This window comes from Prunus avium, chromosome 8 (assembly GCF_965620075.1).
Source record: "Prunus avium chromosome 8, drPruAviu1.hap1.1, whole genome shotgun sequence".
NCBI lineage: Eukaryota > Viridiplantae > Streptophyta > Magnoliopsida > Rosales > Rosaceae > Prunus > Prunus avium.
In genome coordinates, this window is record NC_142291.1 from 7,016,089 (window position 1) to 7,088,177 (window position 72,089).

Genomic DNA, 72,089 nt, shown 5'->3' on the forward strand with positions numbered 1-72,089 from the left:
GGCCGCCCCAACCCCATGATATCATGGACTCATAGATCTATTTGTATTTAACAATTTGTGCAAGAAAAGTAGTGAATGTTAAAATAAATAAATAAAACAACAAGAACACAATCAACAATTGAACAAAAACATAAGGAACCCAAAACATAATTGGGCTAAAATCAGAGGAGCAACCGGTCTCCATAGCCCTCACCAAAAGTCCCACTTCCAATGTCTCCTCAATTTTCCTTCTCTCTCCCAACTCGATCTCGTGCGTATTGCTTGGATACGTCAGTTGGTCTTGGGGCAACTATTGGAACATAGCTCTCGGCTTACTAGCTTATGCCTTGTGCATTTGTTGGGGTTGGGGCAGCCTTGGGAGGCTGTGTTGGCGTTCAGTTACAAGGTGTGGTGGCTAGCTGGGGTTGGGTGGGGACTACTCGTGACTGTTGGCAAGTTGGGGGATGGGATGCAAGTTTGGACCAAAATACCCCTAAATAGATAACAAAAGTTAGAATAATTTGATGGAAATTAGAATGGTGCTTAAATTGCTACAATTATGAAACTACAATGGCAAAATTGACGGAATTGAAACTATAAGGTCAAAAGTGATTGAAGGGCCAACCTATAGGGACCAAAAGTGACTTTTGGCCATAAAAATGTTCAACTAAAATGAGGTCGGCTTGACATCTTTTGGTTTTAGTATAAGAAATATTCAGTATCTTCTTAAGGTCTCCTTTCTTCTGCAATTTCCACATACAAAGCTTGATCATGCGAATTGTGAGGCTAATTAGGCTGAAAACACTTTGAGAAATTTCAATCGATATAATTAATTTGGATTAATTTGTTCTGTAGTGAGCGTCTTTAATTTTCTTGAAACTATATAAAATATATAAATAAATATATATATATATATATATATATATATATATATATGTGTGTGTTGGGGTGACATGCTCCTCATTATTTTCCGACCAAAAATAAAATAAAATAAACTAATTTGGATGATATTTGTGATTTTTTTGTTACACATTTTCTGTAAAAAATGATGAATATCATTTGACCACATTAAATTTTTGAAATTTAAGTATTTTATTGAAGCACCGTGTTCATTGATTTTGTTGATCTCAATTAGATGACTTAATGATTTCCAATTTGCATTATATTTTGCAAGGATGATCTTTAAATGAAGATGTGAAAAATAGATGGTTTGGACCGTTGAAAAATATTCCATAGGGGATCCTAAACGGCGTCCCTCAAATAATTTTATTCGAGGGATCCCTCAAACTCTGTAAGTCCTCAAAGAGGCCTTGGTATGTCCTGGCCCTAGGATGGCGTAGCCTCCCCTTCCCCTACACTTATTGTTACCAAAAAGAAAAAGAAAAAAAAAAAAGCTAATTCTACCACCACATATATAGATTTTTTAAAATATCATCAATGCAGCTCAATGAAATTGTGCAAAAGGAAACATGATGTTTGCTTAAATTAATTCACAATACTTAAGGAGGAACTCCTCCTTGTTGGCGTGACTTGTGACTTTCCTTGCACACCAAGACTTCCCATATTAATTGTAATTAATTTCTCTTTTATTTCTTATTGCCTACAGTAAATAGTATTAGGAGTTATTACTTTCCTTGGCCTTCAAGGTTTTATTGCACTATTAAAATGACCTCATACAAGGAGAAGAATACACAGAAAATTCCCACAAACAATATTCTCTCAAAGGTTTTCATGGGGGATCAAGAGTGATGATCTTGGGATTGCTGCTAAACTTTAACCCACCACACGCCGATGCCACCATGGGGGATCAAGATCCTATCATCCCCCATGGAGGTAGCATCACCAATTCGTTTACCAACCAGACCCAGAACTAGAAGAATTGAAGACCCACATGACCCAATTTTTGAAGATCCAGAATCAGACCCCGACTAAGAATTGACGACCCAGATGACCCAGGTTTTGAAGATACAGAACTAGGCCTTGCCCCCAATCTTAGAAGAATTGATGTCAAGAATGACCCAGTAAATGAAAAAGACCTCGACCTAGACCCAGACCCAAACTCCAACTCATATTCAGACCCATATAGCAACTAAGACTCATATCCCGACTCAGATTCAGACCCATATACTAACCAAGACTCAGATCCCGACCTTAACCCTAAATCAAACTCACACCCAGATCTTGACCCAGATATCGACTCAGACTATACCATATGAATTTTCTGCTGCACGTATTATGACTTCCCGAATAGAGCTCCGGATAAATGGAATAGATTGCACATATTGTGGCTATCCAAGACACACTTGCGAGACTTGTTTCGAATGGAATGGCTACCCCGATTGGTGGGATGAAATCAAAGATCAAAGACGACGTGAAGATGCAAGGAGTGGTTCTGGTTATGTATTCCATACTTCGAATACGAGTGATTCCATAGGATAGATCATTGCCTTCGGCGCAATCGATCATATGATGTTTGATCCTGATGATTTTTTTAGTACCACCCAACCTAGACGAACTAGTATTGCTAACACCAATGGAGTTACTTATCCTGTGACAGGGGCTGGCACTGTTGCTCTCTCATCCTCAATGTCCTTGCCTAATACTTTTCTTGTTTCATCTCTATCCAATAAGTTGATGTCAGTTGGTCAGGTTACTGAACAATTGAATTGTTGTGTACTCATCTATCCGACTTTTTGTTTGCTTCAGGATATTAACACTAAGGAGATTATTGATTCGTGGTACTAAAAGTTGGGGGCTATATTATGTAGATGACTTCAGTACAGGCATGGCTAACAGTGCAACGTATTCCTTTGATAGCAAACAAAGGCAAATTTGGTTGTGGCACCGTCGTTTGGGACATCCATCCTTTAATTATATGAAGCATATTCTACAAGATTTATTCTTAGGTTTCAAAGACTCCGACTTCAAATGTGACACTTCTATTTTGACTAAAAGTCACCATGTGCCCTATCTGTTGAGTACGAGCAAGTGTACTACTCCTTTTACGTTAATTCACTCTGATGTCTGAGGACCCTCCCCTATTAGTGTTCTTTTTGGCATTTGATGGTTTGTCACATTCATCGATGATTGTACACGGATGACATGGCTTTATTTGTTGAAGAATAAAAACGAAGTGTTTTTATGGTTTAAGTTCTTCTACAAATAGATGAAAAATCAGTTCAATACTCAAATACAGATTCTTCGCTCTGACAATGGTGGCAAATTTGTCAATCATGACTTTCAAACTTACTTCCAACATCATGGAATTATCCATGAGACGACCTGTCCTCATACATCCAAGCACTTCTAATTTGTGCTCATGTTCCTCGCCATCACTGGGATGATGTTATAGTCACCACAATTTACCTAATCAACTGCATGCCTTCTAGTGTCTTGAACTTTAAAACTCCCTTACAAGTGCTCGCACAACACGGGTCCTTGCCCTTTATTTTGGTGCTCACACCCTGAATCTTTGGATGTGTGGCCTTCGTTCATCTCCACAAAAATCAGCGCATTGAACTTGATTCTTGTGTGCTTCGTTGTGTTTTTTTGTGGTATATGCCACTCATCAGAGAGGCTATTGATGTTATCACCTTATTAACCGACGTACCTATGTCACCTGGAAGACAAAGGAGATATAAAGTAAAGAGCAAATTGAAGCAACCTGGAAGACAGAGGAATTCATTTATGCCCAGAAACGATCAATCGTCCCTACTCGGATGATAGATCACTTCGAAATTTGGAGCACGATGCTCCTCTCAGCCAAGAAATGATCGATTGCTTCGGAGTCTTGAAGACAATACTCCTCTCGTCCAGAAAACGATTGATTGTGCAGACCTTGACGACCTATCACTTTCCACTAGTGAAGATATTTCATATTTGAGTCTCGCTCCTGAAGACGATCCAGAACCACCAGCTGAAGACCCCCTATCTCATCCAACAGTACATAATGACTAATATCCTGAGAATATCCCTAAGGTAAATGCTCCTACTATACCTGCAAATTTGGTTGACAATTCTGTTGGATATAAATTACCTTTTAGACCAAATTGTGGAAAACCACCAAATCGGTATTTCCCAGAGATTGGCAAACCACTCAAGGCTTTTGTTGACAGACATAGGAAGGCTAGATTGCAAACATGTAGACACTCCTATTGTTCATAATCATCATCTTGGAGAATACCCGAATCAAGTTCCAACTAACAAAGAAAGATACCAAGGATTAGTGGGAAGATTGATCTATTTGTCACATATTCGGCCAAACATCACTTATGCGTTGAGCGTAGTCAGTCAATTTATGCACTTTCCAAGTGAAGACCACATGAATACAGTTCTTCGAATACTTAGATATTTGAAGTTTGCACCCGGAAAAGGACTTATGTTCTCAAAACATGGTCATCTGAATATTGATGGTTATACAAATGCAGATTGGGCAGGTAGTGTAACAGATATAAGATCCACAACTGGTTACTTCACATTAATGGGAGGTAATTTGGTGACACGGAGGAGCAAGAAACAGAAGGTAGTAGCTCTATCTAGTGTAGAAGCCGAGTTTAGAGGTATGACTAAAGGAATTTGTGAGCTCCTTTGGTTAAGGAAGTTGCTTATCGATAATGAATCTCTTTTGTGACAATAAGGCTACAATAGCTATTGCATAGAATCCGGTTCAACATGATCGCACGAAACATGTTGAGGTGGATCGACACTTCATCAAACAAAAGCTTGAGGCTAAAGTGATTCAATTCCCTGAAGTCCGAGGATCAATTACCAGATATTTTGACAAAGGCGATTTACGGTAAAACGTTCCACACGTCACTAGACAAGTTTGGCATTGGCGACATCTATTGTAATACCTTGAAAAAAATTAAAAGTGGACTTTCGTATTTCAGTGAAAAAAAAAATATGGTGAAGAATCATTGTGGGTATTTTATCAGGTGATTTTGGACTGAGACTCTTGAATTGAGTGTGTTTAATTTCAAGTTAGACAAAAATGCCCTTACGTAACATTTTGTATTTTTTTCAAAGGACATTTAAGACATTGAAGTGAGATGATACTAGTCGACTCAACGATCACGTAGGAAATCGTTTCTAAATTTTGGGCCAAAAGGACCAAAATACTCTTATATGTGAAAATTACCAAAATACCCCTGTAGGCAAAAAAAAAAAAAAAAAAAAGAAAATCTGAAACATGGAGGGCATCAAACCACCCTCCTCCCATTCTTCCCCCCTTGCCTCGACCTTTCAAATCCACCATTATGAAAGGATGAGTCACCTAGTCTAAAGTGGTGAGTCACCTAACCTAAAGTTATGACTCACCAAGCCTAAGGTATCTTCCTTAATGAAGCTGAATTTTTTTAGAGCTAAGGGAGGTGAGTTGTTGGAAGGAGAGAGAGAGAGAGAGAGAGAGAGAGAGAGAGAGAGAGAGAGAAGAAGAAGAAGAAGAAGAAGAAGAAGAAGAAGAGAGGAGAAGACTTGGAAATAAGGGAGATGTAGGTAATTACTATTACATCCATGAGAGAATTAAGAAAGAAATGTGAGAGGTAGAAAAGATAATGGTTAAGTGTTGAAGCAATTAGAAGGATGAAAGGTGGGATTCTTATTCTAAGTTCATTTTCAATTCTTGAGTTTTTGTATAATTAATTATTTGAGTAGATTTATAGTTGTATTTGAGTTGGAGAATGATATATGAACCTTTTAAGGCATAAGAAAATCTAAAGAAGAATTTTGAAATCAAGATTTTCGGATTTTGGGTGTGTTGATAAATTTTTGGGTTTGGGTGTTAAAAATTTAGATCCAAATCTTGTTTTTGGGAAGCTTAGGCCAAAGATATGATGTTGGAGTATGATTTTGAGCCTTAAGGATGGTATTTGAGATGTGTTGAAAGAGACTTTTGAGAAAATTTTGAAACTTTGTGTTTTTTCTGGAAATTTCAGTTCATGGGCCTTACTTTGGATCTCGTGTTCCCTTGATCTGTGAAGTAATTTTTGAAAGGTTTTGATGATTTTGAAAGTAGGAATAGCAAGGGTCAAAAACCTTTTGATTTCACTAATTTTGGTTAAGTTTTGGGGGATCAAATATTGGAGTGAAGTTAGGTTTTCAAATCTGCCAAAACAGAGGAAGCTGGAAAATGAAAATTCAGATTTTGGGGTCTGTCTTTGGGTTCGAATTTCTCACTAATTGTAGCTTCGTTTTCACAAATCTTTATATGTATAGAAAGCTAAGGTTACAAGCGTCAATTTGAGTATAATCTTGCAAAGTTTTACTGTTGTTAGTTACGCCAAAAACGAAGTGGAAAATAGGGGAAAAAATGGTCTTTTGGGGAAGTCGATGAATATTACCATGTTGGTCATTCGTCATCCTCCCCAACTTGGTTTTTCGTTTTAAGTCCATTAACATTGGTTTCAAGACCATTCGAGACTCGTAATTTTTTGACCAAAAATTACGTTAAGCAAAAGCACTAATTATTATTTGTCCTTATTGTTCGATTTAGGCTCAAGTGGAAACAGAAGGATTGGAAGGGTAATTCGGTAATCTAACTAGTCGGACAGGAGGTAGGGTTTCCTGATTCCCGATGATTGGGGATTGGGCTATGTCACTTTTAATCTTGGTGCTTATATATAGTACTATAAATATGAATATTATTGTTGCTTTACTCGGTGAATATTATTTGATGTTATGTGAATATCATTATTGATGTTTCTCCGTGAATATTATTTGACATTGATGGCATGTTTACTAATCCGTAATTGGATTAGGGGGAATTGAATTAAGGATGAATTGAATTAAGGAGGAATTTGATTGAGGAGAATTAGATTCCGAATTCCTATTGAAGTTGTTTACTAAACCATATGGATTGAGGGGAGTTAGATTCCATATTCCTATTGAAGTTGTTTACTGAACCATATGGAATTGGGGTAGGAGTGGTACTAATTACTCAAATATCCTCGTTATTGGGTTAAAGTAGATGACAATTTTGAAATTTTGAATATTGTGTGAGGATATAATGGGTCTAATGGGTTCATTCTCTAGGAATTAGAATACCACCTTCCACTTAGGAATTGAATTCCTCTAAAATCAGGAATTCAATTCCTAATTTTGTGTGGGCCCCACTTACTTTCAATTCCTTGATGTGAAGTAAACGCAGGAATCCTCCATATGCGGAATTCAATTCCTGGTGAGAATTCCAATTCCTGATTATTAAACATACCATGAGTGAATATTATTATTCATGTGATTAAGCCTAGAATTTTTTTGTTATTATCTGTATTATTATTCCGCAGAGATAAATGATGTTTGCACTGCATTACATATGCATCATAAATACAGTGGTGTTTGGGGTTTGTGTCGTTTGAAGTATATCTAAGGGGTGGGAGAAGGCCTTAGATATATTTGAGTAAAAAATGTGGAATATATTGAGATGATGGGAGCAGCGCCTCTAATGAAAAGTGAAAGTTGAGAAATTCATAAATAAAAGAAAAATGAGTTAAGGGATGGATGGGCGCTAGTTCATATTTCAGGATATTCGGAGCCACATTGGTAAAACGCATGGTATGGGACTGTTGTTGTCGGATTCAACTGCGGCAAAATTGATTCAGCTGCATCCTTAACTTGTGAGACTCGCAAGTGCACGAGCCATTCGGTAGTATAGCATATGTAAGTGCGAGGTCGATCCCACGAGGATTGATGATAGAATGATTCAATTTGATTCCCTATACAAAATAGAAATGGAAACAATGTTTAGAGATGATTGTGAATAGTACAAGAATTGAAAACATAAAGTTTAAACAAATAAAGAAGAAACTAAAACTGATTTTTGGGTTTGAAAACAGTTTTAGAATACTAGGGAACAATCCAACTCTAAGTTTCAAGCAATCAAGTTAACAAGTTTAATTCAAGTTCTCAGATTGATTCTAGCTAAAGTATGATTAAGGCATGGTGTCTGGTCCTAACCTTGTATTCCTAATTCCTTAATTTGACACTACTACAAAAAAGGCAATAGACGACGGGAATTTACGTCGTGTAGCCCAGTTTTCAAACTGTCGTGAAATCGAACGACATCTTTTGAAGTACACAACCACGATGATAAATCCCCGACATTGTTAACCGCATACAACGTCATGCCAAACTAAAAACCTACGTCTAAAAATTGAAAATGAGCCCAAAAAAAACTCGATTAGGAGAAGAATAGACGACCCTTTCCAAAAATCAACGTCGTTTAAACAGAACAATATGACGTAGTTTAACAAAATAACGCCATAACAAAAGGATACCACGACATAAACTAATAACTTACCGCCGTCCCATATCATTTTAACGACAGTAATTTACAATGTATCGACATGTTTAATGATTGTACATGTTCGGTTCATTTTTACACATGATTTTTCATGTTATTCACCCACTATTTTGAGTTAGTTCTTGACATTTTATAGCTTTTTACTTCTTTTTTGTGTTTTAATAGGTTTTACTTTGGTTTGTATGAAAATGAGCTAAAAGTGCATTATTTGATATAAATTCTGTTTTTGTTCATTTTCGTAGGTCAACTTCGTGGCCTTGGATCAGCATGTTCCGGTCCTTGGATGAGGTGATGATCTTCATAAGACTTGTTCCAATGGATGTTGACTACAACATATCCAAATTTGAGCTCCATTGGATAAGTATTGCCTATCCAACCAATCCAGCATGTTACCACAGCTCTGGAAATCCGAGTTGGCCAGTTTTCACCTCCACTTAGTGTGATCTTACTTCTACTTGTTACCATGCCTTTCGTAACAATATTTTACTTTAGTTAAGTGGAATTTTCTGAGAGTATATTTGTGAGGACAAAACTTCATCATGAGAGGAGACAAGAAAACAAAGGCAAAAGTGTGCCATGATGAAAAGGAGGAGAGAGATGAGCATAGAGAGGAATCAATTGACTTTGGGGCAGCAGCTAGGCAACGGATCATTCATTCAGTTTTTATTACAATTTGCAGAGACTTTCTAAAAGCTGGGAGCTGGAGAGCTAGAGGAGGAAGACAAAGTCATCCAAGCAAGAAGTGGAAGAGATTTCCACCATTGAAGACCTTGAGCTTCCACCTTCACAAAAGCTGTAACTTCTTTCTAGTTTTATTTCGAATTTGTGTTTGAAATGATTATGAGGAACTAAACTCCATAGCTAGGGCTTAGGTTGAAGCCCTAAACATGAATACCTTATTGTTTTGATGCTTGAGTGTATGAATTTCTAGATATTGTTGATGAATTCCAATTCACCAAATTAATCTATCCTTGATGTATGTTCTTCTTTGATTGATCACCTTTGAAAGCATGCTTCTTGAGATTGTTGGGATTATGTGTATCCTCATGTTATCCTAAGCAATAAATGGATGAAGTAAGAATCATCCATGTGAATTGGTTTCTTGAATACCTAATGTAAACACCATGCTATTAGGATTCTTGTGATGTTCATATTCTCTTTGAACTTAATGGGTTCTCCTTGTAATTGAATCGAAGTACGAACCATACCTAGGTTCGGTTATGAGGAGGGCACAAGTATTGTAGCACGAACCATGCACTTTACGTATATTAGAGAGAATCAATGCGTCTTGAGCCACGACCCATGGTCTTGATTGCGAACATCTTCATCAACACGTTTAGAGTTCATCACTTGAGTATTCATGAACTTGGGTAGAATTGTTTAGGGTGGATTCCGAAACCCTAGTGTTTGTTACATTTTGATTTCACATCTTGATAATTCATCTCTTCCATTCTCATTTAAATTCGAAGTCCATTTACTTACATGCAATAGAAATAGATCACTTGAACCAAATCAAAACCCCCCCCAATGTGTGTGTGAGTTGCGTGTTTGACACGTTACGTGTCTTTGTTACTGAATTTTATTTCTTTCTGTAATTGTTTTGGACTTTTGGTCCGCGTTGTGTTCTTCCATTTTCTGTGCTGAATCCAACCGTATAAAGAACGTGAATTTTGGACGTACGGTTGGAAAGTTATAGGCAAAACACTGGACAGAGGTCGAAACTGAAAAACAGAGAAAACGAATCTGCCCAAAAACGACCGGTCGCTTTTACCTGACGACCGGTCGCTTTTCAAGTCAAATTTTGAGTTTCGAATCTGCCCAAAAACGACCGGTCGCTTTTACCTGACGACCGGTCGCTTTAGCACTGTTCATAGGTGATAAATGGGTGATAAAAGGGTGATAGAAAATGCTGTTTGTGTTTTTGTTTAGTTTTCTTGTGTTGTTTCATTTCTTTTACACTTCTTTACTCATTTTTAGTTTCCATTTTGCATTTGTGCATTTGTGGTGTGTCAATTAAGTGTTCTTTACGTACTCAAATTAGAACTTATAGGAAGCCGACAAGTTCTTCGTGGGATCGACCCCGTACTTACATAATCTATACTTCAATAGATTCGTGCACTTGCGGGTATTTTTAATTGGTTGTTTGCACATTAATTTGTGTCCTCTTAGGAATGCAACAATTTTTGGCGCCGTTGCCGGGGAACTGGCACGGTTGCTTATATGTTTTGTTTGAGTATATTTAGAGTACTTAATTTTATTTTCATTTTTTTTCTTTGTTTGTCATTTCATTTTATTTGAGTTTGTTTTTGTTTTCTTCTTATTGCAGGAACATTTTGCTTATGTCCCTTCTGAATTTGGATATTTCATTAGATTGCACTGTAGAAGATATCCAAGCTCAAGCTTTGAGAGAAAGGAACATCCAACTAGCTGTGTCTACTCCATTGCCTTTTTCACTCTCGCCATTTTCATCATCACCAAGCTCACCAAAAGTCGAGTCACCTCCACCTTCACCAATGGCGGCAGCAGCTGCAAATGCGGAACTTACTATGCAAGAATACTCTTCACCGCCAACAACTGGACAACCATCTTGCATAGTATATCCCGCAAGCACTTTGGAAAACTTTGAGTTGAGATCGGGCATGATACACATATTGCCTAAGTTCTTGGGAAATCCTGGAGAAAATCCTAATGCACATATCCTAGACTTCGAGGAAGTGTGTTCCACAATAAAGATCGAAGGCATGAGTAGTGATGAGATAAGAATGAGACTTTTCTCATTTAGTTTAAAGGATACAGCAAAGGAATGGCTTCACTATCTACCTCCAAATTCCATCACAACATGGACGGATCTTGCTTCAAAGTTCTTGCAACATTTTTTCCCAGCACAAAGGACAAATGAACTCCGAAGTCAGATTACAGGAATTCTGCAAAGGCCGGGAGAAAGCTTCCAGGATTATTGGGACCGTTTCAAGAAGCTTCTAATCACTTGTCCGCATCATAACATACAAGCTTGGCTTCTAATGCAACACTTCTATGAAGGACTTTTTGAAGCGGACCAAAATAATGTGAATGCAGCTGCAGGAGGAACTATAATGACCAAGACTCCAACAGAATTGCGAGCAATATTTGATCTTGTTGCTGCAAATGCTCGCCAATATAATTCAAGGCAAAGACCAGTCAGAAAAGGGGAATCCTATAATGTAAGTACCCTTTCTAGTATGGAAGCTCAGATTGCAAACCTAACCAACATGGTGAAGAAATTGGCACCGGGATCATCCAAGGTTTGTGCATTTTGCTCCACAATTGGTCATGACACTGAAGATTGTCCCTTGGCACATGAGGAAGCAAATGCAGTGGGCTCATTTCAGAGAAATCAGTGGCCTAAGAATGATCCTTTCTCACAAACATACAATCCGGGGTGGAGAAATCATCCAAATTTCAGGTGGAGTGACAATTCGAATGTTCAACAAGGGCCAACTCAACCATCTCAAGGGCCAACTCACCCACCTCAAGGTCAACAACATACTCGCCCACCTCATGGTCAAATGCACTACTACAATCCACCACAACCACCACCTCAACCACAATCTACAGGAAAATCTTTGGAAGAACTTGTTGCTTCCATGGCTAGAAACACAGATAGTTTCATCACTGAGACAAAAAGCTACATGCAGAGGAATGACACCCACATGCAGAAAACGGATAAGGCCATTGCTAATCTAGAAAATCAAGTGGGACAAATTGCTCAAGCTTTGAGTCAAAGGGAACCTGGTATGATGCCTAGCCAACCAGAGATTAATCCAACTGGGCGTGAGCATGTTCAAGCAGTTACCTTGAGAACTGGTAAGGTAATTGGTGAAATAAATGGTTCTAAAGATTTGATTCACAATGTTGATGACATGCAGGTTGAACAAGTGGCTGAGCCTAAAGAAAAGGATGAAAGCAACAAAGAGAGAGATAAGCAAGCAGCTTCTTCATCCGAGTGGATCCCAAAGCATGAACTTGCAAGAAGGGCAAGAAAGGAGAAGGTAAGTCGTGAACCTACTGACGAAGAAATCTTACGTGCTCCTTTTCCTCACAGGCTTATGAGTTCTAAAAAAATTCAACAAGCCAAGGAAATATTGGAAACCTTCAGAAAAGTGCAAGTCAATATTCCTCTCCTGGATGCAATTAAGCAAATTCCGAGTTATGCAAAGTTCTTGAAGGACCTTTGTACCAACAAGAGGAGATTCCAAGATCATGAAACGGTTGCACTAACGGAAGAAGCTTCTGCTGTTTTGCAAAGGAAGCTCCCTCCCAAATTAAAAGATCCAGGAAGTTTTACAATTCCTTGCATTATTGGAGATAAATTGTTTGACAAAGCTTTACTTGATTTAGGTGCTTCAATTAATCTGATGCCTTATTCTTTTTTTGAAGCCCTTAACTTAGGTGATCTTAAACCAACTTCTGTCAGCATTCAATTGGCGGACCGATCAGTGAGATATCCAAGAGGAATTTTGGAAGATGTACTTGTGAAAGTAAATGATCTCATTTTACCAGCTGACTTTTTGGTGCTAGAAATGGAAGAAGCTCCTATTCCGGGTGCGGATCTTCCATTGATTCTTGGCCGCCCTTTCATGGCCACTGCAGATACTGTGATCAATGTTCGACAAGGAACATTGACAATGACAGTTCAAGGGGAAACAATAAAGTTCAAAGTATATGATGCCTTCAAACTCCCCAATGATGAACATGAATGTTTTCGTATTGATACATTGTGTCATATTGTGCAAAATACATTTAATAGTACTCATGGTACAGATTCATTAGAAAAGGTGTTGACACAAAATCCTCAAGTTGCTGAAATTGTTGATAATGAGTTACTTGAGGCTGTGAAATTCCTTGATGCATGTCCAGCCATACCACGTAAGTACACTCCAAATTTTATACCTTTGCCAGTCAATACTGAAAAGCTTGTTCCTTCTCTTGACAGGGCACCCGAGTTAGAGCTCAAACCATTGCCATCCCACTTGAAGTATGTTTATTTAGGTAAAACAGAGACATTGCCCGTGATTATTGCTAGCAATCTCAATGTGGAAAATGAACAGAAGTTGATGCAAGTGTTAAGAGAACACAAGAGAGCAATTGGTTGGAGTATTGCGGACATCAAGGGCATAAGCCCAACAAGATGCATGCATAGAATTTTATTGGAAATTGATTCCAAACCCACAAAGGATGCTCAACGCAGGTTAAACCCAATCATGACAGAGGTAGTCCAAAAAGAAATTCTGAAGCTATTGGATGTGGGTATAATTTATCCTATTTCCGATAGCAAGTGGGTAAGCCCGGTCCAAGTGGTTCCTAAAAAGTCAGGAATAACTGTTGTAAGAAATGAGGAAAATGAACTTATTCCTTCTCGTGTCAAAACGGGATGGCGTGTTTGTATTGATTATAGAAAATTAAATACCGCCACCCGAAAAGATCATTTTCCATTACCATTTATTGACCAAATGCTTGAACGTCTTGCAGGTCACAGTTACTACTGCTTCTTGGATGGCTATTCAGGATACAACCAAATTGCCATCGCTCCTGAAGACCAACACAAGACGATGAAGTGCTCCACTTCATTGATGTACCTGCTGGGATGCAACACTGAGTTGGGAAGGTAAGTCCCTAAAAAAAAAAAAAAAAAAAAAAAAAAAAAACGACCGGTCATTCTTCCATCGCGACCGGTCGCTCTGCGCGAATTGCTGAAGATTTGATTCTGTATAAAAACGACCGGTCGCTTTTGCCTTGCGACCGGTCGCTCATTTGGTGTTTTAAAAAAAAAAAATTAATAAATAATAAATAAATAAAAATTGAATCTGTGAAGAAACGACCGGTCGCTTTTCACAACGACCGGTCGCTCTTCGCGCAATTCTCTTATTTTGAATATGTTTCAGAACGACCGGTCGCTTTGCACTTGCGACCGGTCGCTCGTTGCGTTTTTTTTATTTTATTTTATTTTTCTACAACCGCCTCTGTTTTTCTTCTTTTCCCTCTTGTCTCTTCTCACATTTTTCCCTCAAGTATTTCATCAATTCTTGAGAGATTTGCAGTTAGGGTTCCAAGCCATCCAAGGTAAAGTTTCGTTTCATTTTTTTCTTGTTCTTCCTCTTTGATTTTCTAACTCTAATTGTTTTTCTTATTATTTTTTTTCTTGTTTCTAACTTGTTTTTCTTTTGAATTGTGGCATATTTGTGCATAATTGTGGTTAATTTTTTTGGGTATAATTGTGGCATATTATAAGTTTGGGAAGTGTTTTCAATTCATTAATGCACAATCAGAATTGGGCGTGAATGCTTCTTCTATTTCATAACATGTGATTACATACATACTAGTGAAAATGCGTACAGTAAATTCCTAATCACATGTTCATTGTTGCATTCTGCGCCCCCAGAGGCTTCTGCTAATTGCCTCTGTCTGTTCTTGCTTGTAGAATCTGCAGCAGCTCTACATGATCTTCGTTCCTTTTCTGCAGCATCTCTACATGCTGGTTGGCGCTGTAGAGCCGCTTCTGCAGGTCCGCCACCAGAGCTTTCAGGGCCGCCACTTCCTCACTCAGTGCCCCGCACTCCCGTGTTCTCGCCAGTAGGCGCATGCCCAAATTTGTGGCCGAGACCGCGTTGAGCACGGTTAGGTTGTGGGACTCGTCCACTGCCATCTGGTCAGACCTCTGCGCCACATGCAGATGATCTGCAACTGTAAGTCTGCTGACAGTCATGCCCTCCGGCATTACTGCCCTACGCGGCACCACCTCAGAGAAGTTTGAGGCCGAGCCATGGTGGTATGAGGAGTTTGGGAAGATATGGTTTGGAGGAGCCCGTGTCTGGCCATTTGGTGGTGCAAGGGACAACTCAAGGTTAAGGTCATCAACAAGCATATCTGGGGATGCCATTGATTTTTCTGTCTGGGCTTTTTGATGGTTTTTCTTGAGTTTGCAGGTTGAAATGCAGGATGCTCCTTCTTTCAACCGAGAAGTGGTTTAAATAGCCATATGCTCATAAGGGAGCCGACACCACTTTGCATTTCCTGCGCAATTTGCGGTTGCGTCCGGTTAAAAGGGGAAGCATTTCTACTTTCGCTTTGCTTTCTTTTCCTCCCTGTTTTCTGGTGCATTATGTTTTGATTTCTTTTTAGTTTGTCGTTTTTGTTTTATTTCAGTTGGGGAAGTGTGATTTGTGTCTTTTTCGTTTGTCGCATTCCTTTTATTCCGGTTTGGGGAAGTGCGTTTTGTTTTTCTTCTTTGTCTTTTGCAACTTTCTTTTCTTTTATTTCCGGAAACGAGAAATTTAAAATTAAAAAAAAAAAACAAACAAATACACGGAAAGGGCAAAGACAACCAGGCACACCACTAATACATTAGAAATTATTCTTTCACAGTGCTCGGTGTCTCGACCATTGGACCTTTGAGTTTAGCCCTATGGCTATCCTCTTCCGGGGCTTCATGCACAGCCTCTTGGGGCTCATCACTCGAGCTCCCAAAGATCGCACTCTTAGCTTGAGCGTACCTACTCTCGCGATCTGTTTTCTTGCGTTTACCCGGTTGGTCCAGGTCCTCCAGCTGCTTTCTCATGTCATGGGCGTAAACACTTACCATCTTTGAGAGATTTTTGTTCTCTTCCCGCAACGCCTCTAGCTGGTGTCGATTCACCTCCACTATCCTTGCCCTTTCCCTTTTTAAACTTTTAATAATACTCTGGCACTCCTCCACCATACTTCGCTCCGCCGCCAACTGACCTCTTAGCACCTCCACCTCATGGGACTTCGCAATTAGGCGATGACCCACACTTGCGACTGTTGCCGAGCTTTGCACGCTTAGTGCCAGAGCATCGCTCACGACCCGGTTGTCATCCCTTGATCCCAGCACCCGTATATCCTTGGGAGTTACTAGATTTCTAGCAACTCCAAGGGCAACATCGTTGTCCAGCAGTATCGAGTCATTCACTGTCACGTGCCCCCGTGCAGAGGCAAAGTAAGGCATCCACACTGGTGCCACTGCTTGGCCCCGAGTCTGAGTCGGTGGAGCTAGGTTGAGGTCCAGCGAGAATGGGTAGGAAGAAGCCATTTGAACTTTCTTTTCTTTTGTTCTTTCTTTTCTCTGTTGTGTGTTTCTACGTTTGTGTGTTTTTCCCCAACTCTTTCTCTTCTTCTTTTATAGAGTTAGTTTCTACGTAACCCTAGACACGGCGCTTCTGCGTTTTGCGCGGCCCTTACGGCCTATCCCCTTAGGTCACCTCACCTGGTCCCCAACCCCTTTAATTACAGTTTCGCCTTTCAGCGCTTTTGAGAAACGAAAGTCGTCACGCCTTCCTATGAAGCCAATAATTCTGGCTTGGGACCGTGAGAGAGACCTCTGCTTGTCGACACGTCTCTCACTTTGTTTCCCGTGACTCACAGGTGTCGAGACTTCAGGGCCCACTTTTTCTATTTTACTGAGTCCTCGCTCTTTGTGCTTCTGACTTGGTTTCTTTGTTTTATTTACTTTCTTCGCTTTTGGGCTTTCGTTTGGGTTGGGCTTTCATTTGGTTTGTGCGTTTCATTGGGTTGGATTTCTGCATGTGTAAGACTGTTGTTAGGGCTTACTGTTTTATTTGTTTCTGTTTGGTTTCGTTTTTGTTTTTGTTTTTGCAACCGTGTTGTAGTTGTTTTTCGTGTTTGTTCTTGTATTTACTTGCTTTATTCCCTTTAATTCTTGTTATAACGTTGTTGGTGCCTGAATTCTTTAACATTGAGGACAATGTTTGTTTCTAAGTTTGGGAAGGGATAGCAAGTCTTTTTCGTTTCACTTAAATTCTTACTTTCTTTTATTTTGTTTTCTTTTCTGTTTTGAGTCTTTTTTGTTCTTAAGTCACTTTCCGGACATATATGATGAGATTGTGATGAATGTTTAAATGACTTGATTGAAAATGCTTTAAAAAAAAAAAAATTTGTTATTCACTAAATGGCATCGTTCTAGCATGATATGTTTGAAACCCTCTACGCACTTGCCATTTGTTTCATAATTCTCTAGTTGAGGGACTTGCATGATCCAAAGAATTGTATCAAGCATGAATTAGACTTGTATAACCATATAATGTGAGCTTTGAGCCTTGTGCTTCAATTCATGAGTGTTATACACATATTCTTACTTTTCTTGTCATCTGAGTTGTTGTTTGATCTCATTATTCATTGATTTGGTTGAGCACTTAAAAGTCACTCATTCTTGTGCAATTTGATTACATGACATTTGAGAAATGATATTAAGGCCCTCTTTGGACCGTTTGTGCCTTTCAAGCTAACCCTATGCATGCTTAAGCATGATTTTCCATTGTTAACCACCTTGAGCCTATATGTATGCCTTTTCTTTCAAGTAACCAATTATTACTTCTAGCCCTAGCCTGAAAAACAAGAATTTACCTTTCTAAGGAACTCGTGAGCTTTAATTTAGATGTGTTTTTCATGCTAAGTTTGGGAAGTTTGTTATTACATTTCGGAAAAAAAAAGAGAAAAAATAAAAATAAAAATGAGTACCTCACTCAAAGGGTGAAAGAAAAGAGAAAAATCGTGGTTAAGTGGCAATGGTTTCAAATTCAATTCCATGTTTCTTGGTTGTTCAAATGGAAGGAAGGAGTGTGAATCATAATTAGTGGAGGTATAAGGCTTTGTGGTCTAATTGATCACATATAAAAAATAATAATAATAAAAAAAAAAGAGTGAAAATCTCAAGGGTGATGTTTCAAAGTCTTTTAGTCAACGATTATATGCTCTTACATTGTGAGTTCCTTGGACTTTGTTGTATCCATATCCTTCATTTTTTACTCACCTTACACCCTTAGCCCCATTACAACCTATAATAAAGACCTAAATTGATCCTAAATGTCATGTGGTTGATTTGCACACATTTTTCAGCTTTTAAGTGTTTAGCATCCTTCTTGAGATCATATTCATGCATGTTTTTCATCTTGCTAATTGTGAGTTAAGTCCCGTATGGTTTAACTCTATTCTCATATTTACTATTGAGTGATGCATTGTAACCCTCTTCCGAGTGATTCATTTGTGAGAGGACAACTTTGGTGAGATTTGAAGTTACATTTGTGCTTGGTATGATTTTTGAAGTTGTGTGAAAACTGAAATTGGAGAATGAGTTCCATTTGGCCATCACACTACTACACTTGAGCATGTTGTGTTCTGAACTTTGCTGCCTTGTGAATGATGTCTAAACTGAGTTTTTTCTTGTGAAAACTTTTGAGTCAGTTGCATAAGTCACTCTCTCTTTGGAAAGTGTTCGGAAAGTTTTGTTTCGAGTCTTGTTTTAATTTCTGTTTTGCTCGAGGACTAGCAAAAGATAAGTTTGGGAAGTTTGTTCGGTTCATTTTTACACATGATTTTTCATGTTATTCACCCACTATTTTGAGTTAGTTCTTGACATTTTATAGCTTTTTACTTCTTTTTTTGTGTTTTAATAGGTTTTACTTTGGTTTGTATGAAAATGAGCTAAAAGTGCATTATTTGATATAAATTCTGTTTTTGTTCATTTTCGTAGGTCAACTTCGTGGCCTTGGATCAGCATGTTCCGGTCCTTGGATGAGGTGATGATCTTCATAAGACTTGTTCCAATGGATGTTGACTACAACATATCCAAATTTGAGCTCCATTGGATAAGTATTGCCTATCCAACCAATCCAGCATGTTACCACAGCTCTGGAAATCCGAGTTGGCCAGTTTTCACCTCCACTTAGTGTGATCTTACTTCTACTTGTTACCATGCCTTTCGTAACAATATTTTACTTTAGTTAAGTGGAATTTTCTGAGAGTATATTTGTGAGGACAAAACTTCATCATGAGAGGAGACAAGAAAACAAAGGCAAAAGTGTGCCATGATGAAAAGGAGGAGAGAGATGAGCATAGAGAGGAATCAATTGACTTTGGGGCAGCAGCTAGGCAACGGATCATTCATTCAGTTTTTATTACAATTTGCAGAGACTTTCTAAAAGCTGGGAGCTGGAGAGCTAGAGGAGGAAGACAAAGTCATCCAAGCAAGAAGTGGAAGAGATTTCCACCATTGAAGACCTTGAGCTTCCACCTTCACAAAAGCTGTAACTTCTTTCTAGTTTTATTTCGAATTTGTGTTTGAAATGATTATGAGGAACTAAACTCCATAGCTAGGGCTTAGGTTGAAGCCCTAAACATGAATACCTTATTGTTTTGATGCTTGAGTGTATGAATTTCTAGATATTGTTGATGAATTCCAATTCACCAAATTAATCTATCCTTGATGTATGTTCTTCTTTGATTGATCACCTTTGAAAGCATGCTTCTTGAGATTGTTGGGATTATGTGTATCCTCATGTTATCCTAAGCAATAAATGGATGAAGTAAGAATCATCCATGTGAATTGGTTTCTTGAATACCTAATGTAAACACCATGCTATTAGGATTCTTGTGATGTTCATATTCTCTTTGAACTTAATGGGTTCTCCTTGTAATTGAATCGAAGTACGAACCATACCTAGGTTCGGTTATGAGGAGGGCACAAGTATTGTAGCACGAACCATGCACTTTACGTATATTAGAGAGAATCAATGCGTCTTGAGCCACGACCCATGGTCTTGATTGCGAACATCTTCATCAACACGTTTAGAGTTCATCACTTGAGTATTCATGAACTTGGGTAGAATTGTTTAGGGTGGATTCCGAAACCCTAGTGTTTGTTACATTTTGATTTCACATCTTGATAATTCATCTCTTCCATTCTCATTTAAATTCGAAGTCCATTTACTTACATGCAATAGAAATAGATCACTTGAACCAAATCAAAACCCCCCCCAATGTGTGTGTGAGTTGCGTGTTTGACACGTTACGTGTCTTTGTTACTGAATTTTATTTCTTTCTGTAATTGTTTTGGACTTTTGGTCCGCGTTGTGTTCTTCCATTTTCTGTGCTGAATCCAACCGTATAAAGAACGTGAATTTTGGACGTACGGTTGGAAAGTTATAGGCAAAACACTGGACAGAGGTCGAAACTGAAAAACAGAGAAAACGAATCTGCCCAAAAACGACCGGTCGCTTTTACCTGACGACCGGTCGCTTTTCAAGTCAAATTTTGAGTTTCGAATCTGCCCAAAAAAGACCGGTCGCTTTTACCTGACGACCGGTCGCTTTAGCACTGTTCATAGGTGATAAATGGGTGATAAAAGGGTGATAGAAAATGCTGTTTGTGTTTTTGTTTAGTTTTCTTGTGTTGTTTCATTTCTTTTACACTTCTTTACTCATTTTTAGTTTCCATTTTGCATTTGTGCATTTGTGGTGTGTCAATTAAGTGTTCTTTACGTACTCAAATTAGAACTTATAGGAAGCCGACAAGTTCTTCGTGGGATCGACCCCGTACTTACATAATCTATACTTCAATAGATTCGTGCACTTGCGGGTATTTTTAATTGGTTGTTTGCACATTAATTTGTGTCCTCTTAGGAATGCAACAGTACACATCTCGGTTTATTGGTCAATCGCCGTCTAGAAAGATTGTAACGACATCGATTAAAAAGAAATGACGTGGTTATCACCTATATAATGTCGTCTATGTAAAAGGATGACGTTCAGCTTATTTTCACTTCGTCTACTTAACCACGGACGAAGTTATTAATATGTACTACGTCACCTTTATTTACACAACCGTCGTTGTTAGTCATCTTTCCACTTCCTTTGTTATATAAAACGTGACGTGGTAAAGTATTATTAATGGCAATAAATATATGAAGAACGAGGTTATAGAACTCGTTTATGACGATTTTATTTCAAACAATGACGTGGTTATGATATTACAACGTCGGAACCAATATAAAGGGAGACGTTTTTAAAAATATACACGTCACCTACAACACCAAGACCATCGTTTCAATGACTCTAGACGGCTCAGTTTATCAGTCAATCGCCTTGTAGAAATACTGTAATGACAACGGTTAAAAAGAAATGACGTGGTTAACACATATATAACGTTGTCTTATTAAAAGGATGACGTTCAAACTTATTTTCACTTCGTCTACTCTACTACGGACGACGTTATTAATATTTACTACGTCACCTTTATTTACACAACCATCGTTATTAGTCATCTTTCCACTTCCTTTGTTATATAAAACGTGACGTGGTAAAATATTATTAACGACAGTAAATATATGAAGAACGAGGTAATAGTTTTCTTTTATGTCGCATTTATTTCAAACGATGACGTGGTTATGTAGTTACAACGTCGGAACCAATATAAAGGGAGACGCATTTAAGAATATACACGTCACCTAAAATACTAAGCCTGTCGTTTCAATGACTCTAGATGACTCAGTTTATCAATGAATCACCGTGTAGAAATACTGTACTGACATTGGTTAAAAAGAAACGACGTGGTTGTTGGCAATATAATGTCGTCTCGGTAAAAGGATGACGTTCAAACCTGTTTTCACATCGCCTACTTAACCAAGGACGACGTTATTAATATCTACTACGGTGTCATTATTTCCACAACCGTCATTATATAGTAGTTTTCCACTTCGTTTATGATATAAAAAGGGACGTGGTAAAGATTTTACACGATGCTTATTGAGGTTATCTCGTCTAGTTTGTCATCTAAGACGTCGTTTTTTGTAATCTTGCTGAAGTTGCCAAGAACTTTCACGTTAGATATTTAAACGCAAAAGCCTTTTGTAGCTCAAAAGGAAGACGTAGAATATATGTTGTTGGTCGTAGTTATTTTTTATACGTTGGTATGCTGCGATTTGGGTCCTGTTATGTTGCTTTAAATGTCGGCTGTTTTTGTATCTCCGTCGTGATATTATTAATAACAGTTGCACAATATCGTCGTTGTTCTTCTTTTTTACGTTGCTTTGAATTAAATGAGTAGTCTTGTGAGTTACGCTTTAGACGTCGATAAGTACATTGCGGTCGTTAAATGCTTCCAAAACGTCATTTTTAATGTCTATTTTATTAAAACAGACGTGTTTTGTATTCAAAGTTCTTGGATTTTACACGACGTATGTTAAAAAACGACGTTTGATATCTTTTAGACGTTTGTTTTTGACATTTTTTTAACAGGACCATCGTTTTTTGAATCTTGAACCTAGTTTTTTTAGTACATAAAGTTTTGTGCCCAAAACCTGCATAATGAAAGTGAAAAAAACACATTACAATTTATTACAAAATTAATGTCATACACGACCATTTAGGGCATAAGTAATTTCATAAATTACAAGCATCATTCAATCCATTTATCTTCACACCCATCTCGAATATTTTGGCTCCCAAACTCACCCGCCAGTTCATCAAATGTGTCAACATTTGGCATCCCTCTAGTAAATGGCTCACACTCAATTCCTACATCGCCTAAGACATCATCACCAACAACATTATTATATTCTCTATTAGGCATTGATAACACTATCGACCAACCACGATGCATTGGGTCGTCAACAAAAAAAAACTTGTTTGACTTGAGAAGCCATAACAAATTGGTCAATCCTTTGTCCAATTTTACTCAGATCTACAAGGGTAAATCCAAGTTTGTCGACTACAAGGCCAGAAGTGCTATCTATCTAATCACACCTAAAAACTGGGATTGTAAACTTTTGGTAGTCAAGGTCCCAAATATCTTGAATGACACCCATATTTGAGACAATTGGGTTTTTATCCTTGGCACTAGCAACTTGCATGGTATGTGCAAGTAAATAAACTCCACTATTTTGAATTGCTTGCACATCATCTTGTGCCTTGATGTTAAATTTAACACCTTTAATAAGATAGATCCTATATGATGACACTGCCATGCTTGGACCAGCTACTAGCCACCTCAAATTTTCTGATACGCCATTATTGTCTTCCCCATTAAATTCACTTTGAACCTGCAAATAAATCATATCTTAATTCAATCTAACATAGAAAGAAGAAAATTAAAAATCCAATATGTTATTCAATAACATATACCTTAAAGCGTAGCCATTGAATGAAAGTGCTATTGTGCTTATCTTGCAACCACTTTGTTCTATTTCTAAATTCAAACATAAGGAATAATTTAAAATGACTACTTAAAGAATAAAACTCATACTCGATATAAGGTAGGACTTCCTCTGTATTCTCCAAGACATATAGATGTGCCTGGTTCAATAGGTCCCAATCAACTAAGCTCACTATGCAACCTGATAATGGCTTTGAAACTCCTATCTTATGGCTTGATGGCAATCCAATTGTACTAACATCTGATAAATGCTCAGAGCAAAATTCGACAGCTTCTTCAGCTATATACCGCTCAGCAATGCAACCTTAGGGATGAGTACGATTCTGAACATACCCCTTCAGCCCTTTCATATATCTTTCGAATGGACACATCCATCTAAAATAAACTGGCCCACATAGACGAACTTCTCGGACAAGATGTACTACTAGATGAACCATAATATCGAAGAATGAAGGTGTAAAGTATTTTTCAAGCAAACACAAAGTAACTATACTACATCTTCTTCCAACTTATCTAGCTTGGAAACATCTACTGTCTTTGCACATATAGCATTGAAGAAGAAGCACAAACGAGTTATTGCATACCTTGCAAGCTTCTCCAAAACAGAACGAATTGCCACAGGGAGCAATTGTTGCATCAAGGTATGATAATCATGTGATTTAAGGCCAAGAAGTCTTGAATCTTGTAAAGATACAAGATTTTTTTATATTTGAAGAATAACCTTCAGGGACCTTCATACCGAAATTAATCCATGTTTCCTAGGTTTTGGACTCGATCCGAAATTAATCGATCAAAGAAATTGGACACTTCAAGTTCGTACGAAGTTCGTACTGTAATTAGAGTGGTTGATGTATTGAATAGTTTTAGTGGTTGGATTTGACTCAAAACTCACCAAATGACTCCTCCCACCATATTATGATGTTGCCCAAGTTTTGGGCTCGATCCGAATTGCATAGGTCAAGTGGTTTTCCGATTAAACCTCCTACCAACTCCACATCACGTCCTCTGCCCTATTGAAATCTTGACTTTAGAGTCACATGGATTTTTTGAGAAAAAGATCTTCCCCAAGAGTATGCTGACTTGATCTCTGAAATTGTGATCAACGGTGATGATCAAATTTTGAGCCTTTAGAGAGATTAGAAGCTGGGCTTAGTTTTTAAACCAATTAAAAACTAACTTATTCATATTAAACCACCATTAATGGCATTTAATCTTTAATCTGTAAATTTATTCATTTCAATTGGTTCACGAAGGTCTAGGCCTTTAAACCCATCTGGACTGACTTCTAATTTTAATAAAACAAAGCCCAAACTCATATTTTTGACATGGGTCAATAGTTAGTTGGGCTGGCGCATGAAATTTAGGCCCAAATAGTAACACTTTTTGTTGTTGTACTAGGGACTCCAGTTACCATGATACTTAAGATTGACTGTGGCGTTGTGATGACGTTAGTGAGGCATATCTTACGCTGGCTTTGAAATCGAGGTAGGTAGTATATTGAAAATGATCTTTTATGTAGACGAGTCACCAATAATTTATTCACTCAAAAAAGATAATCAAACATTAAAGAAACTTGGGTGATACAATTATTCTTAGTAAAACCAAAGTCTCAGTATAAATATATAAACTGAGATCCATGAAAGAGAAAGTAAATTTCAATATTTATTAAGTACAAGGAGGCATATAAGCAGGTGCTGGGAACATGCTGGTTTCAGTGGTGTTTCCATTTGTTACAATGAGTACAGTGGCCATTCCCCAGCTGGCGTGCCTTTCCAAATGACAGTGCATAAACCATACTCCTGAAAATAATCATCAAATAATTCATTTAAATAGTTAGTTTACCTAGATCCATGGTTGCTCTTAATTAATTTACCTAATTACATACATCGTACATGTGGCATGTGAGATGTTTATTATTATTATTATTATTATTTGTCAGCGTTTGGAAAGGAGAGGAGAGCGGTGTCATTGAAGTTCAAACCTGATACCACTTACCATTGAGTTATGAACCCAATGTCGTGACAAGTACATTAATTAGGTGGCTATAGAACTAAAACTTACCAGGACAATCAGCCTTAAATCTGACGGTTGCCCATCCATTCTTTGGTACACCAATGGTGTTTACTTCAGGTGGATCAACCAAATTGTAGGTCTTGGGGGCTTGATTAGGGTCGAAATTCCCAGAACCAGTTCCAACCAAATAGAAGCTGAAACCATGGAGATGCATCGGATGGTTCTCAGCGGCAATCATGTCGGTCCCTTGATAGATTATCTCAACTTCTTCACCATATTCAATCATCATCACCTTCATCCCAAAGTAAGGATATATTGTGTCGTTTCGCACGTGTCCCATGAAGTTGAAAATATAAGGTTTGTGTGGGAAATTAGCCGAGTAAACTCCATAAATTTCCCTGTACATAGGCAATAAGGTCATTTAAGTTAGATTTTTTTTTAATTTTTTTTTTAAAAAAAACAAAGTTCTAGTTTTGCATTTGAGTTCGAGAGAGTATATTAATTCAAACTATTATTTGTATTTAAAAACAAGTAAAACGCACGCTTTTGGCTCAGTTACCATTTTACCCTTCTAGACGACTATTCATTTCCCTTTCAGTGAAGGATGGATGTAGAAATAATGGATGGGCTGAGATGGACGGGGGGTGAGGTGTTTAGTGTTGGAATTTTAAAAGGTTTTAAAAATTTAACCGTTTTTATTTATTTATTTATTTGGTTCTTTTATTTTATTTATTGTGGAGGGTTATAAATATTTAATTTTCAAGTTTTATTTCTATATTGAATGCCTTAATTTTTTGGTTGGTGAAGGTTACATGTTCTTGGATGCCTATAAAAGGTCACTCCTCCTTCACATTTGTAACAACCACAATACACCATCAGAATATCACATACCACAATCACCACCACAAACTAATTCTCTCCTTTTCTACTTTTACATATATTCTCTACTTTATATTATTATTTTGGCAATTGTTCTGTGACTTGGATACCTATATCCGTCTATGAACGTGCCCATAGTGGATCTTGAATTTGTGTACAAGGGGTCGTATCTTGGAGTCTTATAGACCGTCAATACCTGCACGTAGGGAGGCTACAAAGGCTTTAGGACAACGTTTTTGACGTCCTTCACCGTACCAAACTCACCTTCTTAGTTATTATTTATTTTGCTTTTACTTACCTATTATTTTATTTTCTTCAATTTCATTGTACCTTAAAAGCTTTCCAATTTGTTTATAAGTTATTTATAATATAAATGTTTTTGTATTTCGCTTTACGGAAAAGAAAAATTATATTTTTTATAACATTTAGTTGGGAAACCTTATCTACATAGAAAACTCTCATGAACATATACAATAATTTTAGGATTTTTTTTTATATAGCTTAAAATAGCGACATTAACCAATTAATTTGAGCAACTAATTAAAATTACATTACGTACCCGTAATAGGCTTGCAGTATATCAATCAATGGAGTCACAAAACTGATGTTGTTTAAGCTAGCAGCAAGTGCATTTCCATCTGGCCCATCACAAGAAGAATTGGGACAAATTCTTTCATTTACGGAAACAAAGATGAAGAGCGTGTGTGTGATGTTTAACGGGACTCTAATGGGGTAGTCTTTGCTTGCCAAAGCCCTGACTTGCGTAGTGAAGTTTGAGGCAGCCATTTCGTCGGCGGGATTGGGAAGAGTCAGAGTGGGAATGGTTGAGGCGGTGGTGCTGCCGTTGTATTGAAGAATGGCAGTGGTGGTGCTATTGTTGAATGCAACATCCCCATCAACAAAAGGAGTGGAAGATACGTGATAGGAGCTGGGAGGCTGGTTTGCAACTACCAAAATGTCTATGGTTTGGCCTGGAGTTACTGTCTGACAGTGACATAAACTGTCAGACAATGACACAAGAGTTGTTTAATGTCACTCTAAGAGCATGTCCAGTGCAGGGTCCTTGCCTGGGCAAAAGGCCCCCCCGACAGCCCAATTCCCCCTCCAGCGCAACAAATCCAGCCCGGGCAAGTCTTGGGTCCCACCAACCCTGGCAAGCCCACGGGCAAATTCTGCTTGGGCTGCAGCCCGAAGGCGCTAACATCATCGAGCGAAAAAAATCCAAAAAAATTTGAAAAAAATTGAAATTTTTTTTAAAAAAAATATACCAAAAAATTATGGATGTTTTCCCTATAAATACATAACAATTTTATTCACTTTCCACACCAAATCCTCATACAAACTCTTCTCCTTCCAATATTTGTAAATTGTAATCATTTTTTTTTCTTGCATTTGTAAATTTTTTATATTTTCTTCCATATTTATTTTTTTCTTGCATAGTCATTTTATTTCTTACATTTCTAAATTGTTTATATTTTGTTGCATAATATTTTTTTTTTCTTGCCCTTGCCCTAGCCTTTTGGGGTGGATTTGCTCTAAGTGAGTGAGATAAGAGTTATTTCATGTCATTGTCAAACAGTAACTAGACCAGTTTGTCCAATTTTAGAGACACCATTTTGTCTTCATGCCCTCTTATTTGTCCTTATATGGTAAAGCCCCTTTTTAATATAGGTGATCATCATTAGCGCCCCTATGCTCCCACCTTTAATTTTTTTGTAGAGAGTAAAATGAAAGCTTAGATGTTAACACATTTGAAGTTTTCTAGAAAAGAGAGTAAGCTTTAACTCTCGCTCCTCTCTCATCTCTTCTTCTCCTCCTCTTCCTATATTTTCTTCTTATCCTCTCTGCATCTCTAGGTTCGATTAGTGAACCCATGTTAATGGTGGTTCGATGGTTGTGGTGGTTGATAGATTCACCAATCAAAATTCCTAGTTATAAAAGATCTCCAAAAAATAAAAAAATTTAGCCCAACTCTAGAAAAATTCATGGTTCCACTATTGAGTCTAAACTAATCTAATTTACAGGGAGGAAAATCGAATTCGAAAGCAAGAGTAAGGACACACTGCCTTAACCAACTAGCCTAATCTAATAAAATTTTTAACACTAAAGCTTATGCTTATTGGATGGATCTAATTTTTAATTTCCAATCTTTTTTTAGAGTCACCATTATATATGAGGGCTACAATCCTACTACATTTTATATCCCTAAGCCCTAATGTCGTATATCTTCCACTTGCATGCCTTGTGATCAACGTGATGATTATTAACATTGTAGAAAAGATAATTACTAATTATAATATGGTGATTGATGGGGAAGTAGGAATTTATAAGTTATAGTACAAAATGAAGATGGTTTTATTGTCAGGAAGTATGATACAGATTTTGTGTTCTTGAGATCTTGGGGATTTTGATATTGATATAAAATTTGGTGAAATTTAGTGAATTGGATGAACTATAAGGAATATTTTTTGAGATTTTTCTGTGTAATTGATATTAGGATTGAAATTGGAAGAGGAAAGCATGGAAATTTGGCCTGGGAATTCACTGAATTCTCACCAGGGACCTGTTTGCAAAGTATTATGCAGTTTTTGGGGCAGTTTTATAATTTCTTGATGTGTAGCAGCAAAAGCTTGGGGACATATTTCTAATTTTCAAACTGTTGAGACATTAAGGTAAGTTCGGTAAAGCAAACGTCCTTAATGGAGTTGGAATAGAGTTAAAGCAGAACATATGGAAACGTAGATATAAAGAAATTGGATAGAATTTTAGTTACTTATTTACGGACAAATGGTAACACTTTCTATTGTTGTTCTAGGGACTTCAGTTAACATGATACTTATGATAAGAGGTGTAAATTGGATTGGAAAATTCGATTCCGACCAATTTTGGTCCGAAATTTTTCAAAAAAATCAAACTCCGATACCTCTGATATATGAAATTGTTGAAATCCGAAATTTCCAATAAAATTCGAATCGGAATCAGAATGACTCTGTAAATTCCGAAAATTCCCATCCGAAAAATTCCGAAGTTCTTCAAAACCATTTCGATCCGATTTTTACGATATTTTCCGAAAAATTCCGAGTTTATAATAATATGTTATTATTATACTTTTAATTACATTGTTTTTAATTTATAGGTTGTATATATGCGTCATTTATTATTTTTTATATTTAAGTACCCACATACAAATATTCATATATACATGTATACTAAACATAAGAGTATATATTACTTTAAGACTGTATATTAAACATTCATATATGCTAAACATTGGAGTATATTAATTTATAAGACTATTGACAAAAAAATATATATAGTCTTTTTTTTCTCTAAAATAATAAACTATATAAATTTTCCAATATGTTTGTTTTAATATAACAAAAAGGCATATATATATATATAATGTATGTTTATATCCAAAAGTACTACATGTATAGCAAATGTACATAGAATACCATTTCATTTTGTATTCTATGATTGTGTATCTCTTTTTGTTCACTAGTCATAATTGTAACTAGGTTCCTTTGATTAGTACTACTTTGGAATATTGAATTATATTAGTTTGGTATGGTTTGATTTCTCCTATGATTTTAACTCAAATTGAATCAAATTATACCACTAAAAGATTTATTAAATTGATAATGGTTTAGGGGATAAAAGTGTTCCAAACTAGACCACACCACTTCTCATTGATCATGGTTTAGAGGGTAATTTCAGTTTGTTATTTTGGAATATTGAAATTATGTTAGCTAGTTTTCTATGGTTTGATTTCCCCTCTGATTTTAGCTCAAATTGTACCAGTAAAAAATTTATTAAATTGATCATGGTTTAGGGGATAAAAGTGTTCCAAACTAGACCACACCACTTCTCATTGATCATGGTTCAGAGGGTAATTTCAGTTTGTTATTTTGGAATATTGAATTATGTTAGTTTTCTATGGTTTGATTTCTCCTATAGCTCAAATTGAATCAAATACCACTAATCGGTTGATTAAAAGAGTAAAATGGATTCAAACTAAATTAATAGTCGCATGGTTCAAATGACAAAAATAAATTACATGGTTGCAGAGTAGATTAATAGTTTTTTCTAGGGGTGAGCATGGTACGGTACGGTACGGTATTGAGCTCGTATCGCTACCGATACCGGAAATTAAAACCGGTATGGTACGGTATGAGATTATCGTTTACCAAAGTTGGTACCGTACCATATCGTGCCAAATCGGTATCGGTGTGAAACACACTACTACAATTTTAGCTTATACTGACAAACTAATACCGGCAAAGGAACAATTTAGCCAATACTAATAAGACCCATTACTGACTAAGTAATATAATTTGTCACTACTAAATAATACTGACAAAGTCCTTTGTCATTAACAATATTACTGGCGAGCCATTGGGCCAACCCTTTGAAGAGCGGGAAGCGAAATATTAAGCGCCTATATTTGCAGACATTTGGTACCCAAATTTTGTCATTGACGAAATTGTTTGCCAGCACTAGACTTAAATATTATTTTTTTACTTCAACTCTCTCCACTTCCACCAAACCCCACTTCCTCCAAACCGACCATCTATTCTCATTGACCAAAAAATACCATCTATTCTCTCAGTTTTTTTTCCTTTGGTTTTTGGGTTTTGCTCTCTCAGTCCTTCACTCTCCCCTCATCCCTTCTCTCTTTTTTCATTAAAGAAGAAATTGTTTTCTTCCTTAAAGCCATTGGAGCTGGAGGAAATGTGTGGTAGTGATTTTCGTTTCAGCTAGTTCAGATTGACAGGGAGATTAAATTTAGGGGTTTTCTTCCCTCTTTTCAGTTGGGGCTGATTTGGTTCTTCTTCTTCTTTAAAGAGGGCCCTGTTCTGGTTAGATTTGTGTTCCTATTTTGTTTTGTATTTTTGTAATTTTTTCAAGTATTTGAGTATAGGTCACCCATGAATCCTTCTAATTAGTTATAAAATTTAGAATACTAGTTTTGTTCCAAGATATGAACGATGTACCAGTTGTATAGTTGAAGCCTGATTATATAATTTGGGTTTTTAAAGCTCTTATTTAAATCTTTTATTATTTGTTAGTGAAGTTTGATCTGTGGGTATGCATGTATTTATCTATTGCACGATTGTTGATTTTTTTTTTTTTTTTGGAAACTTAGAATCCAGGTGTGTTTCCCTTTAGCTTTTTCTATTATATTGTTGTTGTTGTTTTTTAATTATTATTATTGTTGAATAAGTTTGTATATATTGAGATTTTTGGGCTTTTATATATGTGTAAGTATATTTAGGTTAGTATGTATACTTTATTTGTTTGTAAATAATGTGAGTTTCTTTAGCTATTAAGTTATTTTTGTCGAATCTTTAGCTATTAAGTTGGTCTAGTTGTTTGGTGTTATATTTCTACTTTTCTTCAGTCCAATGAATGTGCAATTTCGTGGTTAATATATTCTTTATTCTCAGTTTTTTGTTATTTTTTGGGTTTGCTTGTAAATTGAAGTAGATGATGATGAGTGATGAGGGTCACCCAATGGATAATAAATTGAAGTAGATGGTGATGAGGGTAATTCAATTGAGAGACAGTAAGAGTGAGGGATGATCTATGCTGAATAATTCTTTAGTAGATTGTTTTGTATTGAAATGTTAAAGTAATAGTTTTTTGCCAATGATGTATGATTAATTTGTTACTCCATTAATGTTATGTATATCAAATATTTTAGATGAGTAGTTCTGGAGAGTTCACAAGAAGGGCCCAACATTGACTTGGGGGATGATCTAGAGGGAGATGGTTCTACAGGTGGTACTGGTATATTGGTTTTCTTTTTCTTTTTCTTTTGATAAACTGGTATATATGTTTGAATCATCATATAAATAAGATGTATGAGAAACTTATTGTGGATGCAGGGCACCGATGAATTTCTTCCTCAACAACAATATTTGATTCATGTATTCAAGGGATATAACAATGAAGAATATTGAAAAGTTGTGGAGAAGTTTCAAGAGTAATGTGAAGAAAGTTTATTATAAACCTTTCACAGGAAATAAAAGACAGTGTGGGGATTATTTGTTTTTAGGGGGGATGTAGACCCTACTGAGACTGACTGTTTAGAATCAGATCAAGGTACTCAAGGACTTGAATAGATGCAGTTAGTGTTATGCATTTTTGGTATAGTAGTTGATTGTATTTTGGACCCTAATGATGTATGCATACTTTTGTAGTGTACTTGTTGAATATTTGGCATTGCATAGTTTTGTACAGTAAGGGCAACTAAAGTTATTGAACTCTATTGATGTACCTAGGAAGATCTTTGTAATAATTTGGCTATTGTAATCAACATTGCCACATTGGTACTTCATATTTTATAAGGATGGTGAATGTATGGTTCAATCTTTCACTATTTATAATATTGTATTTATACTTCTTGTTACATTATAAGTATCAATGAAATTTTTTAAGAAAAGAAAAATGTCCATATTATATTACAAAACAAGACATTTGAAAGAAGTATATTTTAATAGGGCATGAGCTCACAAATAAATTGACAAATAATATTGGCAAATCTTATTTTTTGGGGTAAAAACAATCCTGACAAAAGCTTACTCAATACTAGCTATTTGTTTTGCCAGTAATAATCTAGAACCAATTAATGACTTGTGTCAGAGACAAACTTTTACTGACGAAAGAGTTGCAAAAGTTGGTCAGTAATAGTAGTACTGACAGGACTTTTACTGACGATCTTTATTTTCGCCGCTGCACTCGTCAGGAAGCCATTAGTGACGAATTTTCGTCAGTAGTGGGATTTTTACTGACCACAAAGGGTTGTCAGAACAAGGGAAAATTGTAGTAGTGACAGTACCATTTCTGTACCAAAATGACACCACTCAAAAATCAACAGATTCATTCATCAAAATAAATGATGCCTAAGTTATAGATTCAAAGATTCAACAGATTAAATATCCAAATCCTAATCAACCAAATCAATATCCAGAGTTCTAAGGAAGCTGCTTGCTTGAGGCTTACCTTACCACAGAGAAGAAACACAACAACACAAGGCATACACTTTGGTCTTTGTGGTTGTAGTACCTACCTAATATATACACGTACATTATATATATATAGTAGCTAGCAGACATGGATGATGGTGTTGTCAGCTAGAATAGGTGAATCTTTGTCTACTTTCTGACTGGGGGGTTTTGAAGAGGGTTGAGGTTAGATCGTTGGTGAATGTTATTTGGTTTAAAGAAGTGGGTTTTGGGTAGTTGGATTTTAAATGTTGTTGGTTGGATCTGATTCTGGGATTTGGAAAAGGTGAATGTTGTTAGGGTTTTCATGCAGATAAACAACAAGGGGAGAGATAGATAGATTTGGCTAGGTGGGTTTGGGTGAGGTTTTGGATTGTATCTGTTGGATTTGAGGATTGTTTTTTTTTTATTACTTATCAGGGAAATCTCAATCTAAGACACTACACTACTCTACAGCAACAGCAACCAAACAAAGAACAAGGAGAGAGAGATGAAAAAATTATACTTCAGGTATTCGATACGGTACAGTACTGACAGGTACCAAATACCTGGTACCGCTACCATACCATACTCCCTTCATACGATACGGTATCGTACCAAATATCTCCTCATTCCAAATGAAACAGTATGAAACCGGTTTGGTACAATATGGTTAGTGTACGATTTCGGTATTTTGACTTTAGATGCCCACCCCTATTTTTCAATAAAATTGATCATGGTTTCAAGGGTAAAATTAAATGCCATGGTGGCACACTTAATAGTTGATCCAAAGAGTTCAAGGGATAACATTAAATTCCACGATTAATAGTCGCACAAGTATCTTGCTTTAGGAAATGATTTTTTTTTTCTCCAAAAGGAAGGATATCATATGTCCCATATCCACCTTAGGATTAACCCAAAAAAAAAAAAAAAAAAAAAACAAGCAAAGCAACACCAACAAATTGCTTAAACTTACTGCTGTGTTGGATTCCATTGCGCTAAAATTAATTCAGCTACATCCTCAACTTGTGATACTCGCAAGTGCATGAGCCGTTTGGTAGTATAGCATGTAAGTGCGAGGTCGATCCCACGAGAATTGATGATAGATTGATTCAATTCGATTTCCTGTACAAAATAAAAATGGGGTGTTTTGATTAGGTAAGGAAAACAGAAACTAAACTTAAACAACGAAAGTAAACACGTAAATAAAAAACAAAAATAACTAACTCAAGCAAATAAGTTAACAAGTTCAATTCAGATTCACAGATTGATTCTAGCTATAGTATGATTAAGCCATGATGTCTGGTCCTAACCTTGTATTCATAATTCCCTAATTAGATCTTTTGTTATCGAACCTAAATTAAGCATTAAAAATCCATTAAGCATAGAAGAATGTTTTAAACAACCAAGCATGTATCTAATCCGTGTTGTTGAATGTCCATACATACTTTTTCTATTCATAGTTCAATTCGAATTAAGCCATATATTGTCTACTCTTAATTCCAACCAAGATAGCCTACATATAAGTTTTAATGGTGATCAATCATTCAAACAAGCATATTAACTTATAAGCATAATGAATAAAAACAAGAATCATAATTGAAACTTGGAAACTAATCAAACTTGAAACTTAAAATAAGAAATTACATGATAATGAAAAAGAAAGTACAACTAAGAAAAACAAGTAGGAAAATGTAGTGAAAGGGTTTTGTTACAACAATTGAGAACTTAAAAGAAAAACTAAGAGAATTTGAGGAAGAGAAAGGAAATGAGCTCTAGAGAGATGTTTGAGAGCTCCCCTTGTAAGCTTGGAGAACTTCACTATTTATAGGCCTAAGGGAAGTAAAAATCTGATTTGAGTATTGCCTCTACCTACAACACCCAATTCATCAACTTTACCTAACTTCTCCTCCAAAAACAATTAGCTCATGCATGACAATGCATTGCAGTCTGCTTGTAGGCTCGTTTTGGGCTTGTTCCTTCATTGATAAAATTCTGGAAAAATATGAGTCTTGAATCTATTTGTCTTATCTTTCCAACCATATATAGCCTAGCTCAAGGAAAAATCGTAAAGGCATTCAAATATAATTTTTGGCACAGTAGCGAAGATGCTGCCAAAATTCACCTTAAATTGTCAAAACTTGCATAATTTCATCTACAAGACTCGGAATCATGAACCGTAAAACGTTCCAGAAACTAGACTTCCACATCTTTCCAATGGTGTATGGCTCATTAGTTGGTTCTTCCTGAGCACATACAGTACAATACGTGAAATTGACTGATCTGCAGACACAATTTTGAGCTAACATGACTCCAAAATGCATTAAATGAGTTTTAAAACTTAATACACTGAAACAAACAGAAAATAGATTAAAAAAAACAAGTTTAACTAAAAAAATAATGAAATCATAAGTTAGAAAGATAAAAAATTATATACAATTATGCACTAATCACTTTAAACGTGGCTTGTCTCGATTAGACCCCAAATGCATGACACTAATAAGGATATCATCTGTCCCATCCCATATCCACCTACTTGCTTTAAACATGGCTTGTCTCAATTGGACCCCAAATGTACGCCACCTGACAAAGAAAGCTTTTTTATTTATTTCTTAAAACAAACCTAGAATAGTACTTGGATTTGCACAAAGGAAAAACAACAAAAAAGTTCTAACATGGCATTTAATTGGTGCCTGAGTGCCTCATTACTTGACCGCGTGGGTGTTGTCGTCCTTCCCTTCTATATCCCCCAACGACCAAGAGAATCATCTCTTCAAAATAATAGCTTTCATCTCTTGAAAAACGAAACAGCAATTTGATTCGCTTATTATTGTATATGTTTACTACAGATCTATAAATGACAAAAGAAGCAAAGAAGGACCAAGAAGTCTGGCTTAGCTGGAAACCATGGAAAATCTGAGGTATGGATTTATTTTCAGAAAGCTTTAGATGAGATAACTGGAAAATACAAAGTTATTGCAGTTGTAAGCCAAGAGTTGGAAGGCCTGTCACGAGAATGAATGGTGTTGACAAATCTTGTTTGGTTTTGTTTTATTTAAGTATGTAGATTTTTGATGCAAAGGAAAATCACTGCAGTTGTAACTTCAAGTTTTGTTATGGATGTTATCTATGTTAATTGTTGTGGTTTGTATTTTAATTCTCAATTTTGGACAAGTTAAAATCTTGAACTGTGACTTTTATGTCATTTGAATGTAAATATTGTTCAGATTTTGTTTGGGGTAAGCTTAATCATGATTAACAAGAAAATTAAAATAAAGTGATATTAAAAAATTAGCGTCCTTATTCCGAAAATAGTAATTTTTGAAAATTTCCAAAATTTCAGAAAATACAGAAAATTAGCATCCCTACTATGATTCATCGTGGCGTTAGTGAGGTATATCTTATGCTTGCTTTGAAATCGAGGTAAGTAATATATTGAAAAAGATCTTTTATGTAGTTGATTCACTAAAAAAAGAAGCCCCCAATACTATATTCACTTAAAAAAGATAATCAAACATTAAAGAAACTTGGATGCTACAATTATTCTTAATAAAATCAAAGTCTCAGTATAAATATATAAACTGAGATCCATGAAAGAGAAAGTAAATTTCAAACTTTATTAAGTACAAGGAGGCATATAAGCAGGTGCTGGGAGCATGCTGGTTTCATTGGTGTTTCCATTTGTCACAATAAGTACAGTGGCCATTCCCCAGCTGGCGTGCCTTTCCAAATGACAGTGCATAAACCATACTCCTGAAAATAATCATCAAATAATTCATTTAAATAGTTAGTTAACGTGGCTTCATGGTTGCTCTTAATTAATTTGCCTAATTACATACATCGTACATGTGGCATGTGAGATGTACATTATTATTATTATTTGTCAGAGTTTGGGAAGGAGAGCACAACGGTGTCATTCGGGTTCGAACTTGACACCACTTATTTGTAGACAAATGCTCTTACTACTTAGCTATGAACTCAATGACGTGACAAGTACATTAATTAGGTGGCTATAGAAGTAGAACTTACCAGGATTATCAGCTTTAAATCTGACGGTTGCCCATCCATTCTTTGGTACACCAATGGTGTTTACTTCTGGTGGATCAACCAAATTGTAGGTCTTATAGGCCTGATTAGGGTCGAAATTCCCAGAACCAGTTCCAACCAAATAGAAGCTAAAACCATGGAGATGCATCGGATGGTTCTCAGCGGCAATCATGTTGGTCCCTTGATAGATTATCTCAACTTCTTCACCATATTCAATAGTCCTCACCTTCGTCCCAAAGTTAGGATATATTGTGTCGTTTCGCACGTGTCCCGTGAAGTTGAAAATATAAGGTTTGTGTGGGAAATTAGCTGAGTAAACTCCATAAATTGCCCTGTATATAGGCAATAAGGTCATTTATGTTAGATCCTTTTTTAATTTAAAATAAAACAAAGTTCTAGTTTTGCAAAAAAAAAAAAAAAAGAACAAGTAATCAGACGTGGAATATTAGGCAAGCCAGAGCCCCTCTTGCATTTGAGTTCGAGAGAGTATTAATTAAAACTATTATTTGTATTTAAAAACAAGTAAAACGCACGCTTTTGGCTCAGTTACCATTTTACCCTTCTAGGAGACTATTCATTTCCTTTGCAGTGAAGGAACTAGGATGTAGAAATATGGGATGGGATGGGCTGAGATGGACATATATGGGGTGAGGTGTTTAGTTGGGAAACCTTATCTACGTAGAAAACTCTCATGAACATATACAATAATTTTAGGATTTTTTTTTTATATAGCTTAAAATTTGACAGCTTAAAATAGCGACACATTAACCAATTAATTTGAGCAACTAATTCAAATTACGTTACGTACCCGGAATAGGCTTGCAATATATCAATCGATGGAGTCACAAAACTGATGTTGTTTAAGCTTGCAGCAAGTGCATTTCCGTCTGGCCCATCACAAGAAGAATTGGGACAAATTCTTTCATTTACGGAAACAGAGATGAAGAGCGTGTGTGTGATGTTTAACGGGACACTAATTGGGTAGTCTTTGCTTGCCAAGGCCCTCACTTGCGTAGTGAAGTTTGAGGCAGCCGTTTCGTCGGCGGGATTGGGAAAAGTCGGAGTGGGAATGGTTGAGGGGGTGGTGCTGCCGTTGTATTGAAGAATGGCAGTGGTGGTGCTGTTGTTGAATGCAACATCCCCATCAACAAAAGGAGCGGAAGCTGCGTGATAGGAGCTGGGAGACTGGTTTGCAACTACCAGAATGTCCATGGTTTGGCCTGGAGTTATCATGAGGTAGGAGGTGGTTATAGGTTTTATGTATGCAGCGTCTTGAGCTACCACTGTGAGGTTGTGGTTGGCAATGGCGAAGAACATTTCTTCATTCAACACCGCGTTGATTAAGCGGAGAAGATACGTCTTGCCATAATCAACCACCCAACGGTATGTTGTTGCTGCAACAGGAAATCAATTAGTTGTTAGCAAACTAATGATGTCAAAGTTTGTTAGTTGTTTGAAATAAACAGTGTTCATAAATATGAATAAATCAAACACTATAGTAGAGTAACGTTTGAATGAAATAATAATGTCTTTTGTAAAATGATTGTAGTTGATATAATCTTCCACAAGTAATTTTATTTGAGAAGTATTATTTGGGGTCTCGTACGAATTTTATTTCAATAATCTGAACGGTCTATATATGCTTAATTGCTAAACTATAGTAAAATACAATATTGACTTGCATAACTCAGAGTGACCCACCTTGATCCCATAACTGATATTTTAAGTCTTACTTTACAACTCACCATCAAGTTAGCGCTTAAATTGTGTTAACAATGTTGACGTGACTCATGAAATGTGTAACGCAAGAGTGCCATGCGTACCAAAAACAAAATAAAATATTTCATTTTCATAACGTTCAATTTAAGACCCAGACCTAGCCTAGCCCCACCGACCGACTTCCCTCACTCCTACACTTCTACCAGCCCCATGTGACCCCTGCCCCCACTGCGATACCCAAAGCAATCCGTCCAACTGATAACATCCCCAAAGCATTATTACTCAGGGTTGCACCTTTAACATCAAAATGGGGCCGGATTTACTGTCCTATTTAATTGGTTTAATACAAGTAGGTGTTATATTTTAATTCTTATTAAACGGGATTCAAAGGGGATGGACTTACATGTTGGTATTATATTTTAATTCTTACATTTAATTCTTACTAAACGGGATTCAAAGGGGATGGACTTACAAGTCGGTGTTATATTTTAATTTTTACTAAACGGGATTCAATGGGGGTGAACTTATTGTCCTATTTAACTAGTTTCATACAGGGTCAGTGTTATATTTTAATTTTTACTAAATGGGATTCGAAGGAGGTGAACTTATTGTCCTATTTAACTGGTTTAATACACGTCGGTGTTATATTTCAATCCTTACTAAACGGGAATCGAAAGAAGTGGACTTATTATCCTACTTAACTGGTTTAATTGTCCTACTTAACTGGTTTAATACATGTCGGTGTTATATTTCAATCTTTACTGAACGGAATTCAAAGGGAGTGGACTTACTGTCGTTCAAATCTGAAAAATCTATCATCGAGACTAGACGTATCACTAACAGCTAGTTTGAACTTGCTTACTACTTTTTGGTTTCACCACAAGTCAAAAAAGTATACCGCTTTTGCATGTTCCAACAATAATGATATTCCATAGACACCTAGAAGTTTCTTCATTTAGGCTTAATGTTATCGTCATCCTTAATGTCAACTCCACTTAGAAAAACACTCCATTGCTTTTCTTACGTTCACATATAATAACAAAAAATAATTAAATGAGATTAGATTTGGATCTTTGATGATAATTACCATTGGAACACTTATACAAATCTCCAGGCTCTCCGTTGATGGTGAAGGAATCTGAAACGTTGGGATCGCCACCTGTTGCGAGGGCATTTTCAATAATTTCATTCACATCTCCCTTGTACCAGGATCCTGACAACGAACCAGATGACAACGGAAAATAATTAGTAAAGATTCAATGATGCCACTGTTTGATGTAACACTTTTTGTTTTCCTGTCTGTGGTTGTGGCATGGCCAGCAGTCCTTGTAAATAATTAATAACTAATACATATAAATTTTTATTAAAATAAAAATACCTAGAACCAGTGTTTCCTCTGCATCTGGTGTTGTAAAAGGATAAGTTGTGTTGAGAGCAGGTAGAATAATGATGGCACCATAGACGGTGGCACGTGTCCAATCGCTATGAGCATGCCACCATAATGTTCCTTCTTCAGTGGAGAAGATAATCCAGTAAGTGAAGTTTGACCCTGCTTGAATAGGGCACTGCGTTACGTTCTCTGGTCCATCATACCATGGATTTCGTGGCTGCTTCACTCCATGCCTGAAAATATTAAACAAGATTAAAGAGTTTGTCTACTAGCTCGATTTTCCTTTTCTTCTCACGGCGAAAAATTAATTGAAGCAAGAAAAAGACTAAAGATTTAGCATGCACGTTAATGGTGTTCAGCTTATTTATATATACTAAAAAAAAATTTTTGATTTCCAGACTAGAAGTTTCATGTTCAAACCCTCCACGCTGTTTAAACAAGATTAAAAAGTTTGTCTAATAGCTTGATTTTCCTTTTCTTCTTAAGGTGGAAAATTAATTGAAGCAGTCAAATTAATATCGAAGGTTCTATTTTTGTGTTTATTAAAGAAAAAGACTAAAGACTTAGCATGCGTGTTAATGATGTTTACTTTATTGAAAAATAGCAATTTCCAGACTAGTGGTCTCATATTCAAACTCCTAAAGTACTTTGACAGTATGCGTGAAAACCCCATCCCTCTCTGGTTTAGACTATCACTTACGTTAAAAAAAAAATACACACATAAGAAAAACCCAATGTTAAGGAAAAGAGTTGCTTACAAGACACATATATTAACCAAGGAAAAAGAGTTCCGTTCCCCCCTCCCTTCCTCTGGGTCTTTTATTTTTTTAATCTTTATAAAGTTATTCACACTTTCACTTTCTTTCTCTTTCTTTCTCTTTCTCTCTAAAAGACAGGACCAGCTACAGAGTCATGATTTCTCTTCCTGTAAGTAAGCTATTGGAATTGGCCAGGAGAGCCATCAAGAGATGGAGAAGAGAATATTCCAAGTGGAGACATTGTCAATCCATTCAAACACACAACGAGCGATCCATAACTTTCCACCAATAAGCTTAATTATCTAGCAAGCTTATCTTTAAACGCTAATTATAAGCAATCTTGGACTATTGGTCAATGCCAAAAAAAAATAATTATAAAAAATTTAGAGCTAAGCTGGTAGGATTGGTAGTTTTTACCAATGAAGGGTGAGACCGTATGAGCCTTGGTTGTGGACATTCACATAAGCAGTGTCTCCCTTCCGGACAGTGATGGTCGGCCCCGGCAAAGTCCCGTTCACAGTTAAGATGCTCTTTGTTTCGCAAAGCCTTGTAAAATTCGATTCTGTCAGCTGCAAAACATCACAAAACAGAACAAAAAATGATGAAAAAATCGAGCCGAAGCAACGGATGATGATGAACATGCGAAGGCTGTAAAAATGGTGTTAGTGTAATGCAGGAAGCACTTACAACAAAATCATAATAATGGGTATGTCCATTAGCCTTGCAAATCCCACCCAAGAACATAAACCCTACAAAGGCTAAGACCCAACTCATTTTCTTAAACTCCATTTTCGGGTCTTGGCCAGAAAATATCTCGATTTTTCCTAGTGTGTTCTTCAGGTCGCCCTTGAAGTGTTGTGCGGTTTTCGGTCTCAGGTAGAGACCTATTTATAGACAGAGTTCATGGCAAGTTGCTTCTATTATTAGTAGCTAAGTTTTCCTCCCACATGTTTGAAATTTACCTACCAAACTACGCAAAGTTAAAATTAAAAAAATAAATAAATAAATAAAAATTAACCAAGGTGGTTGGGGTGAGTGGTTCGGCACTCTCATTCCTTAAGAGAGGTTAGGGGTTCGATCCCTGCTCTCGTACGGAGTCACCACTTTGGCCAACACTTTACCCCTTACGGGCCGACCCGGTGTGAGTGGGGATTAGTTTGGGTTGTGGTTAAGGCTTAAAGGTGTCACCCATAATTGGGGCCCATCCAGAACCACCTTATGATTCGGACCAAAATAAAAAATAAAAAATAAATAAATAAATAAATAAATAAATTGGTAAATAAATAAAAAAAACACGTGGAAAACGGAAAGCACGGGAAAGTAGGTCCAGTGCACAACAAATAAGTTCAGAGTTCAGACAAATAACTTCACAACAGAAAAAAGGACTGAAGCCATTCATGTAAAGGACACAAGGCCACGACTGGAGAACGTCGACATTTCCCAAGTCCCAGTAGTAGTCATAACTAGTGCGTGCGTACATATCTGCTTGCAAAATATCTGTCATCGACTGGGTTTATGTCGGTAAAAACTGTTCATATATAGCCACAATGATCCGTGTGTCGATTACCAGTAAGAGAAGTAACACGTCAAACTAGACTCAAAGGGCTATAAAAAATATTTTAAAAAAAGGTCTACACAAAGGAGAAATTATAGAGTGGTACCCAGCTTGGACTAAATACTTGAATGGGGTCCAGCTGACGTCACCTGACATCAGCTAATTTATTTTTCAATTTCATCCTTTTACATAATTTCTCACACTCTCTTCGTTCTTTTACAAACTATCCTTCATCTTTTTTCATTTAAATTAATTTTTAAGTTGTTTTTAGAACAAGAAAAAATCTAATCATAAATCTATAGGGCTAATCACGTGCCGACACGTGGATGTCAAAAATCCTATCTCAAAATATTTTTCTCTTCTAAAATGTATTTTAAATAGGATATAAATAGTAGTTTAATTAAATTAAATAATAAATTTACATCATATACTAAAAACTTTTAAAATATTAAATTTAGCCCCTTATTGTTGGAGACAGTTAAAATATAGCCTGAAACTATTTCTTATAAAATCATTTTCTTGAGAACTAAATGTAGCCTGGGACTAAATATAGCCCTCCCCACATAGCTTTAGTGGTTTCAAATTCAAATATTCATCGCATTTTAGTGGAGGTTTGATCTACTTTATACACTACACACAAAATACAAATTTTAAAAAAATTACAAACCAATAGTCTTAGATTCGAATAATTCGAATACTCATTGCACTTTGTCAATATGTATAAGAGGAAAGCTCCTTCTCAATTCATGTCTGCACGCCATCTCACTATTCCACCACCTCTAATATGCTGTCAGTTGTCTATTATTTTGACTTCCGTTTTTCCCATCTTTATCTCTCTCTTTCGGTTCTCTCTCTCTCTTCTCTTTTGCATGGCATGGGTGAAATAAGATCGCCCCCACCATTAATTTTTGGATATGATGGTTGATTAGCATTTACTTTTATTATAATAAAGTTATGCTTTAACTTAAGGGTAACAATAATAATAACAAAAGATAAAAGACAATCACGTATAACCTTTCTTGAATAAACAACAAAATGTTATTATGGTAACACTAATTACACGTGATTAGAAATAAAAAAACCCTCACCCAACACGAAAAAACACTAAATATTCAAATTCCTTGACAAGTCGACTCCTATATCTGCTTTGAAATATTCCATGCTTCTATGTTCTAACAGAAGCTCTCTTTTTTCTCTCCGTGAAGCTCGATTTTACGAGGGAAACTTTTGTAAAATTGTTCTAAAACCAAACAAAAGACTCGAAATTAGACAAAGCAAGCAAACCTCGCAAGTCGGAAAGGGTTTATGGTGGCCTGAGAAGAAACATGTTCGGGATCCGAAAGACCTTATAAGTAGTGTCGCATACTAATTAAGAAGCATAATAAGATGTCTCAGACACTTAATTGGTCCTATGTTTCCACTTTGTTTGCTTTTTCTTAGCCGCCTTGACAAAGTTGTCTATATAATTACAAGGAAGCGTGTGGACCTCAGGTTTTGACAATTGCTCCAAATACAGATTTTGATTTGAGATCTTCCACTACGCACTTCTGGCGTGCATAACTTTCATTCCCACGCCTAATGTCACTCTCTTTGGGTTCTGTGTGGCCATGGTTTAATTTAAGGTTTTCTTTGTTTTGGGATGTGTGATTTAAGATACGGACTATGCTAAATTTTTAGTTTTTTAGTCGGTTACACGTATTTTGTTCGATTTCGTCTTCACGTTATTTTAGTTTTATAAATTACGCGGATTTTGTTTGATTTAGTTTTGCCTGTCGGGTTGTTTTCCCTTTTGGATTCGCAGTCATGTTGAAATTGGTTTGTACATGTCTTTAATGTATTCCTGAAGTTTTTTAATGAATATTTTAACCCAAAAAAGAAAGGTCAAGCAAAACAATTGTATTTTGGGAGATTCACTATTATACTCAATATATGAACCTAAATTATAAAAAAAAAAACCCTATATAAAATGGATTTTAGAAACACACCAAAAACTCATTTACAATATAAAAAAAGGCTTTTAACTTCTTTTAAATTACAAAACTGTAATTGTTTTCTTAAAACAAATCCAACCCCAAAACACTCAATAGGGTAATTTAATAATCAAAATTAAATTCAATAGGGTTAGCTGTTATTTTTTGGGTTTGTTTATAGAAATTAAATGGCATAGAATTTATCTATATTATTAGTACTAAGAATGGGTATATGACTAAATGTCTCTTGTATGTTATCAACAAAAGCAAATGTTTATTGGATGGGTTTGTTTCAAATTTACAACGTTCTTTTTTAGTCATCATTATTTACCACGTCTACAACAATACTAAATTATGTGCTTCGAGCTGCCCATGAGATGGCATATTTTAAAGGAGGAATCGAACTCCATTATTTGAAGATCAATCATACTTCATATTTTAATTTATAAAAGTGTGCATCGTGATCAACGTGTGACATAAATTTTTCTTTCTTTGTTTTTCTTTTGGGCAAATAAATAGATCATGTCACGTGCATTTTGTCCTGGTGTGTCCCATGTTTTCAAGAACAAACATATTTTGTTTGACGTTTCAATTCAAAACAAGCTCTTTCTAGGTACGTAGGACTGTCTTTTTGCACTGCATTATGTCGAGGCATGGACCCTCTGCTACTAGCCAGCTAATTGTTCCTCAAAATATCGACCCACTAATTGTACGAATAATTATAATTAACAAAACTTTAGTGTCTTCTCAAGTTACTGTCGATAGTGGCAAATCTCGACTTTCGTTTATCTGGGGGCTTAAAAAAAATTCAACCGATATATAGCCAAATAAAAAATATTTGAACTTAAAGTGAACTTGGTGGCTAAGTTCTCCACAAAATTACAAAATGAGTGAACTTGGTGGGATATCTATTCTTCTTTTATAACATAGAGTTTTTCTTTTTTTTAATATAAGCTTTGAGCTTGAAGTGTATGTATTGGATGGGGCATGTGGGGACTCCACCTAAAAAGGACCTAAAAAAAATTTCAAAAATATGTTTGGGTGGGATCATTAAGCTGCAACCTTTTTGTTTCTGTGGGCAAGTACCAACAGTAGTCCTTCATTGGATCCGCCAATTACTGTCGAGAGTATTGTCCCAAAATGAAAACTTTTGATCTTTATAAAAGGGGTCATGTTATATGTTCCCCCTTGTTTTTTCAGATGATGAACAAAATAAAAATTATCTCTCATAACGTTAGGGTTCTCTGAAAAAAATACTTTCTACAATATTTATTGAAAATTAATTTTAAGCACCATGTTTTGCACGTAAAGAAGCGTGTCGGGAGCATCTCTAGCAATTCATTTTTCTTTTGATTGTTAGTTTTAATTATATATAATGTAATATGCATGCATGCAGCCACCCTAAACAAAAATCTTGGGGTTTAAGTAGTTTTAACTCACAAAGCACATCTAAAGTTCAAAAAATAAAATGAGGTCGACTTGACAGCTTTCGGTGTCAGTATAATAAATATTCAGTATCTTCTTAGGGTCTCCCTTTCTTCTGCAAGTTCCACGTACAAAGCTTGATCATGCGAATTGTGAGGCTAATTAGGCGGAAAACACTTTGACAAATTTCAATCATGAGTTGGTATCCACTTTTTTCATGACCGGTAATTAATTTGGATTAATTTGTTATGTAGTGAGCGTCTTTAATTTTCTTGAAATTATAAAATATATATATATATATTGAGGTGACATGCACCTCATTATCTTCCGACCAAAAATAAAATAAAATAAACGAATTTGGATGACATTTGTGATCTTTTTGTTACATATTTTTTTGTCGAAAATGATGAATATCATTTGACCACTCAATTAAATTATTAAAATTTAAATACTTTCTTAAAACACTATGTTCATTGATTTTGTTGATAGTACAGAAATATCACAGTGCAACCCATGATGAAATTAAAATTGAAATAGTTCTTTCTACCTTGAATCACAATTAAAATAGTACAGAAATATTCAAAATGCAACCAACGATGAAATTCTATAATAATTTTTTACCTTGATTTCAACAAGTTATATAATTGAATATCATGTCATGAAATTATGTACCTAATTGTTCAATTAGTATATCATTGTACATCCAAATACTTGCATAACAAAACCTTTTACCAACAGGTCATACCTGCAATCATCCGCATAATGCATATATATCACGTAATTACCCACCAAGAGGTAGATAGGAATACCATCAAATCTGAAGGCAATAAGGGAAGGGAAAACTAGCTAATCACATGTGTAGAGAAGTCGGGTAGGTGGTTAGGGATCTTGGCCAACCATGTGCAGATAATATGACTAGGGTGGTGAAGAATATTATGTTAAATGTACCACACGTTGGTACTGCACTATATCCACATACAAGCATAATCCATCAATTCCAGTAATATACCGTCAATTCCCTTCGCACCACACATGTGGCCACATGTGTGATACATCCTCGCAAAACTCGGGGGACACAAGGTCGACCCGAGATGCAATCCTCGCATAACTCAGGGGACACATGGTCGGCTTGAGACACATTCCTCACAGAACTCAGGGAGATATACTCCACCTAAGAACGCAAATCCTCACAGGACTCAGGGAGATGTACTCAACTTGAGAACGCAAATCCTTGCACCACACGGTTCTGGCATCCCCGTAACTCGTGGGCACATTGTCATACGTGCGTAGACAAATCTGAAAGCCACCATATGTCCGAAGACATTCCGAAGGCAACTGTATGTCTGACGACATCAATATTTTCGAAGGCAACAATATTTCCGAAAGTAACCAGGATGTCCGTAGAAATCAATATTTCTGAAGGCAACCAGGATGTCGGTAGACAGTGGTGGACCCAGGAATTTTTTAGCGGAGGTGCAAATTTTAAAAGCTAAAAGGTCTGAAAAAAAAAAAAAACTAAACATCCTTATAATTTAAACAATACTAATGTTATTCATAATTAATTGAAAAAAAAAAATAACATTACAATTAACCTACAATTGTTGCCGATGAGGTTTCATATCATGAAAATGTCGCATTATATTTGCATTACTAATACAAGAAAAAACATCTTTCTCAATATAAACAACCAAGCTATCACTCAACCATTGATTCCCCATTTTGTTACGCAATGGTGTTTTCACAATATTCATAGCTGAAAAAGCTCTCTCAATCAAAGTAGTTGCAACGGGTAAAACTAAAGCCAATGTAAGAAGTAAATACAAATAGTTATATATTCTACTCCTTCCTGTATTCTCCAATTTTTCTGCCAGATCAGTAATTCCGTTTAATGATGAAAACTCAATGTTGCTCTGCATATCAACAATATAAAGCCCAAGTTGATCTTCAAGCTTCATGAGGTCTCGGTCATTAAATTATTGAGGGTAAAATTTAGCAAAATGAAGTACTTTTTGTTTGTCAAAAGCTACAAAATTATAAGCCAGACTCAAACATGCCATACAAAGAAGCAATTCAGTATTTACCTCAGTGAAGCGATTATTCAATTCCACTTGTTGCTTATCAATGATAGTAAAAAATAGGTCCACACGATAATAATGGCGGTTTGTGATTTTCTGAGCTTCACGTCGTGATCTCCCTTGTGATACAAATAAATCATCCTTGTTAGGAACGTCAATATCATTGTTGCCACAAAATATTGATACTTGGCCAAGCAAATCATCAAAGTCATCATCCCTCATAGATTGTAGCTTTTGCTTACATCTTTGGACCAATATCATTGTTGCCACAAAATATAGACGGATTATTTGAAGGAGGATTTGAACTACCCAGATTATTTGAAGGAGGATTTAAACTCTTTCTCTTAAAGTACCGTTCCATAACTGTACAATTAAAAAAAAATTAAGGGTTTTATATCTATAAAATGACTAATTGACTATAATTTATCAATTAAATAAACAAATCAATATCAAATTATCAATTGATGACTTACTTTGGATTGGCATACTCTAGAAGGAAAAGAAAAACGTAGGATTCATGTGATGCATACACACTTTGATGAAATTGGGAGATGTTAAATTGGTCATTTATAAAGAGAATTCCCAAAACCCAATTAAATAAAGAAAACTTAATTGGGTTTTAATTGGAATACAAAAACCCAATTAAGTGAGGAATTATAAAAACCCAATCAAAATCCAATTAAGCAAGGAATTGTAAATACCCAACTAAAACCTTATGGAAGCCCACGAAATGGCCCAGCTGTTTCAATATATTTTTTTAAAACCCTAGTCCAAAACGACGTCATTTTGGCCGGGCTTCATTAAAAAAAAGAGAAGTGCGCGCGCTATGCTCAACAGACAGTAGCTCAGCACCCAAGTCTCTTGCGCATTTCATCGAACAGGTTCCGTGTGTCTCTGGTCTGAGCAGAGGTGCAACTCCAACAACTATTATGGACTTTTCCGGCGACCGGAGGTGCAAGTGCACCTTCTTGCGCCAGCACAGGTCCGCCACTGTCGGTAGACATCAATATTTTCGAAGTTAACCAAGATGTCCGTAGACATCAATATCTCTGAAGGCAACCAGGATGTCCATAGACATCAATATCTCTGAAGGCAAGCATATTTCTGAAAGCATCACAATCCAATTATTAATCCATTTAGCATAAATATAAAAATAAACATGGATATATCATGCTCAGAAAGTAAAAGTGATAAAAGAAAAATTCATAATCAGTTAATAAAACTCTCAAAGGAAAAGTACCTTTTTAAAATCAAACAACCAAACCACAAACACCTCCCAATCAAAAGAGTCTCGATCGGGCCAACGAGGCCCACCATCTAGGTCAATTAGGCCTGTGGGACCCACGACCGCTGAATCCCGATCTGAAAGTTCCTATAGGTCTGACAAAATATACTAAACAAGTCTCGAAAGTTTGATCTCGATTGAGCAGTCGGATCTAAGCCAATCACACGATTGGCGGCGATCGTTCGCCTAAACTTAGAATCATTGATTCAGAGTATCCGGGACTCCAATTCTCTATCAAAAAGTTCCTACACGATCCAAGAGGTACAGAGAACAACATATTTGAAATTGGAACCAATCGAACAGTCCAACCATATCGAACTCGGATATCGCATAATAGGTGCAATATTCGTTCGATTGTCAAACGATAACCAAATCCAAATCCGGGCATACCGTCATGCTCAAGACGACAAGGGGAACAATTTAGAACTACTCAGACCACCACACAGTGGCCCATACGCCACCATCCGCCGTCGGCAGCGGTGGGTGTCTTGAGAGATTTTTCAGCGACGAAAAATCTCCAAACCACCGGCCAATACCTATGCCAACAGATTCAAACTAACTAGGGGATCAAATTTTGTTCTTGGACCATGGCCAAAAACTAGCCGAATCAAAGCCGAAACCGTCTACTAAAATGAGTATATTGAAAAATTTGTAAAACCTCAAAATCGATCCAAGATACCGGCATAAACAACTAGAGCACGTGGAGGAGATGACATTTCATACCTTGATTAACGAAATTGGTCGTCGAAATCGCCGAAAACAGCGATTGAAAGCTCGAAACTCCAGGAATTTTCCGAGCTCGCCACGACGGCGTGACAGCCTGAGATGGTTAGGCTTCAGCCCAAGCGTGATCGCTGGCTCCTCCCGGTTCATTCCTGGTTCATTCCGACGACGCTGTCACGGTGGGAGAGAAACATAGGAGAGAGAGAGTGTCGAGTCTGGAGAGAGAGAGAGAGTTGGGGTATTTAAAAATCTGACTTTGGAAAAATTACGATTGTGCCACTGCACTTCTGCAGACCACAACTCCTTCGTTTTAACTCCGAATTGAACATGTTGCTTGTCTACGAACTCGTATCGCCGAGATCCACGCAACGGTGCCACTCAATTCCCCAAAATCCTTCATGAACAAAATGTGACTAAAGTGCCCCTACACCCAAGGACAAAAATGTAATTTCACAATAAAGAAACAATTGAACAATGATTTTTGGGAAGGGATGTTACATTCCCTGTGCGGAATTTTGCTCAAATATTAACATTGCAATTTGGCTTTGAATAAAATTTTCCATTCTTTTGCAAAAAAAAGAGTATATATATATATATATATATATTTTTTTTTTTTATATACAAGCAATATATCATATATGAAGAGGGGGAATTCTAACATAAGACCTCATACACAGAGATAATTATACTCTTAATTATTTAAGCTACAAGTCCCTTTATGGAACTTATATATATTTTTATATTCCTCATGCATGTCTTCCATAGTTGTGTTGTGTGATCAAAGTGATGATTAACAAGATTGTACAAAAGAAACGTTCCCAATTATAATATTGTAAATTTTTTTAAAGGAGGATTCGAACTCCATTATTTTAAGATCAATCACACTTCATATTTTAATTTATAAAAGTATGCATTGTGATCAACGTGTGACATAAATTTTTCTTTCTTTGGGCACAATAGACAGATCATGTCATCATTCATGCATTCTGTCCTGGTGTGTCACATGTTTTCAAGAACAAATATATTTTGTTTCACGTTTCAAATTCAAAACAATCTCTTTTTAGTTACATAACTACTGCCAAAATTGAAATAGACGACGGGGAAAAATTGTTGTCTTTTTGGCTTGAAAACCGTCAATCGACTGTCATCTTTTGAATATCAAACTACGACGGTGATCCACCGTAGTCTATTAATTTGACGACGCTTTTACTCCAACTATCGTTTATTAAAGATCAAGATGATGCTTTTACTACAAACCGTTGTGTTGAAAAACCCATGTATTATCTAAAGTTAAAAAAATAAAACATATAGATTTTCAACTAAAATGAGGTCGGCTAGACAGCTTTCGGTTTTTGTATAATAAATATTCAGTATCTTCTTAGGGTCTCCCTTTCTTATGCAATTTTCACGTACAAAGCTTGATCATGCGAATTGTGAGGCTAATTAGGCTGAAAACACTTTGTCAAATTTCAATCGGTATAATTAATTTGGACTAATTTATTCTGTAGTGAGCGTCTTTAATGTTCTTGAAACTATTAAATATATATATATTGGGGTGACATGCTCCTCATTATCTTCTGACCAAAAATAAAATAAAATAAACTAATTGGGATGATATTTGTGATTTTTTTGTTACACATTTTCTGTAAAAAAATGATGAATATCATTTGACCACTCAATTAAATTATTGAAATTTAAGTACTTTCTTGAAGCACCGTTTTCATTGATTTTGTTGATCTCAATTAGATGCCTTATGATTTCCAATTTGCATTATATTTTGCAAAAATAATCTCTAAATGAAGATGTGAAAAATAGATGGTTTGGACCGTTGAAATTTTTTTCGTAAGGGATCCTAAACGATGTCCCTAAACTATCAAATTATTTGAGGGATCCCTCAAACTCTGTAAGTCCTCAAAGAGGCCTTGGTATGTCCTAGCCATGGAAAGGCATAGCTTCCCCTCCCCTTAAACTTTTTGTTACCAAAAAAAAAAAGCTAACTCTACCACCACATATATAGATTTTTAAAAATATCATCAATGCAGCTCAATGAAATTGTGCAAAAGGAAACATGATGTTTGCTTAAATTAATTGACAATACTTAAGGAGGAACTCCTTCTTGTTGGCGTGACTTGTGACTTTCCTTGCACACCAAGAATTCCCATATTAAATGTAATTAATTTCCCTTTTATTTCTGATTGCCTACCGTAAATAGAATTAGGAATTATTACTTTCCTTGGCCTTCAAGGTTTATTGTACTATAAAAATGACCTCATACAAGGAGAAGAATACACAGAAAATTCCCACAAACAATATTCTCTCATAGGTTTTCATATTTTAGCATGGTATCAAAGCGACGATCTTGTTATTGCTGCTAAACTCTAACCCACCACACGCCGATGCTGCCATGGAGGATCAAGATCCTATCATCCCCCATGGAGGTAGCATCATCGATTCCTCTACCACTTAGACCCAGAAACTAGAAGAATTGAAGACCCACATGACCCAATTTTTGAAGATCTAGAATCAAACCCCGACCAAGAACCTTGAAGAATTGAAGACCCAGATGACCCAGTTTTTGAAGATACATAACTAGGCCTTGACCCCGACCTCGACCCCAATCTTAGAAGAATTGATGTCAAGAATGACCTAGTTATTGAAAACGGCCCCGACCTAAACCCAAACCCAAACTCCGACTCATATTCAGACCCATATAGCGACTAAGACTCATATCCCGACTCAGATTCAAACCCATATACTAACCAAGGCTTAGATCCCGACCCCGACCCTGAATCAAACTCACACCCAGATCCTGACCCATATACCATATGAATATTCTGCTGCACATATTATGACTTCCTGAACAGAGCTCCAGATAAATGGAATAGATTGCACATACTATGGCTATCCGAGACACACTCGTGAGACTTGTTTCAAATTGAATGGCTACCCTGATTGGTGGGATGAAATTAAAGATCAAAGACGACGTGAAGATGCAAGGAGTGGTTCTGGTTATGTATTCCATACTTCGAATATGAGTAATTCCATAGGATAAATCATTGACTCCGGCGCAATCGATCATATGACGTTTGATCCTGATGATTTTTTAAGTACCACCAAACCTAGATGAACAAGTATTGCTAATGCCAATGGAGTTACTTATCCAGTGACAAGGGCTGACACTATTGCTCTCTCATCCTCTCTGTCCTTACCTAATACTTTACTTGTTCCATCTCTATCCAATAAGTTGATGTCAATTGGTCAGGTTATTGAACAATTGAATTGTTGTGTACTCATCTATTCGACTTTTTGTTTGCTTCAGGATATTAACACTAAGGAGATTATTGGTCGTGGTACTAAAAGTGGGGTGCTATATTATGTAGATGACTTCAGTACAGGCATGGCTACCAGTGTGACATATTCCTCTGATAGCAAACAAAGGCAAATCTGGTTGTGGCACCGTCGTTTGGGACATTCATCCTTTAGTTATATGAAGCATATTCTACAAGATTTATTCTTAGGTTTCAAAGACTTCGACTTCAAATGTAACACTTGTATTTTGGCCAAGAGTCACTGTGTGCCATATCTGTTGAGTACGAGCAAGTGTATTACTCCGTTTACGTTAATTCACTCTGATGTTTGGGGATCCTTCCCTATTACTGCTCTTTTTGGCATTCAATAGTTTGTCACATTCGTCGATGATTGTACACGGATGACATGGCTTTATTTGTTGAAGAATAAAAACAAAGTGATTTCATAGTTTTAGTTCTTCTACAAACAGATGAAAAATCAGTTCAATGCTCAAATACAGATTCTTCGCTTTGACAATGACGGCGAATTTGTCAATCATGACTCTCAAACTTACTTCCAACATCATGGAATTATCAATGAGACGACTTGTCCTCAGATACCCAAGCATTTCTGATTGGTGCTCATGTTCCTCGCCATCACTTGATGATGCTATAGTCACCACAGTTTACCTAATCAACTGCATGCCTTCTAGTTTGGTGCTCACACCCTGAATCTTTGGATGTGTGGCCTTCGTTCATCTCCACAAAAATCAATGCCTCAAACTTGATCATTGTGCACTTCGTTGTGTTTTTGTGGGATATGCCACTCATCAGAGAGGCTATTGATGTTATCACCCTATTACCCGGCGTACATATGTCACTTTGGATGTGACCTTTTTGGAATATGAGGTGTTCTTCCATGACCCGACATCCAATTATACGTTTCAAGGGGAGATATAGAGTAAAGAGCATAATTGGAGCAACCTGGAAGACAGAGGAATTCATTTCTACCCAGAAACGATCAATCGTCCCTACCCGGACGATAGATCGCTTCGAAGTTTGGAGCAGGATGCTCCTCTCGGTCAAGAAACGATCCATCGCTTCGTAGTCCTGAAGACAATACTCCTCTCGTCCAAAAAACGATTGATCGTGCAGACCTTGACGATCTATCGCTTTCCACTAGTGAAGATATTTCATATTTGGGTCTCGCTCCTGAAGATGATCCAGAACCGCCAGTTGAAGACCCCTGATCTCATCCAACAGTACATACTGACTAATTTCCTGAGATTATCCCTGAGGTAAATGCTTCTACTACACCTGCAAATTTGGTTGACAATTATGTTGGATATAAATCACCTTTCACGTAAAACCATGGAAAACCACCAAATCGGTATTCCCCAGAGATTGGCAAAACATTGAAGTATCCGATTGCCAATCATGTATCCAAATAGAGACTACCTGAACCATTCAAGGCTTTTGTGCATCAGTTGTCTGCTATCCATATCTCAACCAAGATAACTGAGGCCTTGAACGACTGTAGGTGGGTTCAAGCTATACTAGAAGAGATCAAGGCCTTCGAAAAGAATCAGACTTGGACACTGGAACCTTTACCACAAGGGAATAAGACTGTTGGTCGTAGATGGGTGTTCATTGTAAAACATAATGTTGATGGATCTATCGAACGATACAAGGCAAGGCTTGTGACGAAGGGGTACACATAAACCTACAGTATAGACTATGAAGAGACCTTTGCTCTAATAGCAAAGTTAAACACCATTAGAGTCTTACTGTCTCTTATAAGTAATTTTGATTGACCATTACACCAGTTTAATGTAAAAATTGCTTTCTTGCATGGAGAACTCACAGAGGAGGTATGCATGGACATTCCACCTGGATATGCCACTTCTACTCAGAATGGAACAATATGCAAGTTGAGAAAGGCGTTGTACAAATTCGAACAGTCGGCTCGCGCATGGTTTGGATGGTTCACCAAGGCAATAAAGAACAATGATTTTAGGCAGAGTAACTCAGATCATACTCTGTTATTGAAACATCAGAAATGGAAGGTAACAACTTTAATAATCTATATTGACGATATGTTTATTACTGGGAATGATGAACATGAAATATCTCAGCTGCAAGACTATTTGACTACTGAATTTGAGATGAAGAATCTAGGTGGACTCAAGTATGACAGGACCCGCCCCCGAAATCCTGTAAATTATCCGACATCATACTGATGCCGGACCCACTTGCTAAAAGAAATGAGACTTTCTACTTAAATTTCAGCAGAGTCTCTCCTGTAAAATGGACATTCCTAAATTTTTTAAACCTATCAAATACATTTATAGATCCCAACTAGTAGCATGCACAAGATAATATCATGCAATTAACATCAATGGCCTCCGGCCTTACAATCAAACCCTAACATGGGCAACATCAGAGCAATCTAAAGAGTTTTAGTTTACAAACGGGAACATAAAGTTCAACGGAAATAAAACAAGGAAAAGTCATCCTACAAGAGATTGAGCTTGGAAGTTAGGATCTCGGCTTGGCCTCTCAGTACAAGTCTATCTACTGCCTGGGGGGCGCAAAACAGAAAATTGTGAGTGGACAAAAACAAAGTTTGGTTATATTTGAAAACAACATATTAACCCCACAGTTTGGAAAATAATGCTAAAAACATGCAATTGATTCTATTCCCACGTAATCATTGTGAAATCAAAGTATTCTCACTTCCCCGATATCATATAGTAATAACCAAGTAATGTCTTTGACTTCAAGCCAACCCGTTCCCGAATCATATGGTTATGAAACAGGATATGTAAGAATAACTTAATAATATCCACTTATACTTTTATATATACATATATACGAATATCTAGTTATATACATATAGGCTATGGAAACTCATTTTATATAAATATACACCCCAAATCCCCTAAGTATACGAATAATATGACATATATTTTATATATATATATATATATATATATATATATAAGATAGTATCACACCAACTTGAGTACCGGGGAAACAATCCAATAGGGGGATTGTTTGATTAGCCCGCAAGGTTTCAACTTTCTATCCTGCGTCTAGGGATGAGTTGTCCAACCGGGGGACTAACACTCTATAGCACACATGCCAGAAATTCCAATGCCACATGTGGCCAAATCCAACCATTAAGTCCTACGCTCGTAGACTACTTTATCACATGCCAGATAATCCGACACCACGTGTGATAAGATACTAACACAACCATATGTGTGCCCACACACCGGAAAAACCAACGCCACGTGTGGGTACAATAACTAGGGAAGGGAACTTAGCATGGTGCAATCACATATTAATTATGAATATTTCTGCTATTTTGATATTTGAAGTTTATAATTATTCGGAATATGGATTATATATGTTGAAAAATTTCCGATCCGATATATATATATATATATATATATATATATACAGTTATTCTCTTATCCGGATGTCCGCACGTTATTATCGTGCGGATCCTATTGTAAACAGGCAGGAAAACAAAGAGGGGTAGTACAAAATACACGGCGTCCGCACGATAATAACGTCCGGATGTCCGCATAAGAGAATTTCTGTATATATATATATATATATATATATATATATATATATATATATATATATATATATATATCCATTCCATAGTCATGAAAATTCATTTTTGATGCATGGTAAATGTAATCGATAAAAATAATGCCATTTCAAAACAAAGTCCACTCACAAGAAGTCTGACGCTGCGTGACCCTGATAGGGTCCGGTTTGCTGAGTACGAGGTGCCTCGGTACCTATTTAAGAATACGAAGACTAAATTAATAAAAAGCGCTTCGAACGAGAACTTTAAAATAAAACCTTAATTTCCCAGAATTTAAGTGTGCGTATGACGAACGAGATGTTCCTAGGGTCCAATTACGTGTTTCGCATGGTGGAATAGCCTCGGAAGACGCTTGGTCAACCAGGTGGTCAAACTTCCCAAATTTGGTCAACTGGGACAGCAGGGCCCACGACCCCCGATTTCCGATTCGAAACTTCCTATGGGTTCAACAAGGTTCATTATACATGTCCTACAAGTTTGGTCCGAATCGAACGGTTGGATCGCTCGTGATCGCACAATCGGACGGTTATCGTTTACCCTAATCTTTGAAACATTGAATCGAAGCATCCGGGGCTCTGATTCACGATCCGTAAATTCCTACACGTTCCAAGAGGTGCCTAGATCAACATATTTGAAATTGGAGTCGATCCAACGGTCCGAACATATCGAACCTCGATAACGCCTAATATGCGTAATCTGATCGACAGTCAACCGATAATCAAATTCAAATCCGATCATACCGTCGTGCTCGGGACGACATGGGGATTATTTTAGGACCAAATGGGTCACCCAAATAGTGCCCACGCGCTGCCACATGCGTAGGGAGCGTGTGGGTTGCCATAGTAAATTCCGGCGATAAAAAAATCTCCAAACCTCACGTCAAGACCTATGCCAAACGATCAAGCACATTAAGAGAAGTAAGTTTCATACTTGCGTCGAAGACTAATTTGGCCGTTAAGGCTCTCAAACGAACAGTTTTCTCTTCGAAAAACCTAAAAAGTTTTGGATTTGGATTCGATGATTTCTACATGAAATTGGGTAGGGTCTTCGAGGGAAATTACAGAGGGGAGGTAGGGGAGTGGTTTGGGTGTGATAACACGGTTGGTGGTGGCCGAAGTTGGCATGAAAAACCTTCGAAAGTCACGGCTTCGAAACAGCCAATTTTTGAGCCTCTGTTTCGATCGATTTTCTGGTTTAATCCATTGGAATCAAAGCTTAAAATTGGTATGGATGTGAAGAGGAGAGAGAGATGAAGAGTTTGCAAGTTGTGGCACCGATTTAGGTGTCTGGACGGTGGAGATGTCTCCGTTTGAAATCTGTTGTTCGTGGAGGAGGAGGAGGAGGAGGAGAGAGAGAGAGAGAGAGAGAGAGAGAGAGAGAGAGAGAGAGAGAGGGATCTGATTGGCCATTTAAAAACAGACTTTCAAATATTTACGGTTATGCCACTGGGCTTCCGTAGATCATAACTTCTTCGTTATAACTCTGATTTGAGCCCACTACGTGTCTACGAACTCGTATCAACGCGGTCTACGTCATGGTGCCATTCAATTCCCCAAAATCCTATCAGATTAAAAAGTGACCAAAATAACCCTATCCCCAAGGGCAAAATTGTAATTTCAAAATTAAATAAATTAAATAAATTTATGAAGATAATTAATTGATTAAAATTGGGTCGAGATGTTACAAAGTATTTCTTGGGGATTGAGGTGGCTCAATCAAAGCAAGGGATATTTCTCTCTCAAAAGAAATATGTATTGGACTTGTTGACAGACACAGGAATGCTAGATTGCAAACCTATAGACACATCTATTATTTAGAATCATCATCTTGGAGAATACCCGAATCAAGTTCCAACTAACAAAGAAAGATACCAAAGATTAGTGGGAAGATTAATCTATTTGTCACATACTCGGCCAAACATCGCTTATGCGTTGAGCGTAGTCAATCAATTTATGCACTCTCCATGTGAAGACCACATGAATGCAGTTCTTCGAATACTTAGATATTTGAAGTATGCACCCGGAAAATGACTTATGTTCTCAAAACATGATCATCTAAATATTGATGGTTATACAAATGCAGATTGAGCAGGTAGTGTAACAGATATAAGATCCACATCTGGTTACTTCACATTCATGGGAGGTAATTTGGTGACATGGAAGAGCAAGAAACAGAAGGTAGTAGCTCTATCTAGTGCAGAAGCCAAGTTTAGAGGTATGACCACTACTACAAAAACCACTTTGCGCGACGAATGATTTTTGGTCGCGCAAAGGAAAATTTCGTCGCGCACAGTTTGCGCGACGAAATTTTGGTCGCGCAAGTTCTGTCGCGCAAAACTCGTGGAGAAAGGGTTTGCGCGACGGCCAAAATTATTCGTCGCACAAAGCCACTTTGCGCGACGAAGGATAACAACTTGCGCGACGAATCATGACAACTTTGTGCGACGAAAATAACAACTTTGCGCGACGAATATTAATTACTTCGCGCGACGAATCCTGAAAACTTTGCGCGACGAATATTAATTACTTTACGCGACGAATATTATATACTTTGCGCGACGAAAGTTAATGTCGCGCAAGTGTACTTTGCGCGACGAATGTGAACGTCGCGCAAAGGTTTGCGCGACGAAATATTCATTTTTTTTAATTTTTGTTTTTTGAAAATTTTAAACTAAAATAAACTAATTTCATAGTTTGCGCGACGAAATATTTTGTCGCGCAAGGTTTTTGACATTTTTTTTAATTATTTATCTTATATCAATTTCATTATATTAATTTTTTTAAATTTAATTTAATTGTATGATTTTATTTTTCTTAATTACTTTAATTTAAATTGACATATTCAAAATAAAATTACATAAGAAAAATAGTGGTCAAATTATCCAATATACATAATATTCAAAATGTACACTTAAATTAACAAAGTACAATAATAAAATCTACAAGCCTCTTATATCAAATCCTCAACTTTAGCCATCAAAGCCTCAACAATTCCCTACAAAAAAAAAAAAACAAATATTGTCAAATAACAAAACAATAACATAAAATAATGACAAATAATTGGCATAAACTCAAAACTAACTCCAAAAACACATATTAATGAAAAAAAATTAAAATTTACAGAGAAGTGAGTGTGAGAGAATTAGAGAAGATAGTGAGAGAGAGATGAGAGAGTGAGTGAGAGTGAGAGATGATGAAAAGAGAGATGAGAGAGTGAGTGAGAGAGAGAGAGAGAGAGAGAGAGAGATAGTGAAGAGAGAGATGAGAGATTAAGTGAGAGGAGTGAGTGTGAGAGAAATGGTAGGATTTGGGGAGTGGGAAAGAGAGAAATGGTAGGATTTAGAAGACATTGAGAAAATGGTGGAGGAGTTATTTTGCTTTTAAAGAAAGTATCACTTTGCGCGACGAAACAATATATTGGTCGCGCAAAGTGTTTAAAAAAAATTTAAAAAAATATTCCCATTTTCGGTGCCCGCCAAATTTTTTCAGTTTTGCGCGACGAATTTCTGGTCGCCCAAACTTTTGCGCGACCAAAATATTCCCGCGTCCCATTTTTGGTGCCCGCCAAATTTTTAGAGTATACTTTGCGCGACGAATATTTATATATTGGTCGCGCAAAGTCGAAATTTTTTTTTAAACATCCCATTTTTGGTGCCCGCCAAATTTTTAGAATATATACTTTGCGCGACGAATAATTATATATTGGTCGCGCAGAGTCGAAATTTTTTAAAAAAAATCCCATTTTTGGTGCCCGCCAAATTTTTAGAATATATACTTTGCGCGACGAATAATTATATATTGGTCGCGCAAAGTCGAAATTTTTTTATTATTTTAAAAATCCCATTTTTGGTGCCCGCCAAATTTTTAGAGTATACTTTGCGCGACGAATATTTATATATTGGTCGCGCAAAGTCAAATTTTTTTTTTTTTTTTAAATTCCCATTTTTGGTACACGCCCAAATTTTGAGAGTATACTTTGCGCGACGAAATACCAATTGGTCGCGCAAAGTCTTAAAAAATATTTAAAGCTAGTAATAAATACATATACTATTCAATTTCTTAAGTGTTATACGTACAAAATAAATAAATTTAAAGCTACTCAACGATCCAACCGTCAAACTTGTTTTTTTATACTTCGAGATCATATACACCAAAATTCAGAAAAAATAAACATTAAGAGATCAATGAATGGGACAAAACATTTCGACGGTTATAAACGAAAAATCATGATTTAACGGTTATTTCAACCCTGATTTTGATGATTTTTTACAGATACACTCCTTGACCCTTTATGAATACAATGATTGCATTCGATCGTCAATTTAAAATATTTACACTAGTAGATACCACAAAATCGTATGTTATATTTAATAAAAGTATAAATAAACTCTTATTTGTTAGTGAATATATTGTTTTCATGGCATACGCATTCTACGAAACTAGTTTCAACGATCCAACTGTCAAATTTATTTGTTTACACTTCGAGATCATATACGCCAAAAATCGGAAAAAATAAACATTCAAAGATTAAGTAATAGGACAAAACTTTTCGACGGTTATAAACGAAAAATCACGATTTAATGGTTATTTCAACTCTGATTTTCATGATTTTTTACAACTACACTCCTTGACCCTATATGAATACAATGATTGCATTCGATCGTCAATTTAAAATATTTACACTAGTAGATACCACAAAATCTTATGTTATATTTAATAAAAGTATAAATAAACTCTTATTTGTTAGTGAATATATTATTTTCATGGCATACGCATTCTACGAAACTAGTTTCAACGATCCAACCGTCAAATTTGTTTGTTTACACTTCGAGATCATATACACCAAAAATCGGAAAAAATAAACATTCAGAGATTAAGTAATAGGACAAAACTTTTCGACGGTTATAAACGAAAAATCACGATTTAATGGTTATTTCAACTCTGATTTTCATGATTTTTTACAGCTACACTCCTTGACCCTATATGAATACAATGATTGCATTCGATCGTCAATTTAAAATATTTACACTAGTAGATACCACAAAATCTTATGTTATATTTAATAAAAGTATAAATAAACTCTTATTTGTTAGTGAATATATTGTTTTCATGGCATACGCATTCTACGAAACTAGTTTCAACGATCCAACCGTCAAATTTGTTTGTTTACACTTCGAGATCATATACGCCAAAAATCGGAAAAAATAAACATTCAGAGATTAAGTAATAGGATAAAACTTTTCGACGGTTATAAACGAAACATCACGATTTAATGGTTATTTCAACTCTGATTTTCATGATTTTTTACAGCTACACTCCTTGACCCTATATGAATACAATGAACCACTTCGATCGTCAATTTAAAATATTTACACTAGTGGATACCACAAAATCTTATGTTATATTTAACAAAAGTATAAATAAACTCTTAATTGTTAGTGAATATATTGTTTTAATAGCATATGTATTCTATGAAACCAGTTTCAACGATCCAACCGTCAAACTTGTTTGTTTATACTTCGAGATCGTATACCCCAAAAATCGGAAAAAATAAACATTCAGAGATCACGTAATTGGACAAAACTTTTCGATGGTTATAAACAAAAATCACGATTAAACAGTTATTTTAACTCCGATTTTGATGATTTTTTACAGCTACATTCCTTGACCCTATATGAATACAATGCACCAATTTGATCGTCAATTTAAAATATATATTTTCTAACAAAAACCCAATCCGAACTACAATAATATATTTTTCTAACAAAATAATTTTTTTATTTTATTTATTTTTGTATAGACTTTGCGAGACGAAGATTATTATTTCGTCGCGCAAAGTCATCCAAATTTTTTTATTTATTTAATTTTAGTAAAGACTTTGCGAGACGAATATTATTATTTCGTCGCGCAAAGGCATCCAAAAATTTTTAAAAATAATTTTTTATTTATTTATTTTTGTAAATACTTTGCGAGACGAATCACTATTCGTCGCGCAAAACTTTGTGCACTGAATTCTAGTATTCGTCGCGCAAAGTTACTTTGCGCGACGATTCTTTGTCGTCGCGCAAAGTTTTGTCGCGCAAAGTGACTTTGTGCGACGATTTGTTTTTCGTTGCGCAAAATTGAGTCGCGTAAGACTTTGAGCGACGATTATTTATATTTGTCGCGCAAAGTGACTTTGCGCGACGAATTTTGTTTCGTTGCGCAAAATTTGGTCGCTCAAGGGGTTTTTTTTAGTAGTGACTAAAGGAATTTGTGAGCTTCTTTGGTTAAGGAAGTTGCTTATTGAACTTGGGTATGAACCTACATCGATAATGAATCTCTTTTGTGACAACAAGACTGCAATAGCTATTGCACAGAATCTGGTTCAACATGATCTTTGTATTATGTTGAGGTGGATCGACACTTCATCAAACAAAAGCTTGAGACTAAAGTAATTCAGTTCCCTTTCGTGAAGTTCGAGATCAATTAGCAGATATTTTGACAAAAGCAATTTCCAGTAAAGAGTTCCACACGTCAATAGACAAGTTTGGCATTGGCAACATCTATGCACCAACTTGAAGGGGAGTGTTGGCGTGACTTGTGACTTTCCTTGCACACCAAGGATTCCCATATGAAGTGTAATTGATTTCCCTTTTATTTATGATTTCCTGCCGTAAATAGAATTATGAGTTATAACTTTCCTTGGCCTTCAAGGTTTTATTGTACTATAATATATGACCTGCTACAAGGAGAAGAATACACAGAAATTCGCACAAACAATATTCTCTCGTAGGTTTTCATATTTTAGCACTCCTTACCTTCTATTGTGACTCAACCACAAAGTGAAATGTGTCCTCTCTTTTTTATTTGCCAAAACAACATCTTCTTTTTTTCACTTTTACTGAACCAAACTTTTTACCAAAATAGAAAAGAAAAAAAAAATACCGTTGTTTTTATTTTCTCACTTGGTAACATGATGATGTATTGAAAAAGCCTCCGTGAAGAAACTATATATATGTCTACAAATGTTGTCAATGGCAACTTTGGTTGTAGAGGGATTATTAAAGTTAGAGTTGGAAAGGGCACAAATACTTAAAATTTTGATTGAAGAAGGAAAATTATTATTTTTAAAATGGTTGAGAAATATCAAAGTGAAAAAAAAAGGAATTTTTTTTTTTTCTGTTTGGGTAAAAAGCTAGGGGTTCAGTAAAAGTGAAAAAGAAGTTATTTTGACAATTAAGAAAGAGAGGACACATGTCACTTTGTGATTGAGCCACAATTGAAGGTAAGAAGGGAAGTATTGTCCCTAAATTAATTAGTTGCCATGGAAAATTGGTTTTATTTATTTATATATTTTAAACAAACAACATTAACTAGTTGTATAATCATTCTTTCTCATGTTCTTTTCTTGTTGTTTTAAACTTGTTTGTTCAATACAAATAAATTTTTTCTTAAATCTTTTTGGTTATTCATAAACAAATACGAAAACTAATATATTTTGTTTTGCCAAAGGTGGAAGATTTTATACAAATTTATAAATAAACCCAATCCTAGACATGTATTTATAAAAAAACCCAAATACTATTTAAACATAGAAACACACCCAAAATCAACAATTGTATATTTTTTGGGTGTGTTTATAAATGGGTTTTAAGTGTGTGTAATGATGGGTTTTGGGTGTGTTTATAAAGTGTTTTGGGTGTTAAGTTTTTTTTATAATTTCAGCCCCCATTTTGGGTGTTTTAGTGAAACTCCCAAGATTTTATTCAAATACAACAAGTAACGTTTGCATCAATAGCTTCATCAAGTAAGGTTAGTTTAATCTCCTTTAAGAAGTGAAGATGATTGAATTTGAAAACTCTTCAAATATTGGGTTGGTAGTTTGTCTCTAAATAAAGAGATTTGAGGAGCCATCACACATGTTAAAACTAGAAAAAGAAAAAGAAAAAGTAGAAAGACATCAAATAATCCAACTATTAAACCTAGAACTAGAGTCAATTCATATATTTGGGTGCTCAATGGAAAGAAAAAAAGGAAGAAGAAAAATAAACATGGAAAATATTGGGTGATGAATAGAAGTATAATACCCACCTTGTTTGAAGTTGTCTTGACGATGAGAATATGAAAACTTAGGTAAGGTGGAAGTTTTGCCTTCCTTGTATAAACAAAGTTATGAGAAATAGATACGTTCTGGGAAATAGAAGCTGGGAGTTTTTAAGAAATATGAATTAAAAAAAAAGAATATCAAATAGTTGTTGTATAAAATTATAGTTATAAATTATTAGTAAGGACAAATTAGTCATAAAAAATGTGCATTTAATGCTAGTCTTACTTTCCCACGAGAAGGGAAAATAAAAACCCAAGGGGGAAGGAGGGTTTCACTTTCCCCCCTACTTTCCTATGTGTTAGGCAACGATTTCCCATTCCTGGACTTACCAAACATGGGAAAGGAATTGATTTCCCATCCCCAAGCTTCCTTTCCCATGAACCAAATGGGGCCTAAGGGGAATGCTAGCAACCTGTTCTCTAAACCTTCTCTTTTGAACCTTCTCCCTTTTCCACATAATATGTGTCACTTTTGTTACACTTAAAATAATGTCATTAATACAAGAGACAACCTAGCTTTTGTTTTCCAAATTTACCCTTATGCCTTAAGTACAAATAAAAAAACAGAAACAAAAAGGACAGAGAGATGGAAGAGCTAATTGGGAAGCAAAAGCTTGAAAATTTTAATAAGAAGATCATTCAATTCAATGTGTTGCCAAATATTCCAGCAGACCACGTGCTTTTCATGGAATTAGAGAGATGCTTTAGTTATTAGATAAGTTTTTTTTTTTTTTTTAATACAGGCAGTAATGACTAGACCCGTTGGCATTGGATAGAGTTCTAATTTTACTGCGAAAGATGAGACATGGTTGGTCGGTCATGCCCATTCTGATGAAATTATCTATATAAAAAGATTACCGATATTAAACTGCTCTCTCAAACTTCACAAATAGTTTAGAGATCAATCTCTAGCTTCCACAAACAGATTAAACACATTTTTCCATGGCATTGATCCTTCCTAGCATTCCAAGCCTTTCCACCTTTAGCAGCCTCCAAGTCAAGTTGGCTGCAAGCCAAGTGAAAGGTGATCAGCATGTTCCAGCTGACATACCCAGGCACCAACTTACCACCCACATCAGATCCATCATCAACAAACAAGACAAACACGAACCGTTTTACGTTCTAGATTTGGGGGTTCTTGTCAGCCTCATGGAAAAATGGAGCCATTGCCTTCCCAATGTTCAGCCCTTCTTTGCTGTCAAGTGTAACCATGAGCCTGCATTCATTGCTGCATTGGGAACACTTGGTGCAAGCTTTGATTGTGCCAGCAAGGCCGAGATCGAGGCCGTCTTTGCTCATGGCATAAGCCCCACGAGAATTGTTTATGCCAATCCATGCAAGGGTGAGTACCATTTAAGGTACGCTGCTGGAGTCGGGGTCGATCTTGCGACCTTTGACTCCATGGACGAAGTTGATAAGATCAAAAGGTGCCACCCCAAATGTTCCTTGTTGCTTCGGATTGATGTACCGAATGACAAGAGCTCGTGGCGTGCATTTGGGACCAAATTTGGTGCGTTGCCTGAGGAGGTCGCACCACTCCTTAGACACGCACACAAACTAGGGTTAAGAGTGGTGGGAATTTCGTTCCACGTGGGATCGAAAGCATCTGAATCTCAAGTGTACGGCAGAGCAATAGCTGCCGCTAGAGCTGCATTTGATGTGGCTGATGAGCTCAAAATGCCCAAAATGCATATTCTTGATATTGGCGGTGGGTCATCAATTGTTTGATGAAATAGCCGAGACTATAAATGTTGCCATCAAAGACTACTTTTCTGATCATCAGTCAGATTCTGATCTGACGGTGATGGCTGAGCCAGGAAGGTTCTTTGCTGAAACTGCATTCACAATGGTTGCAAATGTGATGGGGAAGAGAGTGAGGGGAGAGAAAAGAGAGTATTGGATTAGTGATGGAATTTATGGGTCATTTAATCTTCCAGCATATGATAAATCCTCTATGCAAATCTCACCGCTCCAAATTCTAAGTCCTCACCAAAATCAAGAGACATATTCATCAACAGTTTTTGGGCCGACTTGTGATTCATTGGACACAGTTGTTGCTGACTGCAAACTGCCTGAATTAAAGCTGAATGATTATCTTGTGTTCCACAACATGGGCGCCTACACAACTTCTGCTGGAACCAACTTCAATGGCTTCTGCATTTCTGCTATTCCCACGTACCTGGCATTTACAAGTGCTAATAATTAAACTAGATTTTGTTGGGTTTGGTATGGCTGATGCTATTTTCCTGTAATTTCTTCTTTTCTGCTCTATTAAAAGAGAAAAAACTGTTAGAAGTGGGGAGTGGAAAATAAGGGCTTGTTTGGTATCCTATCTAAGTAGAGAACTCAAAAATTGTTATTTTTCTTGAAAACAAGGAGTTCTCAAATCCATTTTGTAAGATTCAAAAAGTTGTTTGGTATGCAACTTGAAAACTGTTTTTGAATCTTTAAAATTTGAAAACTTGTTTGATTGAATTCTTGAAAACAATTTTTTTTCTTCATTTTTTATAATTAAGATATTTAAGCAGCACATACTCTAAAACTCAAAGATCGATGCATATTAATCCAAACCAATGTACAGGATAACTAGTTGGATATATAAGCAGCACATACCCGAAAACTCAAAGATCGATAACACATAATTATAGGGCAAATTTCCACAAATTCACACACACAAATCCCTAATTTCCAAATTCTCAGACACATAGCAACAGAAATTTCAAAATCCAATTAAAAAGGAACTACAGTTAACCCAATATAATATCTCCACCACAAACACAAAATAAACGTCAGAGCTTTGTTGCTTTGTTACAATCTCTTGGCCTACTTCTTAACAACAATCAAGACAAAATATTTCACTAAATTTAATCGAAGTATCCCTTTGAACCAAAAACAAAAAAGAAACATTAACTCTAAACCAATGATTAAACAGTAACTCTAAGCTCAATTAATCATTTAATCTAAATAAATTAAGACTCATTCACTCTCGTTCACTTTAGTAGGCTATTGAGCCACACTCTTCTCCGTGGATCCGACATCTTCACGAACATTTTCCTCCAATCCAAATTAGTAAACTTATCCAAAGCTTTCACATAAGCATCATCATTCACTCCCTCCATGGCCTCCAATATTTCCACACAATCCTCAACAGAGCTCAATTCTCTATATGGAGAGGATACTTCCTTCTCACTCTTACAGGTCTTGCCAATGAAACTTCAGTCTTGGCATTAAGAGACTTTGTCCAAGCTTCAATGGCTTCATCCATTTTGGTGGATTTAGATGACTTTGACCTTGAGGGAAGATCACTTTGGGGGAATAGAGCAGCACGCTTGTTCTTGTTGCTAGTTCCTTCATCTCCCTCACTAAAGCCTCTTGAACCAATTTCTCTATTAAGACCTATGTGCGCGCCAGTGGTAAGAAAATCATTTTCTAGCTCTCTTTCAACATCAAAATTTGGAGGAGAATTAGTAGATGCATATTGCATCTGTCCAGTGGCAGTGGTGTTGTTGAAGATCACACCAAGCAAATCATAATGAGGACATCCTTGCTACGAAAACGGTTTACAAACTTATTTTTCTGTAAAAATAAAACAAGATATATTAGAAAATGCACATATGTTGAAGGATTACCAAAACAAGATTAATTATGCAACAATACGCATACCTTGAGATATGATGCCCAAACTTCTTCAGATGCTTGAACAGTGTTCATGTTTGGGTCCCAACCCATCCCGGTATGAGAAATGAGCTTTCCAAACTCACAGTGAATTTTGCGCAATCAGTTATGTTTTTGCTTCAATTTGTCACGGTTGTATCTTTTCCCAAACTTGTCAAACAACTTCTTTTCTATCCCAGCCCACTCATTCTTATCTAAAGTATTGGTTTGCAAGCCTTTTTTTGCCTTTTCATATAATGGATGAATAAAATGATCTTCAATAGGCTTTGGCCAATTAGCTTTATATCAAGCTCATTTTCAAGGTCCTTATTTGACATTTCTCTACTATGTATGGAATCAATGTAAAAAACAACATCACACATTGAAAACAGAAGAAGAAAATTTGGTTTTGCATAAAAACAAAGTTTTATATCAATATCAAGGGTCTGAGTCTGACCAAACCCATAGATCACATTACAACAAATGGCTGATCAAAATGAGTAAAAGCTGGACATAACGCATTATTGGTTCATGTGCCACTACACAAACAGCATGTCTTAGTTGGTACTTTTCCATGGCACGTCATGTGATGTAACTGAGTTTTACCATAGCTAGTGAAAAGGAAGCTTCGAAGTGCAGAAAGGACGTGCTTCGTGGGGTTTGAAGAATATTTGAGTAAGAAGAAAGCCATGGGATTGCAATTTATACACATATAAAATTGAAGAAAAGTGACAGTTAATGATGACCTTGATACATAAACAAAAAGAATAAATGAGATTGACGTGTTGATACCTGAGAAGATGCCCACAAATCAGCACAAAGAAAATAAAAGTTGACGATGGCAATGTTAGTGTGTAAATTGGTGAACTGATTAGAAAAGTTTATAAGTTTTTATTTGTGTTATGCCTCAGCTCATAGGCTGAGTTAGTATGTTTAAAATGTAATGGGTTGGTTAAGTGTCATAGGGCTTAACATTGGACAAGTGTCTTAATCTCAAAGCATGTAATGGATGGTTGAGATTGAATTTAGGAATGTGTCTATCTCTCTTACCTCCAACGGTATGTACAGTTATGTACAGTGAGTGAGCTCATATGCTCTGTCAGAAAGTGTGAGCAATATAGAAAAGAATAGAAATCTGATATTATCTTCCATAACTGCTAGTATTTGATTTTCTCTGACAGGCAAAGCGTGAAGTAAACTACAAATGCAACCAGACTAAGAGCAACAGAGGCTGAGCAGCAGGATTGCATATTTATTAAGTTACCTTACTTAACAGGATTTGCATACATTCACTTACTAAGTAAATAAATTCACAATAATAAATTTATGTCAGCCATAAAATTTGAGTTTATGGAACAATAAGGTCACAAAACAAGAACATGGGAATCAAAATCAAATAGTTTGATGTCTTCCAAAAGTCAAAAGACACTGAAGAAGACCATGTGTTTCATTAATCAAATAAGTGTCAAGCAACAAAACAGACATCTCTCTACTATGTATGAAATCAATGTAAAAAACAACATCACACATTGAATGATTGTGGGAGCGATTTTCGTCCCACGTGAATATTCGTCCAATATTCCGTCTTCTTCTTTGCTTCTCTTTCTCCTTCCAAAACAAATCGAAATAAGAGGACCACATCTGGGGGGTGTTGGCCAAAGGCCCTCCGATGCCTAAGTTAGGTCGAGTGTTTGTAGGAAAACAATAGCTAACAATAGGATGGAGATTTATCTAAGGTGAGAACTGGGTGGCCGGAGCCGTTTGTGGTGGCGGGAGCCTTGTGTGAGAGAGAGAAAGAGTATGGTGGCTAGGGATTGTGAGAGACAATTTCTACAAAGTTTCAGATAGAAATTTAGACGTACCTCAACCCTTGTGCGTAGTCATCTATTTATAGGAGCCTCGGAGGCTAGAGTTTTAGAAGAATAATTCCACTGATGGAAAGGAATTATTCTTCCCTAATTTGGCGAGATTGGTGTAATTAGGCATTTGATTTAAATCAAATCCCTAATTAAGGAAAGAATCAAATAAATCCCAATTAAATCAGGTAACTCCCGGTTAGGTCAAATAATTCCCAAATTGACTGGCTTAATTATTTGACCTAGGATCTGAGATATTTTGCTTCCACAAATGCCCCCCCAGCTTCTACATGGCGCGTGGTGGCATGGAGGAGGTGTGAATTAACTGTTGGGCTGTCCAGCTATAATTGGGTTTCCTTCTGTGACTTGGGCTCCTGAGTGGGAGGTCTTTGACTTGCTAATTTTCTGAAATTGGACTCCCAATTGGAATGGGCTTGGGATTCCTTGTAGGTCAAGGAACTCCAATCGCTTTAAATATGAGGCTCTTCCTTGCTTCTTTTCAAATTGCAAGAAACACTTCCCATATTTTTGTTAGAGAAAGATTTCTTGAAAGACCACTTCACTTGTCAAGGAGGAGAGTGCATCCCAAGGTAGACTAAATTGTTTCCTCAAATATTGTTTTCTTTGATTTTTTTTTTTCTTTGGCAGCAAGGAGAAGTGGGGCTGCTTAGGTTGACGCCGGCTGCAAAGAGGAGATGTCCAGCCGGAGGTGGTGCCAACAGCTAGAGGTGACGCGCTAGTTAGTTTGGCTAGATGACGCACTGGAGCAGGTCGCACCCTGGGTTGGTGCAAGGCAAGCGTGGGGCTGGGCTGGAGTGAGGCTGGCATGCGCTAGGCTTGGGGCGCGTCGGACATGCTGGGTTGGTCAAACCATGTAGGTGCGCGTCGTGGGCCTCATGGTTCCGTATGGTTCCTGCGTCGTGGGCCTCATGGTTTCGTCAAACCATATATATATAAACAAATAAAATCAAAGAACAAGATACTGAATATTCCATTTAAAAATAAAATGAGAAAGAGAGATGATTGTCGTCAAACCTTGCTACGACGGCCTAGATCTTTGGATCCACTAGAATCTCTCCTTTCAGCTTCAACCCCCAGAAATTACTTTGTCTTTGTACCTCTCAACCTTGAAAGCCCTTGGTATCAAGAAGCAAGGTGGTTCTATCTAATAGAGAAAAGAAACCCATTATCAAATTGAAACAGAAACTCACATTACCAACGAACAAAACCCAGCTATATATCCAAAAAAAATTGAGAAACCAAAAGACAAAAGGAATAGAAAAAGAAAAAACTGACCTTTAATATTGGAAATCCCCAATTTCTAGAGTTTGAATTGATGAGAGAGAGGAGGAGAGAGGTAGACGAAGAGAGAGAAGGACGACGAGAGGGAGCACGAGAGCTTCAAGCTTCTCCCATGGAAGCTTGAAGCTTGAACGAGCACCAGAGTGAGCTCGAGTGAACCAGCAAAGCGAACGACGCG

General features: G+C 36.5%; 2 protein-coding genes, 1 long non-coding RNA gene, 1 other non-coding gene and 1 pseudogene across 4 annotated transcripts; 2 read left to right on the forward strand and 3 right to left on the reverse strand.

Annotated features, from left to right (window-relative positions):
• Positions 1–11,172: 11,172 nt before the first annotated feature.
• Positions 11,173–11,279, reverse strand: LOC148291249 (small nucleolar RNA R71). Its single transcript, XR_015827250.1, has one exon. It is a non-coding gene; the product is annotated as a small nucleolar RNA R71 (small nucleolar RNA).
• Positions 11,280–24,784: 13,505 nt separating this feature from the next.
• LOC110746414 (putative laccase-1) lies at positions 24,785–26,953 on the reverse strand. Its single transcript, XM_088245729.1, has 3 exons — positions 26,727–26,953; positions 25,337–25,686; positions 24,785–25,074 (listed from the first exon to the last, which is right to left on the reverse strand). Exons 1-3 carry the CDS (start codon positions 26,951–26,953, stop codon positions 24,941–24,943), a joined length of 711 nt encoding a protein of 236 aa, XP_088101855.1. The 3' UTR covers positions 24,785–24,940.
• Positions 26,954–30,666: 3,713 nt separating this feature from the next.
• Positions 30,667–32,522, forward strand: LOC110748604 (uncharacterized). Its single transcript, XR_015826488.1, has 3 exons — positions 30,667–31,026; positions 31,872–31,957; positions 32,056–32,522. It is a non-coding gene; the product is annotated as an uncharacterized LOC110748604 (long non-coding RNA).
• Positions 32,523–36,619: 4,097 nt separating this feature from the next.
• LOC110773113 (putative laccase-9) lies at positions 36,620–41,940 on the reverse strand. The gene is made up of 7 exons (XM_021977624.2): positions 41,755–41,940; positions 41,485–41,636; positions 40,298–40,542; positions 40,007–40,132; positions 38,009–38,594; positions 37,183–37,532; positions 36,620–36,906 (listed from the first exon to the last, which is right to left on the reverse strand). Exons 1-7 carry the CDS (start codon positions 41,854–41,856, stop codon positions 36,773–36,775), a joined length of 1,695 nt encoding a protein of 564 aa, XP_021833316.2. The 5' UTR covers positions 41,857–41,940; the 3' UTR covers positions 36,620–36,772.
• Positions 41,941–66,013: 24,073 nt separating this feature from the next.
• Positions 66,014–67,305, forward strand: LOC110773112 (ornithine decarboxylase-like; annotated as a pseudogene).
• The last annotated feature ends 4,784 nt before the right edge of the window (positions 67,306–72,089 follow it).

What these genes read in the sequence shown, in the direction of transcription:
- LOC110773113 (XM_021977624.2), bottom strand. Translation starts at nt 41,856, where the DNA reads ATGGAGTTTAAGAAAATGAGTTGGGTCTTAGCCTTTGTAGGGTTTATG. An exon ending in TACGGTCTCACCCTTCATTG is followed by an intron (nt 40,543 to 41,484) that starts GTAAAAACTACC and finishes TAATATTTTCAG; the next exon opens with GCATGGAGTGAAGCAGCCAC. An exon ending in TTTGTATAAGTGTTCCAATG is followed by an intron (nt 38,595 to 40,006) that starts GTAATTATCATC and finishes TTCCTGTTGCAG; the next exon opens with CAACAACATACCGTTGGGTG.
- LOC110746414 (XM_088245729.1), bottom strand. Translation starts at nt 26,953, where the DNA reads ATGGCTGCCTCAAACTTCACTACGCAAGTCAGGGCTTTGGCAAGCAAA. An exon ending in ATACTGCAAGCCTATTACGG is followed by an intron (nt 25,687 to 26,726) that starts GTACGTAATGTA and finishes GCCTATGTACAG; the next exon opens with GGAAATTTATGGAGTTTACT. An exon ending in ATTTAAGGCTGATTGTCCTG is followed by an intron (nt 25,075 to 25,336) that starts GTAAGTTTTAGT and finishes GATTATTTTCAG; the next exon opens with GAGTATGGTTTATGCACTGT.